Source organism: Elaeis guineensis, chromosome 16, assembly GCF_000442705.2.
Source record: "Elaeis guineensis isolate ETL-2024a chromosome 16, EG11, whole genome shotgun sequence".
In the NCBI taxonomy this organism is placed as follows: Eukaryota; Viridiplantae; Streptophyta; class Magnoliopsida; order Arecales; family Arecaceae; genus Elaeis; species Elaeis guineensis.
Window position 1 is genome coordinate 33,714,442 of NC_026008.2, and position 72,089 is coordinate 33,786,530.

A 72,089-nucleotide genomic window follows, 5' to 3' on the forward strand; every position below is an offset into this window, starting at 1 on the left:
AATGTGTTTCTTTGTTGCCTGAGGATGTTAATTTTGGAGAGAGTAGGATGAAACATAAGCAGAAAGTAGGACGAGACATAAGCAGAAAGTGTAAGTAGTGTTATGAGTGTTTTAAGCTTATTTATGATTCTTAGAAGTCCAATTGCTTTCTGTGGCTTCTGTTTCCTGCTCGAAATATGGTTGTCAAAAAGTTAAAACAGCTACTAAACACTCTCCAAGCAATCAATGATTTATATGGATTATTAGAATGTGAAGTGGCTAGAAAAGTTATGGACAGTCTCAAAAAAGCCTATTTGTTTTTTTACTTCGTTATGTTTAGGGGGACAAATAAAGGAGCAAAGGGTGTACATTGTATCATCTTTTACATAATCTAATCAGATTACCCAGGTAGCAAATCAGGTCTATTCGACATGTGTTTCAAGCTGGATTCTGTAATTGAAGATTCCATTAGTTCTATAAAATTTTTAATGTTAGTTTTATGTGAAGTTAGATTTCTACTGTTGATAGAAACATATGCACATGCACAAAAAGATAGCAAATGCGTAACTCTGATGAGCCCCCTTGAGTGGCTAGATGAATTATATATATATATATATTTTTTAGATAAAAATTCGTAGACAATGGGTGTGAATATAATCTAAAAAATCAGAATAAAAGATACTCGAAATGTTATCGGTAAAAAAAATACATCAGTCCAACTGCACTCTTCAGAATAATCAGCTACAAAACCAACAACCTAGTTGGCCGTGGGATAAATTATATTTTTGAAAAATTATATTCTACACTGTATGCATGACATGTGGTTTTGTATATAATTTTTTTCGTCATCTTATAGTGAGATGAATGGAGCCTATAGAAATAAGATGAAATGATTGACATGATGCGTAGCCATCTAAAACATGCGGTGTAGCATATAATTTCTCCCAATTTGATGTCATTTGAAGTCTGAGAAAACAGAGCTCTTTTCTCGAATAATATAAAAAAAAAACTTTTTTACCAAAATATATTCAAACCAAACTTATTTACCAAAGTGATGTAAGAGGGAAAAACGCCATTCAAAATGGCGTTTTTCCCCCTGCCACGTCACTCCCCATTTCCACGGTGGCATCGTCCCAAAAAAAAAAACAAAAAGGAAGAAACGCCATTTGGAATGGCGCTTTTAAAAACGCCATTCCAAATGGCGCTTTTAAAAACGCCATTTTGAATGGCGTTTTTAAAAACGCCATTCAATATGGCGTTTTTCAATTTTCCCACCCAAAAATAAAGGAAAAAATCGTGGGAAAATGGAAAATTTTATTTTTTAAAATTTGAAATTAGTAAATAAATTAAAAATTTTAATTTTGATTGAATTTTAAAATATAAAGATTTGAATTTGTAATTCATTAAAAAAATTAATTTAGATTTTTTATTTCAAATTTTTTTTAAAAGATGTCCAAAAAAATCTTAAGAAATTAAAAAAAAATTATCATAGAAAATAAAAAAAGAGAAAAAAATATGAAAGAAATAAAAATTTGAAATTAAATTGAAAAACATCATTCGAAATACTTGTCTTCAAAATTTTTAAGAAAATTAAAAATTATAAATTTTTTTTTAAAAAAAAAAAGAATTATAATGTAAAAATAAAAAATAATAAAATTTTAAAGATAAATTGAAATTAAAATATTATTTCAAATTACTTTCTCAAATAAAAAATAATAAATTAAAAAAAGATTCAAAAAAATTTTAAAAATAGGCTAAAAAATTTTTATAAAAATACAAAGAATTGAAAAAAAATAGGAATTATAATTGTAATTGAATAACAAATTTTTTATTTTTTAATTTTAAGAAATAAGAACAAAAATTTTTAAAAAAAATTTAAAAATGACCTTAAAAAATTTATAAAAAGATAAAGAATTGAAAAAAATAGAAATTGTAATTGTAAGGAAAAAAAGGGAGGAAAATTTAATTTATAACTAAATTAATTTAAATATTATTATTTAAAAAATATTTTAAATAAAGAAAAAAAGGGAGAAAAATTTAATTTGAATTAAATTTTGATCAAAAAATAAATCCAGTGTAAAGTTAAAAAATAAGGAAAAATGTGGAAAAAAAATTTTGTAAATTGAACTTTAGAAAAAATAATAATTTTTTAATTAAAGAAAAAGAATACGTAATAGAATGCTAAAAAGAAAAAAATGGAAGAGAAATGAAATTATAATTTCAAATGATAACTATTTTAAAATAAATAAAAAAAAGTATCATAGGAAAATAAAAAAATAATAATAAAATAAGAATTATAATTATAAATTTTAAAGAAATTTAATTTTAATTTAAATTAAAAATTATCATTTAAATTATTATTTTCATTATTTAATTTAATTTATTTATTAAAAGATTACAAATACATAATATAAAAAATTGTAAGAAAAGTAGATTTATATTTTTTAGTCGACTCCATGAATCGACTCATGGCTAAAAGAGTTTAATGGCGCGCAAAATTTTTGACTGCGACACTCTGTGAGTCGATCCCTTGACTTTCTTTCTAGTAATTTTTATTTTTTAAATTTTATAAATAGAGGAAGAGAGAGGAAGAGGGAGAGAGGAGGCAGCTCACCGTCGTGCTGTCGGAGAGACGCCGGAGTAGGGAGAAGAGGGAGAAAGAAGAAGAGGGAGAAGGAGAGAAGAAGGGGGGAAAGGAGAAAACGCCGTTTCCTTCGGTGTTTTTTTATTCTTTTTCTTTTTTCTAAATTTTTTAAATTTTTTTTCATAATTTGTTTAATTATTTGTTTTAATTTATTAAATTTTTTAATGAGGATAGTAATTTGAATGATAATTTTTAATTTAAATTAAAGATAATTTTTTGTTTTAAATTATAATTTCTATTTTATTACCATTTTTTATCTTTTATTTACTTTTTTTATGATATATTTTTTAATTTAATTTGTAATTTTTATAATTTAAAAATATAATATTAGTTTTTTTTCATTTTTATGATATATTATGTATTCTTTTCCTTTACTTAAATTTGTAAAGGAAGAAGGAGAAGATCGAGAAGGGAGAAGGAGAAGGGAGAAGGAGGGGAAAAATGGGTTTGGGGAGGGGAGAGAATGGCGTTTTCTCTTTTTTTTATTTTTTATTTTTTTTAATATCTTTACTTATCTATTTGTAATTTTTTAATAAATAAATTTAATTAAATAATAAAAATAATAATTTAAATGATATTTTCTAATTTAAATTAAAATTAATTTTTTTTAAAATTTATAATTATAATTCCTATTTTATTATTATTTTAATATTTTTTTTATGATATTTTTTTAAAAATTTATTTTAAAAATTTTATCATTTCAAATTATAAGTTCAGTTTTCTTTTATTTTTATCTTTTTAGCATTCTATTACGTATTCTTTTTCTTTACTTAAAAATAGACTTATTTTTTCTAAAATTCAATTCAAAGAGCAACATTTGATATATTATTATTTACGTTATAATTTTTATAATCCTTTCAGCATAACATTTTCTCTCCTAATATTCTGAGACACGTTCGAGTATGTGTATCCATATGCACCAATCATAATATCCAATCATTTAAAATTAAATAATATAAAATAAAATCAACATTTAATATTATTTAATAGAATAAAAATGTCAAACGTAAAAAAAAAAATACAACAAATATGAAAAAATACTAAATACAAATACAACAAAGACTAAGTCCCATAAGAACGTCGCGGCGCCCATGATCGTCTGTCGGATCATCTACGGACTGAGAGACCCGTTCAACTCTCTCATCTGGATACACGGATGGACGCCTCTCAAAAAAGTATCATACTCATGTGGCCAACTGGTACCCGGTGATGGCATCTGGGGGATGTACGAAGAAGAAGACACTGCCATCTGTAGATGAAAAGGCGGTGGCATCTGTGCAGCATCAAATGATGACATATGCGGTGATGGCATATGTGAAGCATATGGTGACGGCGTATAACTCATATCTGGCGCCCGAACTGCTCCATACCAAAGCGCACAGGTATGTGGATCAACACCAATCGCCACCAATGTTCCGGAACCTGTTCTCTCCATCTCCCGCAGTATCTGAATCCGCTCGTCCTCATCAGTCGTAGATAAAGCACGACGAGCGTCCAACACGAGATCCGACATAGAATAAGTCTATAAAATAAAAATAGAACAGTTAGTATAAAACAATCAGTATAGTGTACAATATAAAACAAAAATATAACACAAATAACATGAAGTAATTTTCATAATCTTACCAAAAGACGTACAGTAGAACTCTCGCCCTCGTATCCAGAAACTGCATACTGAGACTGTCCAATGACTCGCACCGTAATGCTAAAAAATCAAGTAATGTAGTCATCAGTATATGAACGACCTCTCAAAATAGGATCACCATGAACAATATGATCTCGACGTGCATCCCAAATATCGATGTACTGTGCATGTCTGATACGCCAGTCGATACGAACTCTCCCTCGTCGATCAATACGATGAAGTCCCTGGCTGATATCAAACTGCTCTGGACCCACAACCAATCGAGACGGGACCCACCGTCGGGAGAGACGGGGGCTGAGGACCACCGTCGGGGCGCGGGAGCCCGCCGTGGCCATCGGGATGCGGGGCTCGGCCCCGGAAAGTACGGCCCACCGGCATAACATTTTCTCTCCTAATGTTCTGAGACACGTTCGAGTATGTGTATCCATATGCACAAATCATAATATCCAATAATTTAAAATTAAATAATATAAAATAAAATCAATATTTAATATTATTCAATAGAATCAAAATGTTAAATATATCAAAAAAAATAATACAACAAAAATGTAAAAATACTAAATACAAATACAACAAAGACTAAGTCCCACAAGGACGTCGCGGCGCCCGTGGTCGCTTGGACCTTCTCAGGAAGGTCCTCGCCGGCTGCTCCTGCTGTGATAGCTCCTCTCCTATATCAGTGGAGGAGATCTGCTGATCATGCTGCTCAGGAATAACTGATGCTGTCGGATCATCTACGGACTGAGAGACCCGTTCAACTCTCTCATCTGGATACACGGATGGACCTGAAAAAAAAGTATCATACTCATGTGGCCAACTGGTACCCGGTGATGGCATCTGGGGGATGTAGGACGAAGAAGACGCTGCCATCTGTGGATGAAAAGGCGGTGGCATCTGTGCAGCATCGAATGATGACATATGCGGAATATGCGGTGATGGCATATGTGAAGCATATGGTGACGGCGTATAACTCATATCTGGCGTCCGAACTGCTCCATACCAAGGCGCACAGGTATGTGGATCAACACCAATCGCCCTCAATGCTCCAGAACCTGTTCTCTCCATCTCCCGCAGTATCTGAATCCGCTCGTCCTCATCAGTCGTAGATAAAGCACGACGAGTGTCCAACACGAGATCCGACACAGAATCAGTCTATAAAATAAAAATAGAACTGTTAGTATAAAACAATCAGTATAGTGTACAATATAAAACAAAAATATAACACAAATAACATGAAGTAATTTTCGTAATCTTACCAAAAGACGTACAGTAGAACTCTCGCCCTCGTATCCAGAAACTGCATACTGAGACTGTCCAATGACTCGCACCGTAATGCTAAAAAACCAAGCCATGTAGTCATCAGTATATGAACGACCTCTCAAAATAGGATCACCATGAACAATGTGATCTCGACGTGCATCCCAAATATCGATGTACTGTGCATGTCTGATACGCCAGTCGATACGAGCTCTCCCTCGTCGATCAATACGATGAAGTCCCTGGCTGGTATCAAACTGCTCTGGAATGCCCTGAGTCTGACCAAACTGCCGCAGGACACGATCGGAAAGATGCCACTCTACCACATCAAAACAAATAAGCGGCACCCTAGCAGTCCATATGTCGTGTCCAACTGTACACATCTGCGGCAGTATAGCCAATATCCCATCTGTATATGGCTCCCACAAAAACTGATATAATATAGTTAAAATAAAAAAAATTAATAAAAATTTATAATAGATTATGAATACTGTAAATTGATAGAGAGAGGAGGGGGCCGGGGTCCACCGTCGGGATGCGGGGCCCGCCGCCAGGATGTGGGCCCCGCCGTCGGGAGGCGCGCCCCGCCGCCGGCCGTCTGTGGCCGGCGGCCAAGGAGAAGGGAGAGAGAGAGGAAGAGAGAGAGGAGGGGGCCGGGGTCCACCGCCGGGACGTGGGACCCGCCGTCGGGACGCGCGGCCCGCCGCCGGCCGTCTGTGGCCGGCGGCCAAGGAGAAGGGAGAAAGAGAGGAAGAGAGAGAGAAGAAGAGAGAGAGGAGGGGGCCGGGGGCCACCGCCGGGACGCGCGGCCCACCGCCGGCCGTCTGTGGCCGGCGGCCAAGGAGAAGTGAGAGAGAGAGAGTGAGAGAGAGAGGAGGGGGCCGGGGGCCACCGCCGGGACGCGGGACCCGCCGCCGGGATGCGCGGCCCGCCGCCGGCAGTCTGTGGCCGGCGGCCAAGGGGAAGGGAGAGAGAGAGGAAGAGAGAGAAGAAGAGAGAGAGGAGGGGGCCGGGAGCCACCGCCGGGACGCGGGACCCGCCGCCGGCCGTCTGTGGCCGGCGGCCAAGGAGAAGGGAGAGAGAGAGAGGAAGAGAGAGAGAGAGGAAGAGAGAGAGGAGGGGGCCGGGGCCACCGCCGGGACGCGGGACCCACAGCCGGGGCGCGCGGCCCGCCGCCGGGACGCGCGGCCCGCCGCCGGCAGTCTGTGGCCGGCGGCCACGGAGAAGCGAGAGAGAGAGGAAGAGAGAGAGAGAGGAAAGAGAGAGAGAGGAAGAGAGAGAGAGGAGGGGGCCGGGACGCGCGGCCCGCCGCCGGGACGCGCGCCCCGCCGCCGGCCGTCTGTGGCCGGCGGCCACGGAGAAGGGAGAGAGAGAGGAAGAGAGAGAGAGAGGAAGAGAGAGAGAGGAGGGGGCCGGGAGCCACGGCCGGGACGCGGGACCCGCCGCCGGGATGCGCGGCCCGCCGCCGGGACGCGCGGCCCGCCGCCGGCATGAGAAGAAGAGAGAAAGGGGAAGAGGAAGAGAGAAAGAGGAAGATGGAGAGAGAGGCGGGAAGACCTCACCGCCACCGAGACCTCGCCGCCGTGCCGCCGGAGAGACGCCGGAGAAGATCAAGAAGGGAGAAGGGAGAAGGGAGAAGAGGAGAAAGAGAAGAGGGAAAAGGAAGAAGAAGGGAAAAAGGTCCTGGGAGGGGAAAACGCCATTCTCTATGGCGTTTTCTCTTTTTTTTTTTTTTCTTTAATTATTATTTCTAATCTTTTAATAAATAAATTAAATTAAATAATAGAAATAATAATTTAAATGATAATTTTTAATTTAAATTAAAATTAAATTTTTTTTAAAATTTATAATTATAATTTTTTTTTTTAGATATTTTTATTTATTTATTTTAAAATAATTATCATTTGAAATTATAATTTTAGTTTTCTTCCTTTTTTTTATCTTTTTAGCATTCTATTACGTATTCTTTTCTTTTAATTAAAAAAATATTATTTTTCCTAAAGTTCAATTTATAATTTTTTTTTTCATATTTTTTCTCATTTTTTAACTTTACACTGTATTTTTTTTTATCAAAATTTAATTCAAATTAAAATTTTAATTTTCCTCTCATTTTTTTTTCTTCATTTAAATTAGTTTTTTAAATAATAATATTTAATTTAATTTAATTATTTAAAATATTATTTTTTATTTCAATTACAATTTTAATTTTTATTTCTTAAAATTAAAAATTATAAACTTTGTTCTTCAATTACAATTACAATTTCTTTTTTTTTTCAATTCTTTATCTTTTTATGAAATTTTTTAAGGCTATTTTTAAATTTTATTTGAAAAATATTTCAATTAATTTAATTTTAATTTTACAAAATATATTTAAAAAATTTTTTATTTTAATTAATTTTTATAATTTTTTTTAAAAATTTTAATTTATAATTCTTATTTTTGGTGACTTCTTAAAAATTTTCACTATTTAACTTTTCCTCATTTCTTTAACTTTTTAATGTATTTCTTTTTTTATCAAAATTTTATTCAAATTTAATTTTTTTAAGTCACATTGATAAAATACCCTAACAAAAAAATTATAATTAATTTAATTTTATTTTATTCTTTTATGATATATTTTTTCAAATCTTTATATTTTAAATTTAAATCAAAATTAAAATTTTAATTTATTTACTAATTTCAAATTTTAAAAAACAAAATTTTTCAATTTTTCATTCAAAATGACGTTTTATATTTAAATTAATTTAGTTATTTAGAATATAATTTTTAATTTTATTTATAATTATAATTCTTATTTCTTAAAATTAAAAATTATAAACTTTGTTCTTCAATTACAATTATAATTTCTATTATTTTCAATTCTTTATGTTTTTATAAAATTTTTTAACCCTATTTTTAAAAAAAAATTTAATTTTTTTAAAATAAATTATTTTTAATTTCTGAAAGTAATTTGAAATAATATTTTTATTTCAATTAATCTTTAAAATTTTATTTCTTTTTAATTTTCAATTATAATTCTTTTTCTTTGATTACTTCGTTTTTTTTTAAAAAAAATTTTTAAGACAAATATTTCGAATGATGTTTTTCAATTAAATTTCAAATTTTTATTTCTTTCTCTTTTTTGAATTTCTTAAGATTTTTTTGGACATCTTTTAAAAAAAATTTGAAATAAAAAATCTAAATTAATTTTTTTAATGAATTACAAATTCAAATCTTTATATTTTAAAATTCAATCAAAATTTAAATTTTTTATTTATTCACTAATTTCAAATTTTAAAAAAGAAAATTTTCCATTTTCCCACGATTTTTTCTTTTATTTTTGTGTGGGAAAATTGGAAAACGCCATTTTGAATGGCGTTTTTAAAAGCGCCATTTGGAATGGCGTTTTTAAAAGCGCCATTCCAAATGGCGTTTCTTCCTTTTTTTTTTTTTTTTGGGACGATGCCACCGTGGAAATGGGGGGTGACGTGGCAGGGGAAAAAACGCCATTCAAAATGGTGTTTTTCCCTCTTACATCAGTTTGGTAAATAAGTTTGGTTTGAATATATTTTGGTAAAAAAGTTTTTTTTTCGTATTATTTGGGAAAAGAACTCGAGAAAACATCTATTCCATGATAAAATAAGAATCATAAAAACGGTAAGAAGAAAATAGTTCAATATTGCTCATTGTACTATAGTTGCATTACTAAAATAGGCTATTAACTCACCAAACTGACCTTCATCTTAAAACTTTCACATTATTGTTTTTTGTTTCCAGAACAAACAATTCAAACACCTCTCTCGCTCTCTGTGAAAGAGTGGAATTGTCGCTTAAGAAAGACCTAACTTAAAAATCTCCCCAATCCGTTAGTGCATGCTCTGAAGAGAGCAACGCCACTAAAGGTTCCATTTAAGCAGAAGAAAAGAACGGTCCTTTCTAGGTTAAATTCCATTCCATGAAACGCTAGTGTTCTTAGAGCAGTGTCTTACATGCACATTCCAATAGTCACTTGTGATCATTCACAAATTTTAGAGAAACTTAGCAGCAACCAGAGGTGTTTGCACAGTACTGCTTTGAAACAAATAAGACTCCATCACCCACAAATCTCCTGCCAAAAAAATTTCATTGATCAGATTCTATGGTCTGCAGATAAAGCTTGGCCACCTAAGGAAGTCAGTATTCATTATTCAAGCTACCACCACACCAGGGGGCAGTGAACAGAGTCCGGCAGGTTCGAGATCATGTCTGCCAACCTGAGGCATGGTCCACAATTGCCCAGCCTCCATCAACCATCCACAGGCCCCCACACACTGTACAACAGCTAGCAACATTCATGCTCCACTGTTGTTTAGCTAATGCTGCCCCCACCATTCTTATATTGGGATACAACAGAGACATCCACAATAGATATGCCTCACCTCACCCACTAATAACAACAATATGAGAATACTACAGGACAACATCACCTTGGTCACATCACATGTTGCCCAAAGTCTTTGGCCTTTTATATATGGAGTCATTTCACAACCCAGACAACACAGAATTTGTGACAGCTACAACAACTGCTAAACTAGGATTCAGACAAAAAGAAAAAAAGGGCAACTACAGCTACAATCATCAGATTCTAATCTTCTCTTGAGAGCTAACATGTCCCTCCATCCAAGGATCAATGGATGGGGATAGGGAAACAAGCATTACATAACATGAAGGTCCTCATTTGAGGACAACGATGTGCTTCAACATCAGTAGTTAGTGACAGGTGCAGACTATCATAGCAACATCTCTCAGACAAGGAATCTGAGCATAGGTTAGGAGGATGACGACCAGCACCACCACCTCAAAACAGATCAGTAACCGATGCTTAGTTGTTGAAGCACGGCCTCCATCGTAGGCCTCTGGCTTGGAGTCTCACTTGTGCAAAGCAAGGCAATTCCTGCCAGCTTTGCTGCCTCTGGTTTGGAGAAGTTTCCATTGAGATTTTCATCAAGGAGGTTTTCAAGCTTAGCAGACTCCGGATTGAGTCGCAGGTGGGAGACACTGCTCTTCCCTGCAAGGATTTGGAATATAAGAACTCCGAAGGCATAGACATCACTCTTTTCTGTGAAGCGGCCGATGGTGGTATATTCAGGGGCCAAGTAACCCATGGCAGCACTGGCTTTGAGGGTCGAGAAGACAACATCATCAGCCAAGAGTTTGTGCAGACAAGAGCCAGAAAGTTGAGGAGTGAAGTGATGATCAATGAGGACCTTTTCTGCTGATATGTTTTGGTGGACGAGAGAAGGCTTGTTTGCTCGATTACTGTGTAAATACTCGATGCCTGGATAAGTAACAAACAAGGCAACTAAATCCAGTTAGGTTCACTGTAGAGAGAGATTCTGCTGATTCAATCAAAGTTGAAACCATAAGACACAAATCAAAAACAACAAAAACTGGAGTGGTTCCTTGTTTTTTTTTTTTTGTTGCAAGAAGCTTAATGAAAAAAAAAACTCCTACAAATGATTATTGATTAGCATGTAGCACAAATAATTAAAGTAGAAAAAGACATCATGAGTTTGTTACCGAACAATGACAAAATTGAAGAAGTGAAAAAGATCATCTTGGATGATGTAACTAAGCATTAAGAGTAAGCATCAATGGAATCTCCAAACCATATCGAGTTATGCACTGAAACATGATAGCTAAGAATTAAGACAAAGAAGAGGTTCAAATTTAATACCTTGGGCAATGCCTTTGATGATAGACACTCTAGTAGGCCAGTCTAGAACCCTGCCATTCACATGATCCTTCACATCCAGATACTGTGATAGGTTCCCATTTGACACAAAATCATAGACAAGGAAGCACTCCCCTCTTCCTCTAGAACAGCAAAAGCCCCTCAGGCCAACAAGATTCTCATGCTGCAACAAAGTCAGTATCTTCAACCCCTTCAAGAATTCAGCCTCCTCCGTTTTACAGCTTGTCTTGTTGATGCTCTTAATGGCGACCATAGTCCCATCTCGCAAGATGCCTTTATAAGTTGCAGCAAAGTTGCTCTTCCCAACCAGGTTAACCTCTGAAAAGTACTGAGTTGCACACTCCACCTCCTCGAGATTGAACCGAAAGCTCTGGGAAACCTCCTGAGAGAACCCAACACCGCTTCGCCCATCAGCTAAAGGATCCCATCCATTGGAGTACTCAAGGCTGATAAGTGGAGACGCACACTTTCGATACAAGTCTCTGGGCTGGTCAGTGCTTAGCCGGCTATCTGTAGCCTCTAGTGCACTTCCAATCTTTTGCTTCCGGCGACGATGTAATGCAATGGCCAATAAAATGATAACCATCCCTCCAACTGCAACGGCAACTATTCCGATAACAACATTTCCTGCTGAGGATTTTGAAGAGTTTGAGCAGTGGGTGTCATTGCAATGTGCATTTAAGTTAGCTGATTGAGGAATCTCCGGCTGCCTGAGACCAGTGGCATCGGATCCAAAGGGTTCAGGTTTGCCAGGCTTGAGGAGATCATCCGAAGAGCAAACTTCAAGGGATGTGAATCCAACTCCACAGAGACCCGTATTGTTTGAGTACTGGAATCCTTCATTCAGTCTCTTTAAATCTTTATCCAGATGAAAGAGTGTGGGTGTCAGTTTAATAAGAATTCAACTTAGGCAACAGGGAAGAATCAAATTTTAACAGAAGGGAGCAAGTGAGAGTTACCAGAAGGGACACTGCCGGAGAGGGAATTATTCCTAAGATCGAATACTACCACGTGAGGAAGCTGAGCTAGCTTCACAGGGATTGAACCAAAGAGATGATTGAAGCTCAAATCCAACCTCATCAACTGAGTTAAATCTCCCAAAGTGGCTGGAATAGCTCCAGTTAAGTGATTAGATTGCAAGGCAAGAACAGTGAGCTTCTTCAAAAGCCCCAGCTGGGGAGGTATACTCCCTGTCAATTGGTTATAGCACAGCTGCAACACTACCAATAGAGAAGGAAGATGGGAAGAAGCTAGTATAAGAAAGGGCTAAAGGTTACAAGAGAAGAAAAAAAAAAAGCTTTATTAGTTTTAGCCAATCAACTACCATGAAGAGCTAAAATCAAATAAAGAGAGTAAACTCGGATCAAAAGTTTGCAAGGAAAATCCAAATGCACCATCAAAATCTAATCTTTCTCTAACTTTAAATAGAAACTTGGCAGAGTTGCAGAGCTTTATTAGTTTTAGCTGAACAATAATCTGTGAAGATGTAAAATTTAAACCAGAAGGAAAACCCATGTAGAAAAAGATGCAAGAAAACGCAAATACCAGCATCAAAATCTCATTCTTATCTACATTTGACGAAATGTTAAAGAAGAGCTGCACAATCTCATTAAAAAAAATTAAAAACAGACAGCAAATGAGAGACAAAGGAAGAAAATTCAAAGTTCAACAGTAAAGCTGAAGTCTTTCCGAGAAGAAAATACTGAGGAAGAGAAAAGGTCCAAAACCCAGCAGAGAATACGTCAAATAAACTGAAATCTTGGAGAAAAATCGAAACTTTTTTGTCCGTTTTAAAACGCTCATCCCCACATAAACTAACCAGTTGGAGAAAAGCATCGAAACCCAAGATTTAACCTCACTTCTAGTACTCACTACCTTCACTCGGCTCCGAACTCACCTTGGAGGCTCGCCATTTTGCCGATCTCCACAGGAATACGGCCGGAGAGGTCGTTAACGTTGAGGTAGAGATCGGAGAGCTCGGTGAGGTTAGAGATTTCTCTTGGTATCTCCCCTCTGAGAGCATTGTAGTGGAGATAGAGCCCTGAGAGGCACCGGAGCTCAGCCACCGCCGGCGAGATGAACCCGGAGAGGCCCTTCCCCTGGAGCGAGATGTTGGCCACTTTGCTTTGCTCGTTGCACGCCACCCCCTCGAAGTCTCCCCGGCAAGGGTCCCCCTCGCTCGTCCACGAGGCTAGAATCCTTCCCTCCGGGTCCAGCGCCGCCTTGACCTCCATGAGAGCTCTCAGCTCTGCATTTCCCTGAACAGCCCTGGGGTGGTGAAGGAGAAGAGAGAGGAAAAGGAGAAGAGAGAAGCCACGGAGAAGAGGAACCGATTCCATTGGCCTGAAGAAAGAAAAGGAGGTAAAAGAGGTAACTTTATCTCTATATTTGTCTCTACGGTGAAAGAACTCTGGAGGGAAGAAAGCTAGCAAGTTTGCATTAGAGAAAAGGCCAGAAGAGAAGGAGGGAGAAGACGGCTCTATAATAACGAGAGAGAGAGAGACAGAGATAATTAAGGCTGTATTTAGATGCTAAATAGTTTATTAATATTCATACCTTTTTTTCTGGTACAGTATTAACATTCATACCTTAACTGGCTAATCAAAAGATAAAATTGCTCGCTATTTGATTGGTATTCACTATCCTCTGTTAATTATAATCTTACAAAAAATTAAAAATGACAAAAATAATACAATATTTTTTCCAGTCAAAAAAGTTATAAAGTAGACATTGGAGCACTATTAAAATAATTTTAATTTGATTATCTTTTTTTTTTTGGGTACAGGATTATTATTTATTTTTTTAATGCAGCATGTAGCTCAACGACAATATTGCAACATTCAGCTATTTTTTTAAAGAAAAGGAAAGATTAGCGAAACTTTTTGATAAACTCGGTTTATTATACCAATTTGATGTAAATAAATCTATAAAAATAAAAAAAATAAAATATATATTAAAATTTAAAATATTAGCTATTAGATAGTTCATAATATGATATATTTGGACATATATATCACCAATCATTCAGTAACATTATTAACTTTTTTATAAATATATACTATCTCATGCGGTCATAGAATTACTTCCATTCTCTAGCAATTCTTAATCAGACAACGAGAACTAGTATCTCTAATCATAGTTCAGGTATCCTTAATGATAATAATATTAGAAGATACAAATGGTTTTGTTGGGATATACCGACCGCCTCCATCCGATCGACCAACTCCATCCGACCGACCGACTCCATCCGGCCGACCAACTCCGTCCGACCGACGGCGGGCGACACCGACAGTGACTATCGATTGTGCCCCGATCGGAGCGGATCGGCCTAACGACCCTACGTTGCCTCCGATCGTCTGAGGGCCGACCCCCCATCACCGACTTCCTATCGGATGGGACACCGACGACTCACCATCAGTTTGGATGACTGACGTCCCACCTCTACAGGCCCTCCTAGACGCTGAATGAGCGGCGTGGGCTGCGGTCCCATCAAGTAAACGCCGTACGAATGCCAAGAGGCATTACCCTGCCAGAAAGCTTGGGGCACTGTCCTGCTAAGGACGAAAATTAATTCCTAGGACCTGTCAACTTTGTCAATGGCGTGACAACCTCCGACAATTTGACAACTCTCCAGATGTCTACATCACCGACGGCGAGGCCATACCACCTCCTACTATAAATCGGGGAGGGCAACAGTGCTAGCGGGGGGGCTCCAGAGAAACAAAAATGCTCAGGCTCTCCCTCTCCCCCTCTCTCTCTCTCCCTCTCTCCGTAGAGCTCCTTGTCTCCTTTTTGTTGTTGCCTAGTCTCCTCTCTGACTTGACCGTCGGAGGATCTCCATCGGAGCTGCCTCCAATCAGCGTGGATTTTTTTTTGTAGGTACTCATTTTCGACGGTCAGACGATGAGGGGATTGGCCGCAACAGGATCTTTCAAAAATTAAAATAAAAGATGTGGGTTGATCACTACATGACTACTAGATATTATCGACCATCTGATTAAATTGGGTTCTGGAAGCCTGGAGAAAATTGATATTGGACTGCAAAATGGTCAACACGGCATATGCAGTCTAGAGGTAAAAGCAGTAGTTCTTGGAAATTCGTGACACTTTTTGGAATGGAATGCGTTTATTAATGTCCTTTGCATCCGTATTCCACCTCTCTTTCTTTTCTTTTTCTGATAAAGACCTTATTCTATCTTTTAATATTTCCATTGGTCCGGAGTGGAGACTCTATTTGATTAATTTTTTGTGAAGACGAATCCTTTTTGCAGATAGCTTTTATCAGCTTTTAATCGACGCAAAAAACAAAAGAACATCAATGTTCACCTTTTGGATTTTGACTCACCTTTCATACAAATTTACAATGATACCCTTTCTGAGGACCGTACTTTTTTATTTTTTTTCAGGATCTGGGCTATCCAGCGAAATAAAATGTTGATTCTTGGCAAAAATTTGAATCTAACGTTCAAAATAACGACCGTTAGAGGAGACATGTAAGAAGGCATATATGGTGCATTTAAATTGCAGTTATCTTGTTATTTGGGTATTATACGACAAAAAAAAAAAAAAAAAATCCTGTTTTGACTATTTCTGCACTTTTTTTTAAGTCTAAAAATATATATTAATTAAAAATATACTATTATTCTTGTTATTTTTATCCATAATGACCAACAACACTTATACTGCAGCTATTATAAGTTTATTTTATATAATTACAATGGACCACACTAACTATTGAAATCTTGGTCTTAGAGAGATCCTTTATCCAATAAGGAGTTTTCTAAAATCATTATTTACACAAACCGGAAAAAAAGTATGCTCTTTATTTAATAATTTTTTTTTTATTTTTAAAACTTGTTATAAGGGTCATTATTACTAATTAAATATTATAGTAGGATACTAATAATTTCATAATTGCATTATTTGATTCTAGATATCTGAGTTTTAAAGGTGATATTTAATCGGATGACCAATAAAAATGCATCCACTAAAACACATCATTTTTGCTATAGCATCATTTGGATAACTGCTAATTTACTAGCATTTATATAACTACCATTTTAACACTTAACGGCCTTTATTTCAAGCAATGGTTCTGGATGACTGCACTGCGTTAAGGATGTTGTCCGTTTCTATACACTGTTCCCACTACCTAAAACAAGTAAAAACAATCACAACCCTTGGAATTATGTGATGGATGAAAAGACTATCGTTTGATCCAAGTATACTTGACAAGTAGAGACACTGAACAAAAATTTGGATCTAGCCGGGGTCCTCGTGGAGATCCACTGATGGACCTAACTGTGGAATTCATCATTAAGAGGAAGAAAGGTGAGGTCATGAAAAGTCCATTGGGTATCATTAGTTTAATTATTTTTTGAACTAATGGAGCCATAAAGACATGATTTGTCTTTATAGTTGTTTAAGATATGGTACTGCTTGTAATTATTCTCTAATTGTGGCAGCAATATTCTATTTCTACTCCTCCTTGGCCGCTTTCAAGGCTGGATGATTTGGTGGCTGAGCAATATAGCAGTGAATCAATAGTGTAGTAGTCATCAAAAAATTATCAATTAAAATATATTATGTAAGGTATCACTTATACCATTTGATTTTCCCTTTAAAAGCATCTTTTTCTTTGATCGAACTTTAGAGAAAATGATATATTTAACCCTCGCCCCACTTTTGATTTTAAAGATCTTCTTGCAAGCGGGGGCAAGACTTAATTTGAAGTTGTAAATATTTTGAGCCAAGTTTTACCGGACAAGTTTATCTTGGACCTATAAAATTTGCACAGGCTTAAAAATAAGCTCATATAAACTTTATGGACTCAAAATAAACTTGTGTATGTAATGTTTGTATAATTTAAATTGAGTACTTTTGACGCTATAACAATTGTCTTGACTCGTGTATGGCTAAAAGTGCTGTTGGAATCACCACTCCCTTATTGTTTACTTATTGGTTTAACTAATGAAAAGACACTATGCAATAGATGAGGGTTAACATGTACACCATGACGGCGATTCATAAAGGAAAAAAAAAATTATGTTGGCTCTCCTCTGGTCCAACAGCAGAAGAGGGCGAGATAGTGATAAGTTTAAAAATGTTGAATCTATTTAGGAGGTGCTGGTTAAAAAAGATGGAGGTTTGAAATCGAAATTATAATGGATGATTTTTATTTCAATCGTTCGGTTGGGATAAAATTTAATTTTGATTTCAATTTCGAGGTGAAATGGGAATGGTCCAATGTAAAATTCAATCTTTATTCTCTTCTATGGATTCAAATTTTCATTCCAATTTCAATTTTGATTTCAATTTCGATCACGAATCAAGCACTTCGGAAGATTTGGCTATTCTGATTTCGATTCCAAACTATTTCGATTTCTATTTCGATTTCGATTTCGATCGTGAACCAAACACCCACTTAAATTCAGTTACCAAAAAAAATAAAAATCCATTTAAACTCTTTTTGGTTTTTGAAAGAAAATCAAAATCCCTTTCTCTTGTATTAAAAGAGCAAAATATTCGTGGAAAAGTGACTTTCCAGGTGAGGGGTCGTGTGTGGAAAGATAAATTTATCAATTTTCCTAAATTTTGCTTAAAGATGAATGAAACTTTGCAAAGTGGGTAAATCTAAAGAAACAAATACTATGAGTAAATATTTATGTAATTTGCTACCAAAATACAAGATAAATATTAAATAGAATAAAGTATATGGCTATGAACATACGAGAATGTGTATCCATGAGAAATTGAATATTGATATTGAATGAAAAATGCATATGCTTATGACCATACATCCAAGAGCAAGTCAGCTATCTCATAAATAACCTAAGCACATCTTGCATATGGCTTTAATTTTTTAAATTTCTCAATTACTCCTAATCACATGTAAAAGCTTGGATCTTACCGATGTCTTTTTTTTATGTTTTGCGGTATTATAGGAGCTTCTATTTTAATGTTTATTTTAAAACTTAGTGCTCCAAATAAATGCTGTTGGGGTAAACCGATCGACCTCCGACTTTAATCACCATGACTCCGACTGTACATCGACTGAACATATAGTTTCGACTCTTTATCGACTGACTGAACGAACCGCACCGACTTACTGTCGGCTGACCGACTAATATCGACTGACCGACTAATGATTCGACTACTACCGATCGACAGCGAATGACTTAGACTGTCAGCATAATAGAACTACTAGCCGACGGTCGCTCATAGATTCTACCGATATATGGTCGGTTCTACCGACATATGGTTAGCTAATCTGCTCAACATACCATAACCATCACAAATGGTTATCAGCTATGTGTCACGACTATTAAGGAGAATTAACGTCCCACTAATTTCATATTTATGGTCCGATAATTTAGCGTCATAAAAAGCAGAATCACGTGCTCAACAATTACACCAGAACCATCTATAAAAAGGAGGTGAGTGAGCAGTACTGGTAAGCCATCTCTGGACCAGAACTCTGCTACTTTCTACATTCAAAAATTACTGTTCACCAACTTTCTTCTCTGACTTAAGCATCGGAGGGTCTCCGTCGGACACCAATTCGGTCTGTGTGGATGCTGTCTTACAGGTGCTCGTTATCGATGACAGATGATGGAGAGTTGGCCGCAACAAATTGACGCACCAGATAGGAAGAAGATCATATACACCATGATGAACATCAGAGCCTAACACTCGACTGCAACCAGATTAGCGAGGCACTCTTTCCATCGGGAAGAGGTTCCTCCCCCTCCTCCAGTAGCAGAGCCTAGTTCCTCACATCCTGTGATCACCACGGATATCCAAATCAATGCGCTTGTGCAGCAAATGAATGTTCTCACAGAGGTAGTCAAAAGCCTCCAACAATAGCAAACCCAGCAGCAGCTGCTGGTGGAGCAACCGGTGGCACAGTCGGTGCCGTCCAAGCACAGCCGCCGTCATCCATGACGATCATCTTCTCCTTCTCTGGAGCAACCGTCTTGGCTCTCTCGTCAAGATGAATAGTGGCATTCTCGGCACTCTCGTCCCACCACTCGTGGTATTCCTCTCCTTCTCATCTCGACCGCATTAGGAAGGAGAAACAGTCGCGGACACCTTCTGCTTCTCCTTCAAGTTCATTGGGGGGTTCTACCTCCAGAGTTTTCCAGCAACAGTAGTTCGACTACTACGAATGCAAGTTTCAGAAAATCAACTGCCGACTCGTCCAGCTTCAGGTGGAAGGTTGGAAGTCCTCCAACAACTACGATGTTCAAACCGTCCAGCCTCTCTCTCAGCACAACTTGGACAAGCCGATCCCATCTCGATTCAAGATGCCGCAAGTGGAGCCATATGATGGCTTCACCGATCCGATCGGCCATCTTGAGAGCTGCAAGGCTCTCATGATGATTCAGAGGATGACCAATGCCCTTTTATGCATCGGCTTCTCGGCGACTCTTCAAAAAGCTGCTCGAGACTGATACTCCGAGCTTCAGTCGAGAAGTATATACTCTTTCAGACAACTCGAATGCTCTTTTGTAGCTCACTTCAGCACCAGTCGAAGGCCACCATGAACCTCTGATAGTTTTTTCTCGATCAAGCAGGGAGAGATTGAGACACTTTGAGATTTTGTGGCCTGTTTTAATACGGCCACGCTTGAGGTCAAGGACCTCAATGAAGACATGACCATATCGGCCATGAAAAGAGGTCTGAAGAGATCTCGATTCACATATTCTTAGGACAAGACTCTCCCTCGAACTTATACTAAACTTCTGGAGCGTGCATACAAGTATATGCGCACAGACGAAGAAGCTTCTGACCGACATCAGACAGAAGGCAAACATCAGAAGAAAAAAAAATAGAAGAAGGGAGGAGCTCCGGCCGAATCAAGCCCGCCACCTTCCAATAAGCGAGCTTCATCCCGACGATGGAGTCCAAGGCCAAGTTACGGCAAGTATGACTCCTACACTCCTCTTTCTGCTCTCCATGCGCAAATCCTCATGGAGATCGAAGGAGCAGAATACCTACGACATCCTCCACCAATAAAAGTATCGTCAAGAAATCACGATCGGAGGAAGTATTGTCGGTTCCATCGTGATCACGGTCACGATATCGATAAATGCATCCAACTTAAGGATGAGATAGAAGCCCTGATTCGACAAGGCTACCTCAAAAAATATCGAAGAGATCTGCCAACTCAATCTCCTATCGATCGATGATTTCAGCCGACTGAGGAAGCTGTAAATAATCAGCCGACTGCAGGGGTGATCAACATGATCTCCAGATGACTGGACTGGGAGGCAACTTCTGAAGAAAAGTCGACGAAACGGCGATGACTCAACAATGTAATATTTTTTTCAGAAGAAGATGTTCAGAGAATTTAGACTCCCTATGATGATGCTGTTGTTGTCTCGACAATAATAGTAAATTATGATATAAAATAAATCCTTGTAGATAATGAAAGTTCAACTGATGTTCTATTTTATTCGATTTTTTTTAATGCAATTACCGACTGACCAACTCAGGAGAGTCTCAACGTCATTAGTTGGCTTCACAGGAGATGCTGTCACAGTGGAAGAAAAAATCTTTCTTCCCTTAACCGCTGGAACCGAACCACAACAGAACACTATCTTCATAATATTCATGATAGTTCGAGTACCTTCGACTTATAACGCCATACTCGGACGATCTGGACTCAATGCTCTGAAAGCAGTGGTTTCGACATACCATTTATTAGTCCAATTTTCAACGAGAAATGGAGTCAGAGAGATATATGGAGATCAGCAACTTATCTGACGCTGCTTCCTTGTCTCCATCCAAAATAATAAGCCGGAAGACTCTCTACCTATCGATAAATTAGACTAAAGAGAGAATCAGAAAATGGGTGAACCAGCTGAACAACTGATTTTTTATCCCGCTGAAAAAAGAAGATCTCAAAAAAATGGTTCAAATTAGATCACAATTGCGCGACTCAAAGCAGCAACAATTAATAAAATTACTTAGAGCCAATGCTGATATTTTTACTTGATTGGCCACCGACATGCCTGGGATTTTTTTAGAAGTAATAACTCACCGACTTAATATTAACTCGAACGTTAAGCCAATGAGACAAAAGAAGCGACTTTTTGCCCCTGAAAGATGAAAGGTCATTGATGAAGAAGTCGACAAGCTCTTTGTAGCATACTTTATCAAAGAAGCTACATATCCCGATTAGCTCATCAATATGGTAATGGTGAGAAAAACCAATGAAAAATGGAGAATCTGTATCGACTATACAGATTTGAATGAAGCTTGTTTGAAAAACAGCTTTTCATTATCGAAGATTGATCAACTGGTTGATACAACTTCAGACCATCGACTTCTGAGTTTTATGGATGCCTTCATCGGGTATAATCAAATTTGGATGGCACCAGAAGATGAGGAGCATACAGCTTTTGTAACCGACAAAGGTATACACTACTACAAAGTAATACTTTTCAATTTGAAAAATACCGGAGCTACCTATCAACAGCTTGTCAATAAAATCTTCAAGGCACAGTCGGATGAAATATAGAAGTATATATGGATGACATGCTGGTGAAGAGTCTCCAAACTTTAGATCATGTTCGGGACTTGAAAGAAGTCTCTAACACACTTCGACGATATCAGATAAAGTTAAATCCGATCAAGTGTGCGTTTGGGATAACCTCTGAAAAATTTTTTAGATTTTTTATTTTACAACAAGGAATCGAGACTAATTCTGAAAAGATAAAGGCCATCATCGATATAAAGCACCTAAGCTCAAAGAAAAAGATACACAACTCAACGGAAGGATTGTCGCACTCAACCGATTTATTTCTAGGTTGGCCAAGAGATGCTTGTCATTCTTCAAAATTTTGTGGCAGACAAAGGACTTCTCATGATTGGATGAATACCGATAGTCCTTCGAAGACTTGAAAAAATACTTAGCTTCTCCATCTTTGCTTACAAAATCGAAGGTCGGAGAGACATTGTATCTCTACTTGGCGACTTCAACAGAAGCGGTTAGTTTGGTACTCATCCAGGAGGATGAAAATCAAATCCATCGATCAATCTACTATACCAACAAAGTGCTTCACAATACCGAAGTCCAATACTCAAGAGCAGAGAAAATGATCTTTGCTCTAATCATATCGGCTCAACGACTTCATCCATACTTTCAAGCACATCCAATTGTGATCTTGACAGATCAGCCGTTGAAGACGATCTTACATCGATACGTCAGGTCGGATGATGAAGTGGGCAGTGAAGCTTGACGAGTTCGACATACAATATCGCCCATGATCGTCTATGAAGACACAAATTCTGGCCAACTTCATCGTAGAATGTACAATATTCGACAATAAATCAGAAAATATGGATGATAATACAATAAAGCAGGTTACGACTCTCAAACCCGATCTAAGGTCGATCTGGGTGCTACACATCGATAAAGCATCTAATGCACAAGATAGTGGAGCCGGCCTTATACTCACAAATTTTGAAGGGGTGGTCATTGAATATGCCCTTCGGTTCAACTTTAAAGCCTCAAATAATCAAGCCGAATATGAAGTACTCTTAATCAGTTTGAAGATAGCCAAAGAGTTTGAGATCGACTATTTGAAGATCTTCACTAACTTACAACTGATTGCTGGACAGGTCAAGGGTGAATTTAAAGCCCGAGACCCCACTATGATGAAGTACCTTCAGAAGATAAAAGATATTACATGAGATTGAAATATTTCAAGATCTTTCACATTCTCATAATCAAAAATGCTCAGACCGACATACTTTCACGATTGGCTACTACCACTTTCAACTCGCTAGGTTGGACATTCGTTGAATGCCTCGAACAGTCGAGTATCGATAAAGTCGAGAAAGTATTGTAGCTCACTATCGAACCAAGCTGGATGGACCTGATCGTCCAATACTTGATCGATGGGATTCTTTCTGCAAATCCTTCAAAAGCCAAACGACTCCGATGGACGGCCTCTCAACATGTAATAATGAATGGTTATCTCTACAAAAGGTCGTTCTCACTTCCCTTGCTAAAGTGTTTGGGACCTACAGATGACGACTATGTACTTAGAGAAGTACACGAAAGAATTTGTAAAAATCACTTGGGGGGCAAATCTCTAGCTTATAAAATCTTGCTACAAGGATACTATTGGCCCACCATGAAGAAAGATGCAGCTGAACTTGTTTGGAGGTATGAACCATGTCAAAAATATGTAAATATACAATATCAACCGGCTAGTCAGTTGACATCAATTATAGCACCATGGTCCTTTGTACAATGAAAAATCGATATACTTGGTCCTTTTCTCCCGATATCTGGTCAGAAAAAATTTATAGTGATTGCTATTGACTACTTCACCAAATAGGTAGAAGTCGAACTTCTGATCCAAATCACTGAAAATAAAATGGAAGACTTCATTCAGAAATTCATCATTTACAGATTTAGTTTACCGCACACCATCATCACCGATAATGGTTGATAATTCGACAATCAAAATTTTAGAGAGTTCTATGCAAAGTTTCATGTCACACACAAACTCACGTCAGTCGATCATCCACAGTCAAATGGAGAGGTGGAGGTAACCAACCGAACAATCTTGCATGGGCTCAAGATCCAACTAAATGAAGCCAAAGACCTCTGAGTGAAAGAATTATATTCGATCTTATGGGCATACCGAACAACTCTCCGCATACCGACTGGAGAATCTTCCTTTAATTTGGCTTATGGAACAGAAACAATGATCCCGCTGGAGATCGGACTGCCAGCAATAAGGGTGAAACAATACAGTGAGCCGAGCAATTTCGAATGTCGGAGAGCTGACTTAGATCTCCTTCCAGAACTCCGACAGCAAGCTCAAGTTTGGATGGCTGTATATCGGTAAAGAATAGTCTGATATTATAATGTAAGAGTCAAGCCGAAGATCTTCCAACCAGGAGATTTGGTCTTAAGAAAAGCAGAAATCTCAAAATCTTTAGATCAAGAAAAACTGTCTCCAAATTAGGAAGGACCTTACAGAATATCCGAAACTCTTAGACCGAACGCATATCGACTAGAAACCCTTGAAGGGTCGGCAATACCCGGAACATGGAATGCGGACAATCTGAACATGTATCACCCATAAAGTTGTTGATATATACATTATTTGGAACATAATACAGAAATTTCAGAATCACAAGCCTTGGTCAAGTTCTATCAACGATCGACTATATGTCGGTTTTCATTGTAAAAGCCAAACTATCGACTATACTTCGACATGGAGTTTATTTCAGCTTTCATTGTAAAAGTCAGAGAATCAACTGCTTCAATGTCGACTGTATTTCGGTTCTCTTGCAAAAACCGATATACCGACTGCAATCTCAAACCGACATCAAATATACATGCTTTCACTGCAAAAGCCGTAGTGCTGATTATATCTCGATTTTCAATGTCGGCTTTCCACTGTAAAAGCTGACTATAGTCAAAAGACTAATATGTCGATTTAGTTCTAACTAAGCAAAATGAAATGCTAAGATGATCAAGATCGGATTGGAATTATACCGACATGGCTACGATCGGTCGAAGGATATTTGGCTTGCCACCGATTATCAAATAATCTGACGTATAAATCCGATCAAGCATCGGATACAGGATATTCGACTTACCATCATTATCCTAACTTCTATTAAGTACGTCAAAGACTACACGACTAATGAATATTCTACAAGTTCTACTGAATGATCGGATCACCGATTAATGTTCGGTGGCTACTTTACATTGCAGACTTAATATTCCAGACAAACAGTTTAAACTTAGAAAAAAATACTTTCATTCATTATCAAAAAGAAGATACAAAATTAGACTGAAGTTCGATTACAGGTATTTAATTACACAAAAAGGAAAGCAAAATACACCGACTAAGCTTTGTCGTCGTTCCTATTCCTTTGCTCTAGTATAGTGTCGGTGATTTGAACAACTTCAGGCACGATCGGTGCTTCATCTTGAGTCGGTGCGACTTCTTCTTCAGCAATCCCGTCTTTCGATCTTGGAGGGATGATGCTGCTCAAGTCGAGGTTCGAATATAATTTTTCGATCACATCTCGGTCATTTTCATACCCGATGCAGTATGAGGCAAAGCCATCTTCGAGGATCTCTTTCTTGAATTCTTTCGAACTTCGAAAATCTTCGATTGCCTGACTCAATGCCTCCCTTGCTGACTCTGCTTCCGCCTTCGCCAAATCAGTATCGACTTGAGCGAAGGATGACTCTTCTTCGACCAGTGCCAACCTTTCCAGGCTGGCCCGATGACGTCCACATTCGGTTTCAAATTCTTCAATGCATCCATCTCACTCCCATCGAAGCTAATGAATAGAGTGCTTTTTGCTCTTGTCCTGCGACTCAAGAGCCGAAATAGCCTCGAGAGCCGACTTAAGTTCGGCCCCCGAGGATGCTAAGTCATCAGTCAGTCAGAAAACCTCCTCCTAAAGCTTGCCTTCCTGCTCTGCTGCCGACTTAAACTTTTCGAGTGCAGCTGCTTTCTTAACATCAATAGCTGCCACCTTATTCATCTACGACCTACAAAAGTCACCGATCTTCGCGTAGCCGGTTTTCAGGTCGAACATATCGTGGATCAACTGCAGACAGAAGATAAGTCGGATTTAAAAAAAAAAGAGAAGAAGAAAAGAAACTTATCCCGATTATCATTAGATAAAAGGACGAAAATATCTCCGCCACCATCCGTTTCTTCTGATGCTCCCGATCAATCGGAAGAAGAGCGGCTTGGCACAGTCGCTTGGCCAATTTTGGATTGATCAAGACCGATTCATCACCAGGCACTTGAAGGTCGAAGTGAACCGTCTGGCCCTCCGATGCTGTATCTTCCGTCGAAGTCACCGAAGCTTTCTCCTGGTCTCTTGTCGGCGGCCCCATGCTCGAAAGCGAGGGGAAGCTTGAACTCGACTGTGCCCCAGCTAAAGGAGCAACTGGTGTAGCCACAAATTGTTCGGGTTCTCCTGTCTCGATCCGAACCTCCTCAGTTGATGGAACTACCGACAGTACTTCGGTAGTTCCCCTTGCCACCCTTTCTTCGGATGATGCAGCAGGGAGCACTGTCGGGGCCGACAGTGCCATGACCGGCTCAGAAACTGATGCAGACGGAGCATCGGGTTTCTCAATCGATGTTGAAGCAACGACTGGAGCTGGTGTTGAAGTTGCCACTCGAACTTGCGTCAAAGCTTGATGCCTCTTCGACGGTCGAGAAGGTCCAGCCTCGGACGCTGCCCTCTTCCTGGCAGTGTGCTAACGAATGTCAGCGCTCGACACTCGCACCCTCGGCTATATGGCTGCAATTACAACAGAAGTCAGTACAACTCAAACAAGTAAAAAAAAAGTGAAGTCAGAAATGACCGACCGACTATACCTAAACGGGCGACCGAACTAAGGCCGGCATCATAAAGGGCTTGTTCGATCACAAGCTCCTTCTGGGTCGAGACCGTCATGTCTTTCAGCCGATGGAAATCCTCCCGATCGCCGACCTCTACTCGACTATTGTCATTGGGACCGGTTCATGGATCACCCTAACGGGAAGGAAAACCCCAAGGAAGGGTAGAGAAAGTGAAGAAGAATTGGTTCTTCCATCCATGAATGGATGATGGAAGACTAGTAATAAAAAAAAGACCTTTTCGGAGGTTGAAGAACCACCATCCTCAGACCTTCAGATGAAGTCGGAGGATGAAGAACGCTCGAAAAAGAGAAAGATGAGGTTCAGTCGGTAGCAACCGACACAACAAGGCAAAACTAATTATCAGTCGAACCAAGTTTGATGCCAGCTAAGCCGGGCAAAGTCCGTAGTAATCCAAAATATTTCAGATAAATTTCAGAATCGAAAATCGAAGACCCATCTGAAGATCTTCGACATAGAAGACCATCTGGCCCGAAGGAGGAGTATTCACCCAACCATCGACCCCAGAGGTGAAAAGCTGAAACTGCTCTGGGATACAATACTGTTCTCAGAGCAGCTCGACATTCGGCTTCGAAAGTGAAGAAACCTTCACCTCTGGACCTGACTTGGATTCGTCAGTCAGATTCTCCGACTGACCGTCCCGAGAAGGAAAAGTCCTAGCCATAAGAGACAAAACTCTAAAGAAGGCGGAGTTTCTAAAGGAAAAAGGACTCAAAGAAAGACAGGAATTTGATCTTAAAAAGATGGGAATAACAACCTTAAACACTGGGGCGACCGTCCGACAGAGTTTCAGCACCAAGAAAGACAAAATGGAAAGTAGAAGTTTGGTTGAGAGCGACCCTATATATATAGGATCCCTCAACGGTCGAGATGAAGGCGATCGAATCAAAAATTTATCAGATGATGATACGTGACAACATCTGGACCGACCATTGATCGAATAGTTCGACGCATCTGTCCCAGATCGAGCCATGTCATCCTAATCCAAGTGAACAGATCCGATCTAATAACATTCGGATACGTGGCACAAATCTACTTGTCAGAATCATATCGTCCGACGTCGAATCGACTTTTCAAAACGACATCTAACACTGACAACTGATACTGAATCATTCGGTCAGTGTGACAGTTTAAAAATAATCATACCCACCAAAATGATAAAGCAGCCGGTCGTTCATATCTCAAAGAAAGCGACATCAAAATTGAAGTTTGATGTGACATAAATAACTTCCTTCGTCTAATGTGACGAACCACGTGACAATATACACGTCGGTTCACCTTGGACTTGAGAGTGGGGGGCAACTGTTGGGGTAAACCAACTGACCCCCGACTTTGGTCACCATGACTCCGACTGCGCATCGGCTAAACATGCGATTCCAACTCTTCATCGACCGACTGAGCGAACCGCACCGACTTACGGCTGACCGACTAATGATTCGACTACTATCGATCGACAACGAACGACTTAGACTGTCGGCATAACAGAACTACTAACCGACGGTCGCTCATAGATTCTACCGATATATGGTCGGTTCTACCAATATATGGTCGGCTAATCTGCTCAACATACCATAACCGTCACAAACGGTTATCGACTACGTATCATCGCTATTAAGGAGAATTAACGTCCCATTAATTTCATATTTATAGCCCGACAATTTAACACCATAAAAAGTGGGACCATGTGCTCGACGGTTACGCCAGAATCATCTATAAAAAGGGGTTAAGTGAGCAGTACTGGTAAACCATCTCTGGGCCAGAACTCTGCTATTTTCTACATTAAAAAACTACTGCTCACCAACTTCGTTATCTGATTTAAGCATCGGAGGGTCTCCGTCGGATACCAATCCAATTTGTGTAGATGCTGTCTTGCAGGTGCTCGTTACCGACGATAGATAACGGGGAGTTGGCCGCAACAAATGCTTACGGAAAAGTTGATTGAAGTCAAATTTTGAGATGAAATTCTATAACTAAATTTTAATTACTTAAAAAATATAAATTACATATGAAAATAGATGCTTTTGATTATGAAATGTACTTTTTTTCAAAGTAGATGCTTTTGATTATTATAAATGACTTATGCTTCCACCAGAATTAATGTATTTAAAGTATGCAATTATCAAGGAAAAAAAGGGTCACGAGCCAGATGAGGTGGGGAAGGAAAAAATGAAAGGGCAATATGCTTGATCTTGGAGGGGGGTCGGTTGGGAGTCAAAAGAACCAAACCACCTATGAATGGTAAATCCATCCCCTCTAATGGTAATATCATTCCTCCTACATAGTTATATTTCTAATTACAATTTTGGTAGTCATATTTAAAAAATCTTTCAATAATTCAGTACATCAAGATATTTCCACTAAATGCAACACAGGCTACACACTACCAAGACTTTCAAACTATTTTAAACATTTCCGCCTAACCTCTTTTGGGTTTTGTTGCAGGTTTCATTGGTAAATGCTTGTATATTTCTTGCTATGGTCCGCCTATTCCATGCTTTTACTTATTTTAAAACACAATATATTGAGAGTTGCAGTTTCTGGGAAGATGCATATTTTCTTCTTGCATGGCTTCATACTTGTGGGTTTTTGTTTTTGGGCTCTCAATATACTATAAGCTTTTGGTTATTTTCACTGAGCATATCAGAATCTGGTTACTATTATGCTGCCTCTAAACTTGAGGTTCCTCTATTCACCTTAACTGATGGGACTAACTTTAATGCTGTGCTCTATCATCATACAAGTTATACTTCAGGACTAATTGTTACGTTATTTTATGAATACTGCTGCACTATCAGGAGTAACAGGGAGACTTTTCTAATCATACTTTGCGTATATGGCACCTCAGTTGTTTGCTCATGTATGAACAGATTCCTATACTATGGATTCTCAGAAGGCTTATTTCTGAAGATCTTCTTTTATATCCTCAACAATTGCTGTTGAAGAAATCATCTTTTGGAGTCTGGCAATCATCATTCTTTACCTCCACAACAGTTTGGTTATATCTTGTTCTTAGCATGCTATGTGGCTCAACTCCAAACTTTTTGCTGCTTCAAGCTGCTCTCTAAGCAGTCTGTCATGAAATTCGGCAACCACAGCTCAACACAGCATAGGAATTTTGAGATCAATAGGGATGCATCTGCCTTATTACAGTCTTATACTTCTTTTTGGATGGATAATTTTACAGTTTATACTTCTATACAGAAACTTTTGTTTACCATGATACCATATTTCTGGCTCTGTAAAGATTCCTGCGAAATCTGTTTGCTTAATATTCTTTCTTATCTCTCATCACGTAATCTGTTGTCACTTGTGTTTTCAGCCTGCTTTTTGTTTCATGTATTGCAGGCCTCTTTTGTGCTTGTACTTGCACACATGTTATGTTAAATAAACTGCCTTATACCTTCTACCAAAAAAAAAAAAAAAACATTTCCTCCCACCTAAATAGAGAAACCTATCACCAATTATCTGAGTTAGAACCTCGAGGATCAAATGGTGGATATTTTCAAAAAAATAAAGAAAATAATGTTCTACTTTAGAACACAACCTGCCAACAGTCCTAGTGGTTGGTTGATTGGGTCTTTTTCAAAAGGATAACACACTATAACACACCATACTATTATAAAATCAACTTGATTTTATAGATGATTAGACATTGGACTTCATTATATCCTAAAAATTTATGGTGTATATATATATATATATGTATGTATGTATGTATGTATGTATTGCATATCTAATTGCTGGAATGAATAAAATGTTACGAAAAACAATGGTGCTGCATGTTTTGAAACCATTCTCGTAAGAATATTTATTTTCGATTTTTAATTTTTCAAACACCAGATGGACAAATCCTAAACATAATTTCCAAATTTGAAAATACTGCAATGAGCAACGGGTCTGCTTTGGAATTTGGTGCTTAATATATTCGCACTCTGCTTCCTGCTTGGTAGGAATATGTGCAGACCTTATCGGATGTCGTTACTTTGAGAACAAGAATTAAAATAGGAAAACACTGTGGGTTGGGACTGGATATGGACACCAGGAAGTGGAGGTTTTGAGACCTTGTGGATTGCGAGTTTTGATTGCCCATCTTTTTGGATTCGTGTGCACTATTGGCTCGTGAGGAACTTTGGAATCCTATGGAGGGTTTGCATGCTTTGGAAAATATTGTACAAAAGATAACATTAAGAAGCAAAAAGACCAAAATGACTGTTAAGAATTGCACTTCTCCAGTTCTATAATTATAAATATCGAATTTTTTCAACTAAATGAAGAGAATCCCACATTACAAATCGGTCAACATAGATGATTGGTCCAGACAAATTTTCCTACCAACCAAGACACTATTGTCTTAGTTTAAGACAAAAAAACGCACACAAGATTCTCTCTCTATAATATAAAAAAGTGGTCTAGCAATCCATGAATGAACAGAAAGCACATAGAATAGAGTGAATTTACTATGTTTTGATCATGACTTTTGAATCATAGATATAAGTCCCATGTAATATATGATGTGAATTAAGTACAATTGCTTTGTGGCACTTGTTAGTATCCAATAAGAAGGTTTCTTGGTCCATCTAATGTCTGTTGATTCATTGAGTATTCAAATCAATTCTTGTATATCGCGCTAATTTTTATAAATAATACTAATTCACTCATGTCAAATAACTGAAATTACTTTTCATAAAGCATGAAATGGGCACCTCCTAACATTACTCTATAGACTATGTAGATGGAAGCTATCTCATATGTAGATTGAGATTTATGTTTTCTAAGAAATTCCTGGGATCTAAACTTTGGACCCTCTAAAGCTCTAAAAAATTTATAAAGAGTCTGAGAAAGTACATTGTTTGATCATCCATATTTGTCCAGTCTTAGTTCAGTTTTATTCTTGGTTTTTGAAAAACAGAAGACACAAGTAATACCAATTACAGGTTTTAATCAGTAAACTTTCAACAGTTTAACATACAAAGATCATCTTGGCGGTGCTTTCAGTAATACTATTTGGACTTGGGGCAGTAGCAACTCTTTTGTCATAATTTTTTATAGATACGTTCGTTAAGCAGCATGTAAAATTCATTATTAACTTATTTAATTATTTTTTTTGTTATAATATTGTAGAAAGTCATCCTTGTATCCCATTGGAATATCAATGTAGAGCCTAGGATCTGGGGCGGTCGTCCAGTTCGATCTATCTCAAGACCGGTCCTGACAAATACCAGAAAAAAATTATAGACAAATTTAAGCTATGAGATATACTTGTATAGTTGAAATGATCATTTTTAGCAGAGGACAAACTACTTGAATCCCATGAGGGGATTTTTCCTAGGGAATGGATGGCTATAAGAGAAAGTGGACCAATATTAATAAGTAGGAGATGGATACATCTCCATGGGCATATAGGATCCTGACTCCCACTCTTGGCCTCAGCAGCATGACCACTACAATAAGTGGCAGGGCCTTTTCCCTGCTTCTGTGCCTTGGCCTCTTTATCATTAATGCCTTTCACTGCTTCGGCTAGGAAAGGAGCATCCCCCACCCTTCAATAAGTCCCTTGAGTACAAACCAACCTAACATGGGAGTCAAAGGACATGATCATTACTTGGGAGATTAGTCATCTGGAGTCCATGGTACACTTTCCAGAATTCATAAACTATGCATAGAATTTAAGCAAATAGGTGGTCCAGAGATGTGAGTAATGTCTCTCTCTGACCATCCATGTAGTGTTATTGTTCCACAGCTATGATGTTTTTATTTGGTGTGAAGATGAATCCTATGGACTTTCTAGGCATATTGGATATTTGGATGTCAACTTCTTTTTTTTTTTTTCCAAGTGTGTTGCTTTTTTTTTTTTGTCTAATAAAAAAACTTTATAAACTATCTTTCTTTTAAAGTAAAACCTTTGCGGGCTCCGTTCTGAGGGAGAGAATTAGCCCAACCACCGCACCGCAGCTCACGAACAACAACAGCGGCGGGCCAATCCTGAAGCCCAGCAGGGTCAAAGCAAGTACAAAATAAATTATGATAGAGGTTGGAGGGAGAGGCACTGCAGTAACTTTTTCTTTTCTCCTTGAGATCTTGTAAAAAAAATATAACAAGTATGGAACAAATAAATCAGCGATGCAACACTTACTCCACTCTAGCATTGCATTTGTGGGTGAGATCGATTTTCTAAGTTACAGACATAAAAAACTAATTTTAGCAAATTCATGATATCATGATGGAAATTTTTTTTTTTTAAACTTCGATTAAAGAATTTTCTACATAAAATAGAAGAAAAATTAAAGTATCTTGAACTTCTTAAACTTATTCTTATTGATTAAAAAAATATTTTTATTAAAGTCAAAAATTTATGGCTCGGCATATGAGATATTATTCATTCTAATCCATGGGCCTTACGATTTTGTCCTCCATAAAATGACTCATGTAAGAAGAATGGTCCCTTTTCTATATAAGCCAGAGTCTTTCCTAACTCATAATTAATGTGAGACTAATGATGTCCTTTCTCTTATACTATAATAATTTTAAATAAAAATTATTACTATGATCAATATAGTTTTTGATTTAGATATCATTGATGCATTACAAATTATGTGAAAAAAGAAAAAAATATTGAATGCCATAGCTTAAAAGAAGTTTTATATGAGCAAGTGCATGTAATAAGTGTCAATTAGGGCTCACCAACACTAGTGTGTAGTGCATGCATGGATCAATGGTGCTCACAACCGAAAATCCGCCTTTCCTTTGGAGTGCAGTGCAATCAAGCATGGCAAGCATGTAAGTCACTACAAACTAGGAGTAGCAATTTGTGGATTGGATCAGGTTTGAGTTGGGTTGAGATCATATATCAAAATCTATAGTATGACTCGAACTTGATTGGACCACTAGAAGGTCAAGCATGCCCAACCTGAGCCTGACCCACTAATTCTTTTTGTTTCATCCAGGCTTATCAATTTTGAGCTTCATAGAAGTAGACTAATTTCTTGAGAATATTTGAACTAAATCAAATGATATAACAAAGTAAATAAAACAGTATTATGCACCAATTCAAGTTTTAAACAAGCTAATAAGATTATTGATCTAATAGTTCACATTCACCTCATAAGTCCAAATTGAAGATCCATCCATTGAAATGATCTATATTATAAAAAATAACAAAAATTAAAATTTATATATTTTAGTGATCTCTAACCTATACATTAAGTTAGTATAAAAATAGAACTGTATCAATTATCTTAGCGTGGTAACATATATGATAAGGTGCATAAATTGAAAAATCAATTTATAGATTATGATCATATTTTAAAAATATATATGGATTTAAGATCACTAGATTTTGATGATTAAATTATAGTAAAATATAGTATCATATTATTAAAGTTGTCTATTATGATATTTACAAGATGATTAGGTTAAAGAACATTCAAAATATATTACTTGTACCAAAAAATAAAAGACCATCAAAATATATAAATTTTTCTGAGCATTGTTTTAGTGTAAATCTTGTTCAATAGTTTGGATCTTAAATTTAGATAGTTCATTAGTAATTAAAAAATTTGTTAACTTCTTTTTTAAAGGCCAGTGAAAATAATATAGTCTTAAATCTATATGTGCGTGTGTGCATACGTACATACATACATATATGTGTGTGTATGTATGTATGAGTAGAACTAATATGCGTGCACCATAAAATAACTCTAATAAAGTTGATTTTGATCATATGATTGGGGCACGACACTAATAATCTGATATAGTATATATGATCTACTAATCTAAACTACTTGAAAAAAGATAGCTTGGTACTCTATGCCATTGTCATATAGTCTAGGAAGGGCTAGAAATATGCAGTATTACCTCTGAATGCAAAAAAATTATTTTCATATTTCAAATGTGTAATACATATATCATAATGAAGCAACCATTGTACCAAGACTCAGCCTCTTGTCTCTCTAAATTATTTATTATCAAACAATGTGTAATTTAGAGATGTCTTGTTTATGCATCCAATGGTTAAAAATGGATAGTTTAAACGGCCAAAAGCAACACATATTTTTGACCATAGGATACCGTCACGCCCCCGATCCGAGATTGTGAATCGAGGATCGCGGCAACCGCCGCATACTCATGAAGAACTCTCTCCATAAGCATACAAGGCATCTCATCACGATATCAATGCATCACAGCGGAATAAATTCAAATAATTATTATTCAACTGTAATTCAAGTAATTAAATCAAATGTCTTACATCTAATAAAATTTTTGCTAACAATAAAACGATAGATCTAAGTTCAATGAAGTTGACAATGCTAAATCTCGCCTCTAAAAGCTCTGTCCCAATATTTCTTCCCACGCTCGAAATTAATTGTCTGAATCTGAAAAATAGAAAGAAAAGTAATGAGCTAGACAGCCCGGTAAGTAACAAGTATCTCAACTAGATATTTCAGTTATTATATAATTTTCAAGAATAATACTGCAAATAAACATAAAAATATATTTCATGCTGATTTAATGCAAATCCAATAATTTCATATATTCACATATAATATAATTATAAATCTGATTCGATTCAAAATATTCATAACTCAACAGCCTCGTCTATGACCAACGTTTAACCCCTATTGGCGGGGTCCACAGAATACCAGCGCACAACCCCCACTGGCAGGGTCCACAAATACCAGCGCACAACCCCCACTGGCAGGGTCCACAAACACCAGCGCACAACCCCCACTGGTAGGGTCCACTGAGTACCAACGTATAATCTCCATTGGCGGGGCCCACTGAAACATAGTTAGGCTGAGAGCATAAATCCGATCTGTATCAAAATACTTTGTATCATAATATATCATAAATATTTCACTGAACATATGCATAAATCGACATATCATAATATTTCAAAAGCACTTTTCTTTCAAAACATAATTTCATAAATCATACATAATTTCAGAGAATAATTATTTATTTTCAGAATAAATATGAAATATCTCGAGAAGATGATTCATTACTTACCTTTCACGGAGCACTGAATGAACAGATCGACTAACTTCTAGGAGATTCTTCCGTGCCTATTATCCAAAATTATATTTTTATATTAATTTTAATTCAAAATTAAATTTAACAAATCTCAAAATCAAAACCTCACTTAAAATCAGACTCTTCCCTAAACTCGATCAAAATCATCAGATGAAGCCTTACACTTCGCTAATCCTAGAGGAATAACTTTAGAGAGAGAGAAATCCATCAAGAGAGAAAAACAATCTAGAGAGAGAAAATTCTAGAGAGAGAAAGTAGAGAGAGAAAGTTCAAATTCCAGAGAGAGAAAGTCAGGGTTTAGACTAAAAGAAGAGAGAGAAACTCTCTCTCTTATCATTTTTTATTTATTTATTTATTTATTTATATATATAAGTATATATATATATATTGTTATTATTATTATTATTATTATTATTTTTCTTTTCTTTTCTTTTCTTTTCTTTTTCTTTTTTTTTTCTTTTTCTTCTTTTTCTTTCCTTTTTTTTTCTCTTTTTCTTCTTTCTCTTTTCTTTTTCTTCTTTTTCTTTTTCTTCTTTTTCTTGGTTCCTTCCAGGCCGAACAGAGGACGGCAGTCCTCCGGCCTTGACCGGTCGTTCGGGCCACGACCGCCGCGGCGGAGGCCGACGGCAGAGGGGGGCCACTCCCCCGGTCACGGAGGAGCATGGCCGGCGGTCGATTCCGATCGCCGGCGCTGGATTTCGATCGCCGGCGTCGGAAAATCCAAGGAAAAAGGCCCAAAACAGAGTCTCTTTTCCGACCGAAAATCGACGACACTCGTCGCCGGCAGCCTCAAGCAAAAATACGGAAAGAAAAGGAAAGGAAGAGAGGAAGGAGAGGAAGGCTCACCCCGGCCTCCGGTGACCTCACCGGCGAGAAATCACGACGAGAAACCCAACAGTGTCCGCGGCTTCGATCGAGAAAGACGGAGAGAAAGAGAGAGGGAGGAGGCCGATGTTCAGTCTCAAGGGAGAGGGGGTCTTCTTATAGAGGGACCCTAGGACTCCGAGGGGTCCTAGGATTCCTGATTTTGCCCGGTCTCGCCGGAGAAGAAGACTCCTATCGGGAATCTTCTTCCCAGTTTGAATCCTCTGGTTTTTTTTTTTTTCTGTTTTGGGCTTTGGTGGGCTGAATTGGTTTTGGGCTATAACATTCTTCACCCCTAAAAAGAAATTTCGTCCTCGAAATTTTTTTCTTGCCTGAGTCTTCATATTTTCTTACTTGAATCTCATCTACAAATATTTCAATATTCTAATTCTTGATATAAATTCATTCTTAAATCATTTCATAAGAAAAAAGTCAATACATTAATTTCGATCTAAAATAGAACCATTCATTTTCTTATTTATCAAGATCAACATCTCAAAGATTTTCAATATTTCAAAATTTTGAAATTATGATCTCATTCATTTTTTTTTAAAATAATATTCAATATCTCATGACTCAAATCAAATCTATCTGAATAGAAGAAGGTCAATGTCTCTATTCTTGCATAAGAACTTCATTCATCATCATTCATTTATTTATTTATTTATTTCAAAATATTAACCACTCTTAATTCCAACCCATCATAAGATAGGAAAAGCATACTTCTATGAATCATATGATGACATCCCAATTAATCAAAATTCAAAAATATTTCTTCTTATTCGTACTTTCAAAATTCAAAAATCTTATTAGATTCATTTATCTATTTGTTAGGATGGGTTTATTATGATGCTCATACTCTAACGTCCCAATATTCCTAATGTTTACCCACCTACACTCATACTATGTCAAATTCTATGTATCATAATTTATCCACTTATGCTCTGATACCATATTAATTATCACGCCCTCGATCCGAGATCGTAAATCGAGGGTCGCGAAAACCGCCGCATACTCTTGAAGAACTCTCTCCATAAGCATGCAAGGCATCTCATCACGATATCAATGCATCACAGCGGAATAAATTCAAATAATTATTATTCAACTGTAATTCAAGTAATTAAATTAGATGTCTTACATCTAATAAAATTTTTGCTAACAATAAAGCAATAGATCTAAGTTCAATGAAGTTGACAATACTAAATCTCGCCTCTAAAAGCTCTGTCCCAATATTTCTTCCCACGCTCAAAATTAATTGTCTGAATCTGAAAAATAGAAAGAAAAGTAATGAGCTAGACAGCCCAGTAAGTAACAAGTATCTCAACTAGATATTTCAGATATTATATAATTTTCAAGAATAATGCTGTAAATAAACATAAAAATATATTTCATGCTGATTTAATGCAAATCCAATAATTTCATATATTCACATATAATATAATTATAAATCTGATTCGATTCAAAACACTCATAACTCAACAGCCTCGTTTATGACCAACGTTTAACCCCCATTGGCGGGGTCCACAGAATACCAGCGCACAACCCCCACTGGCAGAGTCCACAAATACCAGCGCACAACCTCCACTGGCAGGGTCCACAAACACCAGTGCACAACCCCCACTGGTAGGGTCCACTGAGTACCAACGTATAATCCCCATTGGTGGGGCCCACTGAAACATAGTTAGGCTGAGAACATAAATTCGATCTATATCAAAATACTTTGTATCATAATATATCATAAATATTTCACTGAACATATGCATAAATCGACATATCATAATATTTCAAAAGTACTTTTCTTTCAAAACATAATTTCATAAATCATACATAATTTCAGAGAATAATTATTTATTTTCAGAATAAATATGGAATATCTCGAGAAGATGATTCATTACTTACCTTTCATGGAGCACTGAATGAACAGATCGACTAACTTCTTGGAGATTCTTCCGTGCCTATTATCCAAAATTATATTTTTACATTAATTTTAATTCAAAATTAAATTTAACAAATCCCAAAATCAAAACCTCACTTAAAATCAGACTCTTCCCTAAACTCGATCAAAATCATCAGATGAAGCCTTACACTTCGCTAATCCTAGAGGAATAACTTTAGAGAGAGAGAAATCCATCAAGAGAGAGAAATAATCTAGAGAGAGAAAATTCTAGAGAGAGAAAGTCCAAATTTCAGAGAGAGAAAGTCTGGGTTCAAACTGAAAGAAGAGAGAGAAGAGAGAGAAACTCTCTCTCTTATCATTTTTATTTATTTATTTATTTATTTATTTATTTATTTATATATATATAAGTATATATATATATATATTGTTATTATTATTATATTTATTTTTTTTCTTTTCTTTTCTTTTCTTTTTTTTTTCTTTTTCTTCTTTTTCTTTCCTTTTCTTTTTTCTCTTTTTCTTCTTTCTCTTTTCTTTTTCTTCTTTTTCTTTTTCTTCTTTTTCTTGGTTCCTTCCAGGCCGAACAGAGGACAGCAGTCCTCCGGCCTTGACCGGCCGTTCGGGCCACGGCCGCCGCGACGGAGGCCGACGGCAGAGGGGGGCCACTCCCCCGGTCACGGAGGAGCATGGCCGGCGGTCGATTCCGATCGCCGACGCCGGAAAATCCAAGGAAAAAGGCCCAAAACAGAGTCTCTTTTCCGACCGAAAATCGGCGACACTCGTCGCCGGCAGCCTCAAGCAAAAATACGGAAAGAAAAGGGAAGGAAGAGAGGAAGGAGAGGAAGGCTCACCCCGACCTCCGGTGACCTCACCGGCGAGAAATCACGGCGAGAAACCCAACAGTGTCCGTGGCTTCGATCGAGAAAGACGGAGAGAAAGAGAGAGGGAGGAGGCCGATGTTCGGTCTCAAGAGAGAAGGGGTCTTCTTATAGAGGGACCCTAGAACTCCGAGGGGTCCTAGGATTCCCGATTTTGCCCGGTCTCGCCGGAGAAGAAGACTCCTATCGGGAGTCTTCTTCCCGATTTGAATCCTCTGTTTTTTTTTTTTTTTTCTGTTTTGGGCTTTGGTGGGCTGAATTGGTTTTGGGCTATAACAGATACATAGGCCAAGAATCTTTAACTATCTTGTGCATATGTGTGTGCATGTGTATGAGAGAATGCACGCAATATATATATATATACAAACACATTTACATATATACATAAATTTAAAGGATCTTAACCTAAACCTGGCTTAATCTTCCAGTAGGTCGAGATTGGTTGGCTCATATCCAGCCTATAAACAACAACTTACCAGATTATGCCAATTGGATTCAAATTGGATTGCACTGAGTAAATAAGTCCTGGAGGTGAAAGTAGTATAGATATTATTCATCCGGATATATTTTCATATCCAAATCAATCTAATATCCGTATCTATATCCATATCCGTCAAAAAAAAAATGGATATGGATATGGATAGATAATTATCCGATTCGTATCCGAATATCCAAATCGACATATAACTCTATATAATTTTATATAGTACTTATTAATTTTTTAAAATAATATATAATTATATAAATATGTTATTAATTTAGTTTATCATTTATTTAGTAATATCTTTGATTCTATAACCATAAAGTTTAATTATCTAAGTTATATCTATAATTATATCTATACTTCTAGTATCCGAATTGTATCGTATCCATTTAAAATAAATATGGATATAAATTTTTACATCCGAATAATATCCATATCCGTATCTATATTCATTAGAAAAAATAAATTTGGATATGGATGGGATAATATCTGATCCAATTTCAGTCCTAATAGGTCCGGTCCAAAATTGCCATACCTAATTGTAACCAATACATGAAACAAACATATTTAGTTTGCATAGCTGATTGCGATTTGGATTTTTTCATAGATTTTGGTTGCTAATCAGTCATCCTGCCATGCCAACCACTGGCGAGTGATTTACACCAACCGACAGATTAATGAGATTATGATTACTTGCATAAGAAACAAGTCCTTATGAGAAAACAATGCTATTTTACAACCAGTAACGTATATTATTAAGATACAAAACCACCCTTACTATTTTTATCATGCCTTATTATCCATTAATACCTAAACATGGAGGATACGAGAGATGGCTTCCCCAACTCCCGTCGGACCAAGCAATCCAATCCGAAATCAAGCCCCAAAACGCCATGCACGAATCCCATAGCCCACGTGTGTCGTGCTACCGGTTTCCGCAACTAACGGAGTTAAATAGCCCTGCCGATTGACCTCGCCAGGAGCGGAGCGGAAGAAAGAGATCGACGGCAAAAGGGAAGATGGGGAAGGAGCTGACGGAGGAGCAGGTGGCGTCGATGCGGGAGGCGTTCTCCCTCTTCGACACCGACGGCGACGGCCGGATCGCGCCGTCGGAGCTGGGGATCCTCATGCGCTCCCTCGGCGGTAACCCCACCCAGGCCGAGCTCAAGGAGATCGTGGCCGCGGAGAACCTGACCGCCCCCTTCGACTTCCCCCGCTTCCTCGATCTCATGCGCGCCCACCTCCGCCCCGAGCCCTTCGACGCCAAGCTCCGCGACGCCTTCCGCGTCCTCGACAAGAACGCCACCGGCGCCGTCGCCGTCGCCGACCTCCGCCACGTCCTCACCACCATCGGCGAGAAGCTCGACCCCGCCGAGTTCGACGAGTGGATCCGCCAGCTGGGCGTCCCCCCCGACGGCACCTTCCGCTACGAGGAATTTATCCCCCGTATGGTTGCCAAGTAGTGACGATCGGTCTAACCTTAGGATCCGATCTGATCCGAGCACTGGGTACGATTCTTCTCGTCGACCCATTTCTCGCCCAGATTTGGTCGATTAGGATTTATTAGGTTATTGGGATCTAATTGGTTCTTTGTGTAATCACTGCGTTGCTTGGGTCTTTGATTGCAATGATGGATATTGGAACCAAAAGTTCGAAGCTTATTGGGATTTAATTGGTTTTTTGTGTGATCTCTGCGTTGCTTGGATCTTTGATTTCAATGATGATGTTGGAACCATGAGTTCGAAGCGTTTTTAGGTTTCGCTTATGGATTGCTAGTATGGAATTTCTTTTGTCTAGTTGTTCATTGAAGATGAGTAATTTTTATGAATTTACATTGGTTAGATGTGGTAATGATATTTTTTTTCCAAAATTTGAGAGTTTAATTTCTTTTATTTTTGGATTATGGTTCACATGGTGGCAAATGTTTTCCTATTTTAACACGTTGCAAAAATATTGTTTATAAAATATATAAGCAATGGACGTTTAATAATCAATTTTGTGTGATTTAGATATCTTTAAGTGTTTCTATTGCCTTTACACATATTTTTTGCAAAACTGTTATGATGCCTACTGATGTAAATTGGAAGAAAGAGATGCACTGGATTACTGAGGAATAGAATGAGAGGAAAAATATGAGGAAACAAGTCTGCACATCAAGGGCAATGTACGATGAAACATGTAAGATGGGATCCCTGGAGTAAGCAAAAATGGCATGAATGTGGAAGTTTGATATACCACGTCGGAAATAGGAATTGCATGATCTCTGATAAGCTAAAAAGGAGTGGCAACAGACAGAGTTTAAAGTGGGGATCTTTCAAAAATATCTGGGTGAGCTTTTAGCTTTAAAGTCTTGAGGATAAATAGAAGCACCAGATTGCTGAGGTTGTTATATATGTCCTGTGGTAAGCTTAGAACAGATGCATGTCCAAAATCTAGATAGGAAGGAAGATGGACTGCTTTTTGAAATCTTGGTGATCTCTGAAATTAATATTTGATAATGCAAGTAAAAGTAGTATTTAGAAGGATAATATGCTTACCTTTTGAGAATATACAAACCGGTCCCAGCATACCATGTGTCATGGGATGGGGAAGTTTTGAGTAATTTCTTTTGTCCATCCTTTATGTGATGTATTGCATGAACTATGTGAGACCTGCAAGCAGCTCGATATAAAACAAGTTGGTGGAGGAACAAGATAACACAATGAGAAAAATCAGGATAGGCTTCTTTGGAGTTCATATTGTAAAAAACATGCATAAATACTTTTAGTTTGCAAACACCCATCCTGCCATCCATTCCCAGCAAAGGGAAAGGAAAACATGTTTGCTTGAAGGAGTTCTAGTTGCTAATTAGAAGTGTTGTTAAAAGTTATGGCCTTCATCCTGCACTTTCAATGTGTTTGGTCAACAACAAAGTGATCTAACAAAGCATTCTTTCACTTTGTGTTAATCTTTGATATTGTCCTGACAGTGTTTCTTCTATTGTATTGCACAACGATGATGATAGAGCGTCACAAATCATTTTCTTATAGTAAGTTTTTCTAAACAATGATGGAGTCTTGCGGACTCACTTTTCATAGTTGGCTTCGTTTAAGTAGAAGAAAGGCCCTAAAGATGATCCTCCTATATTCCACGGCATCTAGCTGTCGTGACTCAATTTAAGCAAGGGTTAAGGATAGGAAAGAAAGGGCTAGCATTGGGGTTAGTATGAGGGTTGACGAGTGGAGTAAGCAAGTAGAAGATACCAAGAAAAGCCTCAAAGGGAATTGTTAGGTCTGATGGACGTTAGTATCATTCATTGAAATGCTAGTGACCGGTGATGGGGGATTATGCAGCTGGGGAAAGTTGGAGATGGTTGAGAGTTTTTGGCAGTCATGTTGGCCAGTTGAGTCCATTGAGAAGAGGCATAATGAAGAAGAAATATGAGGTTGAGAGGTTTCAACTCTTAAGGAGTTGGGGTTGTATCTCATGTTTTATTGTATATGATCTGAGGCATTGATTATAGCTATTAAACAACAATGTAATAAGCAAATTCCCTAATAATGTCCATTTGGCAATAATAAGTACACTATTTTTTGTTGATAAATATTAAATGATTGTTGGTTATCTATGTCTATGAATTATTTTGTTAGTTGTTGAGCTTAATCAAATGGAACATGAGATCTCAATGAGGTTTCAACATGCAAGGAATTGGGGTTGTATTTGGTGTTTTATTGTTTATGATCCAAGTCATTGACTGTAGCTATTAAAAAAACAATGTAACCCGAATTGTTTATTCGGCTCAGTTTTCAGATTAAGATCTCATGGAGATAAATTCCCTAACAATGTCCATTGGCAATAATAAAAAATTATGAAACAATTTTTGTTCATAAATACTAAATGATTGTTGGTTATCTATGTCTATGAATTCTTTGTTTGTTATTGAGCTTAATCAAATGGAACATGAGCATGCTTGCTAATCTCAAGCTCAAGATTGTTGCTGACCAAGCAGATCAAGCCAAATTTTTTTCTTGGAGCTATGCATGAATAACTTGCTCTTTTGACATTCTTAAGCAACTTGGCAGAAAGAAAAAAAAAAAATCTTTGCATGCACGGAGCTGCAATGATTATTTGGGTACCTTCAATCTGACAGTCCACAAATAATAAACATCTCAAAAATCTTTGTCATTTTTTTCTTGCTGTGTTATTTATGGGCAATTTCTTCCATGAACATTTAGAAATTTCAGATGAAGGTAATACATGGCTCATTTAGTGCATCAATCTATAAACATTCTTTTTGAATGTGTGACAAGATGATAACTTCATCATTACCTTTAATTTATTGGTGTTGAGCTGGTTTGAAGCTTTAAAAGCCTTTCAGAGCCCTGTAATCTGTATCCGTAAATTTCCTTTCACCTTGATCTTTGTCTTTTCTGCTGTTGCTGTCAAAGACCAACTTACAATGCTTTTCATCTCTTTATTACCAGAGCAGGGTTCCTGTTTCATGCGGGGGAGTTCATGAAGAGAAGGGGAAAAGATGAAGTAAAAATAGTCTGACAAGTGACTGGTCATATTTTCTCAAGCAATAATCTACTTTGGTTGTTAGTTTAATTTTTGATCTGCCAATGCTTGAGCTTTGAAACTTGATTGAGTAGTTTTAGTTTTTTGCCTTGTTCTTTACGGTTTTCATTTATTTGGGGCATGTGACTGGTGACTCATGTATCAGTCCCAGGAGCTCTTAAAAGTTAATATCCAATCTTCAAGCAGACTCATTAATACTTGCTGTTGGCATGCTCATTAAGCTTTTTTGAGACTATTATTGACACTCCCAGTTCTCGCAGTGCTCCAAAACCCTGCAGCTCGAGCAGCAGAACTGAATTCTGAGTTAGTTCTACTCCCAGATGACTTAATTGTGAGCTAGAACTGTTGCAGGCTGACAAGATCTATGCTGAAGGTTTCCGTGTGATACTTAAAAAGAAGTTCTCATTGCATGAAAATAATGTAGATCTGAGGGGCTGATGTTATGTAAATGTATCACTGCTTTGCATGCATCTTTTTAGACCTTAATCTGTGGCTAGCTTGAAAAGGAAAAATGTAAGCAGCCAAGCTTGTATCTCAAGATTCAAGAGTTAAGGAGTATGTTTGTCGAAAGTGGTTGCCATCATCCCAAGCTCGAAGGTGGTCAGTAGCCAAGCTTGCATATTGATGACCTTTTGTGCAAACATGAGTGATCTGAAGAAGCATGAAATCTGTCTGCAAGGTTTGAAAACTCAATCATGGTATCAATTTGATAGGGGATGCCACATTATGGTTTTGTCACTTTTGGTGATTCTGGAAATTTTATGTTGTTATTTATCGCTCATGAAGTTTGGACCATCTACCAGCTACATAGTTTGTCTTACATATTCACCCAGATAAATTAAAATACAGGAGTTCAGGATACTTGCAACAATGGCAGTACTGTGTTACTGCCTCCTGTTGAATCGCGCTGGGTATTCCCATACGCAGCCTTGATGATGAAGGCACACATCTATAATTTCCAACAAACGCTTGCTAATATTTTTTTTTCCTTAATTCCAGGGAGATGTATGAATACTACAGTTGTCACAATTGAGCTATAGGTAGGGATGGTAAATGATCTGAACAGGCTTGGAGGAAGCTTTGATCAGGTTCAATTCAAAGCTAAATGAACCAAACTTGAATGAGCAATTTAGGCTCGAAATTAGTTTCAAACTAAACCGGAAAATGATCCAATTAGATTCGAAAATATATGTTGTGTGCGTGTTTATGTTATAAGGTAAGAAAATAGCTTTGGTTCTTAGATCTAATGATTTATAGTTTTAGAATTCTTTCAAGGTTGACTGTTTTATTTAAATTTCAAACACGTTAAATATTAACTCAGAATTGAACCAATGTTAAACTAAGCATTAATTCATAATGGAATCGAGCATTTTTGAAGTTGATTGATTTCTATTTTGAATCCAGCTTGAAATAGAGTAAACAATAAAGTTTGATTTTTTACTTTCAAGCTTAAAATTAATTTCAAACCAAACTTAAATAAACCCATGCTAGATGAAGTTTGGCTCGATTGCAACTCTAGCTATAAATACTTCATGGGGTATAGTGTTATGCTAGTTGATTGTGGCCAAATTTCACCTGCTTGATTTTGATCAACTTCTATTTAGATTTTATTTTTTTCTTGGTGCTTATCTGGGAAATGGAATCTGTCTTTATTTGCATACCTATAGAGGTTGTAAATGGCAATAGGCAGCTATAAAGGTTATTTGTATGGCCAAAAATACAGCAAGCCAATTCCACTGATTTTAACTCTCAACAACCAGTGCACTAGGGTGGCCTCAGCCCTTTAAGCCTTAGTTTTTGGTAATTCCTAGACAGAAAAAAGAAAAGAAAAAGAAAAAAAAAAAAAGGAAAACCTCAATAAAACAAGTCATTTTAGCTACAATTATTTCACATAACTTTTGGATTGACCAGCTGAAAAATCCCCTTCCAGTTGGTTTTATCCACCTTCAAAAGCTTCACACCACTTCAAATGGCTTGATTAAAGCCAAAAATGGAGGAAATGATTGGAATCAAGTGGTACATAGCCTTGCAAATCCATGCGAGTTCAGCCCATGTTGATGGTGTCTGATATAGCCAGTATAAAAAATTAGATTTTTAGTATCAATAAAAATTATTATTAAAAATATAAAATGCCGCTACTAATAATTTTATTGATGGCATTTTGGATCGTCATTCATTATCACTAACACTCAAATCATTAATATATTAGTGATGATTTTTAAAATTGGTCATTATTAGTCAACTCAATAGTGATGATATTATTGTCACTAATATTTGTAATAACAGTGACAATGATATGTTTATCATAAAATCTATTATTGCTAGTAACGATAATATCGTCACTAATATTTATGATAATTATGATGCAAATATTCTCATCAATATTATGTCTATTAGTGACACAAGTAGCATCACAATATTTTTTCTATAGTAACCACAAAATCGTCACTAGTGTTAGTATATTAGTAACAATACTTTTTATCACTAAAATAAAATAATATTAATGATAAATAATATCGTCACAAAAAATATACAATATTGATGATAATTAGTATCACTAAAAACTTTGTAACCATTAAATATATTTTTAGTGACGACAAGATGTCACGAATAATGATTTTTTTGGAAAAATAAATGATCTTTTAAGTATATGTTGTATTATCTTTTTTACAAATTGAGATCGATTTATATTCATAATAACAATAAACATAGATGCGCACAAATTATATATATCAAATCCATATGTATCCATTACAATGTTAAATTGTGTCCAAAATATAATTATAAATTTCAATCCACACATATCTATGGTAAAATATAAAAAACACGCGCTACGACCCTATGATCTGCATAATGCATGAAAATCATTCTGTATAATGCATAAAAATCATAATTGATCCTAAGAAAGTTTAATTACAATCTTGTATAATGAACACATGAAAAAAAAAAGTCAATTAGTATAATTTAGAAATATAACTTATATTAATATAATTATATAAGTATTACAAGGAGAAGAGAATAGAATTATGAAAATAAGATAAATTAGGTAATCATATAATATATTTTTAATTGTAAAACTGACATTAATAGTAGGGACAGTCGAGGAAGATGCACTAGATAGTTGGTTGAAAAATGACCTGTCACTACTAAAATATACAAAAAGAGTAGCCATTTGATGTTGCAAGCTTTCTTGAATTTCTTTTTGTATTTCTATATATTGTGCCTCAATAATCTTGTACTGAATCTTAAATTTTGCACGTTAGAATTATATTTCTGCTTGGAGTTGTGAATTAGCATCCTCTTGCTTTTTTTCATCTTAGTAAGTCTTTGGATTTTATTCTCTAAAATATTAGCATACTTCTGTACAGCTTTAACCTGTGCATGGATACTCTATCTTTCTTTGAAGGTAGATATGATTCCTTCTTTTCTTAAACCATGTGAATAACCTGACCTCCTTCCCAATACAAGTGTGAATGCTCAACTAGTGGTACTGATGCAAAAAAAAAATTTCTCTTGATGAATCTCATCCATCTCTTCAAGCTTATTCTATATTTATACATAATAATAAAAAAATATAATTAAAAATTATCAACATAAAATTATCAATCATAACAATTATATTCTACATACTATAATTTCTTCTCCATTTGGAACAGACCAACTTCTATTAGATCTCAAATGAGTGATCTTCCAAACTGTTATAGCATCCAGCCACTCTTTAGACTCTGGATCTTTCTATTAGTAATAAACAAAAAGAAAAAAATAAAGACAAAATCTTAGACCTTAAGTTAGAAAAGCTATGAACTTCTAACTATTGTATAATAGTAGAAATTAATATAAGTATTACCATCTCATAGACTTTTTGTACTTTAAATGCTCGTATCCTATTTTAAAAAAATATATTAAATTTAAAATATATTAAGATAATTAAAAAAGCAAACAATGTAGTTAAAATTATCATAAGAAAGTATCTTGAATTTTTATGTACCCTATTTATGCTCCGTCAACCACTGCCAATCTTCTAGAGAAACATCATCTGAATAATCCTTCTTTTCACAGCATACTTTATAAAGTTGAATTCTATATTATCTTTATATTTATTTCATTATATATGGATAAGCATCATCTGAGAAAAAAAAATTATCCTAAAAATCATATCAATAACAATACTTATTTATAATAATTAATCAAATAATAACACTATATAATTCTAAAGATGTACAAAATTTTTATCAATCATGAAAATTTATTTTCCAAAATAAACCATATATATACATATGTATGAACCTTTAAAAATCTTCACATTGCCTTGATATTCTCATCAGGTATATCTTTCCAACCTTGAACTTGAAGAAGTACAAACTATCTAACATATTTTCTTCTGATTTGAAATACTTGACATGTTTTCTATATACTTTGTTAAATGGATAAGAAAACTAAATCTTATCGAAGCTTTTTTCCTTGATCTTCTTATTGATGAAGTTCATATTAATAGTAGGCCCACAGCTTCTCTTCTTAGAGGCATTAGAACCTATTAAAAAATTTTTTAGCAAACCAAATGATGCATATAAAATTCATAAACTAATAAGACAGCATGTAAAAAATATTTTATTAAAAATTAATTTAAATAATTACTAATTCAAGACCCTAAGATCATGGTGAATATTTCTAAATCTTACTATTAGTTATAAAGTATTGCGTGGATAGAGATGCATCAACAAACACATTGACACCTTACAATTTATCACGATGAAAATATGTGAATTTGGTTGAACTTGTTATTGATAAGCACGATGATGACATATTTTACCTATCAAGCAAATATTTTCAATGCAACATCAAAGTACTTTGAGATCTAGCTAGCAACCACAATATAAATCTACTAGGCAGTAATTATGATATATTCAATACAAAGTTACTAACAAAGCTAAAGTATTCACACCAATATTCTATAAAAATCAAAATGTTAAAATTTACCAAAAAATATAAATAATAATTTATAAATATATTATAATAATAAAAAAGAATGATTAACAATCCTTGGCATAAATATTCATATTCAAAAAATAAATACAATCCAATATAAGTCCAAAATAGAATTATAAATAATCAATTATCATTAATATCATTTTCATGAACTGGATCTATCTCATCATCATCAATCGAAATAAATTTCTCATCATTAGTTTCTTCTTCTTCTTCCTTCTCTCTTTTTTGAACAAAAAAAGTATGATTTGTAAACTAAAAGAGAACTTATCCCAATAGTAACACCCCTTTCTGCTATACTCCTAAAGATTTTAACTTTATTGTGTCACAGATAATATATTACTAATGATAATATTATTTATGATATACTGTATATCATCACAAATAATATACTTTTATCGATGACTTTTTGGTGAAACATTATATATTGTCACATATATTATAATTTTTTGTGATGGCATCTTATGTTGTCACAAATAACATACTAATCATAATAACTTTTAAGTGATGAACTATATATCATTATAAATAGTATCTCTTTTATAATGTTATCTTTGTTGTTACAAATAATATACTAATCATGATGACTTTTTAATGATGCATATGTCATCAAAAATAGTATACTTTTTTGTAACAATATCTGATAATTTTATCATAAAAAATTATATTATTACAACTAATATACTAATCATGTTGATTTTGTTCTAACGCATTATATATCGTCACAAAAAATATCTTTTTTATGATGATATTGTATATCATCATAAATAATATACTAATAATGATAACTATTTAATGATACACTATATGTTGTCACAAATAATATCTTTTTTATGATAATATAAAATATTATCATAAATAATATACTACTAGCTTATAACCCATGTGATGCATGGGATATAATTTTAAAAAAATATATTTTATTTTATTTATATATTCTATTATATCTATTCTACATATATTTTAAAAATAATTAAAATAATAAAAAAATATATGTTGTGCATAGTGTTAGAAGATCTGCTATAATTTCATACGTATAGTTCAAAAAAAATTTTTAGACATCTACGCAGCAGAAATAAATAAATTAAAATAATTTTAATTTATTTACATACCAGATTCAATCTAAAAATCATAGCATGGATCTTGATATAAATATGTAACCATGATCTGAAATCTAAAATAGAAAATGAACCGTTAGAAAAATAAACAGAGATCAGATCTCCATATCTCGGATCCTGTGGATGTTTCGGATTCTGATCGTAGCCGCGCACGCGCCTGACCTCTGTTGGTATCTACACAAAACCATCTGATCGGAGCACCGAGATCACCGGTGTGCTAGCACTTTACAGATCTCGCTCCTCATCTTTGGATCTTGATCTCTTTTTTTAGATCTTGAAGAAGGAGATCGCTGCACGAATTCTTTCGCACAGATCTAATGGGATTTGAATTAGATTACCATAAAGAGAAGAAGAACTCTTCTTCTTCTCTTCTTCTCTATCTTTTTCTCTCTTAGATCTGATCTCTATCAGATTTGGACATGGATGAACTGGAGAAAGAAAGAAGAGGTGTTGGGAAGGAAGATTTGATGTAAGAAAGAAGATGTTCTTCATCTCTCACGCACATCTCCTCTCTTCCCTTTATTTTGTCGCTCAAAATCAGATCTCTCATGCCCTAAAACCTTCTTAACACCTAAATAGATCAAATCCCATTTGATCTTAGGTGTCCAAAATAAAAAGAATGGATAAGATGCATTGAGATAAGGGAAGAAAGAAGGAGAGATGTCTCATGCCAACAATTAGCACACGCCCTCTTTTTTCTAATTTTTTTGTTACACAAAAAAATACTTCTATACCTCAATTTGAGAGATTTCTATCTTATTTTGAATCAAATTTAAATAGAAAAAAATTTGGATGAAAAAAAATTTCAGATAAGGTGGGGTGCCAACTATTGGTGCCCCCTCTCCTCTCACGCACGTGAAGAAAAAGGATGAAAAAAATAATGCTTCACTTTTCCTTTTGGCATGATTCTGAAGAAAAAATCTCAGAGAACTTGGGCTCTCTGAGTCATGATTCATCTGGTTCAAATAAGACCTCAATCGGGTTCAAATCGAGTCCGAAATGAGTTGAATTCAAAAAGATTGTCAAGCCTGATCCAATCAGACTTGAAATCCAAATCTGATTTAGATAATTAAATCTAATTAATATTAAATTAAATTAAATCTAATTAAATTAAATCTAATTTAAATTAATTAATACTAAATTCATAATTTAATCAGCTTCAAAAAAATTACAACACTTGTAATTAAGTCTCTGCGCTAACAATTAACAGCTGCCAAAACTGTAACACTTACAAATTAGCAGTTTCTAATATTCAAACTATCAATCCGATTGATAATTCGAACATGATCCAAACCATTGATCAAGTCATGCTTCTTTTATGTGTGACCCCTCATATTTTATTCTGTTTGATAGTTAGACATACCGTGATCTCCATCACAGTATCATCGAAATTTTTTTCGATGGGCTGAAATGATTCCAACTCACCTCAACAAAGATCGTTGATCCAAAAATGATCTTAGTGAGTTCTCACGATCTACCAGTGATGTTTAGCAACAGTAGTGACAATCCAGTAGAACAAAAAAGTGAACCCTTAGGTGTAGTTATCGTGTGATACAATTCTTCTATCGAGAGTTCTGACTGGACGGAGGTCATGGAGAACTCGTCAAACTCCATCATCAGTCATATGCTAGATTGGCTCGACTCGAGTTTATTTATGATCTTGTGAAAACTCTTTTTCAATATTCACACTTACTCTGGCCAGAGATTTTTCTGAACTCAGTCTTACGAATCGCATAAGATTTTTTCTTTTCTACCAAGGTCGATAGATTCCACCTAGGTGTATCCTACTCCAAACAGCAAATTTGAAGCTACATAGCCAACATACACAGCAAGGACCCATATGGCTAGGGACCAAGAAAATGTGCAGTCAAACTATATAGCCTCGCTGCGAATAGCCAACACGCCGCAGGACAAAGGATCAATCACACCACTGCAGTATTAAGAAAACTACTGACGAGTGAGTAGACATCCAAGTGGTTTCTCATATTGATCATGCTCAGTGTAAGTTGTTCTCTAACAACCATCTGCACTCTCACCCCAGTGTCTCTACATCGCAAACTCGAGACTCATCTGTCCTAAAGGGAGGTGATCCGTGCACCGATCTCGAATAGATTGATCACTGTCCTTCGTGATGATCCTTTAATCGGGAGTATTTAGAAATTAACCATTAATGATGTATGTCTCAAATTTTCAACACCTTAAGAATATACAAAATCATCTTTGTTAATTTGTAGGATAAATCATAAACACATAAACATGATTGGTTATTAAGACTGCCCAACAAGTATAAAATATATCCTAGAGAAAAATATGTGTCAGCCAAGATTGACTTCTAGGGCACACATCCAACAAACTCTCACTTGCACTAAAGCCAATCTGCCATATACCTGAGCCCCATCTTCTGAAGATAGGTTTCAGTGTTTAGCTGGCTAAGGGACTTGGACCTACCACTATCATGTGGAGTCTACTCTCTTCACCTCTATGTATTTCTACTTGAGGTAATCGCGTATATCTATTCTATGTGCATGGACTTCTGATGAGACCTTAACTCCTTAGCGAGGGATATGGACCATTATCTTTGCAGTACAATGTCATAGCATCCAATGGTATGACATCTAAGTCTGCAACTATCATAAAAATCAGAATGCATCTTGCACATCTATAGCATATTCAGCTTTCACTGATCGATTATTTGGAACCCTTCCAATGAATCAAACCAATATAACTTAAGAATACATACTGATGTAGATATTCTACCATCAGCATCAGTGTATCCTTCCACTCTTAGCCCAACCCTTCTTCAAAGATAAAGAATAATCTTTTAGTGCTTCTCAAGTACTTAGGAATATTTTCACGGCAATCCAATGCTCCCAACCTGGATTCGACTAATATCTGCTCGTGACTTTTACAGCAAGATGTACCAAGTCAAGTACATAGCATGACATATACCTATGCCCAAGAGGATAACGGATCCCTTTTGAAGGTTTTAATGCTGAACTCTTTTAGCATCTTTTCTATTTATTTATCTGTGAAAACCAAATATTCTTTTAGGATCTATCTCTATAAACCTTTTATTTCTAGAATATTTGATTTAGATCTTTGAAAAAAAAATTCTATATGTAACCACATCATAATCGATGTTAGCATGAGATCCTCCCACTGACCTTCATGTAACTACATGATTCCTCATATCATGTCGTTATAGGTTTTTGGAATCATCCCTATATTCCCAATCTCTCTCAAGAAACACTTTCTCTAAATCTTTTATAAGAATACTAAATATCCTTCTAAAGGATAGGAGATCTTACTAGATCAATGAGGTGGAGGAAGTACTATATATACTGGCTCATCTTAAATAGATTGTATAGGTCTTGTGACTCATTGTTCTTTAGAGACTTTCTCTTTGAGTTCATCCTTCCACTATTTCCAAAAAAATAATATGATTGCTCACAATCATATTGTGAACCACTGGAAAGAGAAAGTGATATCTCAAACACCTTTTGGGATACCCTATAAATGAGTTCTCATAGATCTATCCTCTAACTTGTCCACCATATCATATCTCATATGGTGCGGTGAACTAACTTTAGAGAAAACCTAATTTAAATTTCAAAAATTAAATCTTGCTTCTAAAAAAATAATAATTAAATTAGTGATATTCATGATGGATCGAACCATATCTCATATAGTGCCATTGCTCCTCGCATATATACCGTTGAGCTGAAGTGTACAAGGAGAATTCTATCATGAAACTATGTCATTTTTTTTAGATAATTAGTAAATTTTTTATTTAGTATTGCATCTTCGATCCGATCGAAGTACCTTTAGAGATTTTTAATTTATCTTTTCTAATTCATATCTAAATTCTTTGAACCTTTCAAAATCTTTCAGATTTGTATCTCACATACATATCTATACCATGATGCTCATCGATAAAGATGATGAAGTAGTGACAACCTCCTAGTCTGGCTCATCAAATGGGCCATACACATCATATGTGTACTAGAACAAGTATCTCAGTGGTCCTAGTCCTTTAACCTATAAAGAACAGCTTGATCATTAATCCTCAAAAAAATGATTCACAGACTAGATATGACTTAACAGTCAGTAAGCCCAAAGGCTTATTTTCTCCAGTCAGTAAATCATTTCTTTTTATACATGACCTAGCCAAAAGAATCATCTATATACTTCAGGTTATCTGGTTCTGAATCTCTCAGATCCAATGGCATTCACTATTTTGCTCAAATAATTTTCACAAATGCATCACACCATGCAAATGACAAAAATTAAATCTAAACGATAATCACCAAGATTAGATGCTTACAGTCTCAGTGTAACTTTTGCACAATTGCTGACTCAAAAGAATCACTTCAGCTTCCTTCAGTCCTTTTCCTTCCTCAGATCTTATATTAAAGTGCGTAATGTGCACTAAAGTCTAATGAAAAAGAAAAAATCATAAGATCAATTTTGAGCAATTTGACATACCTTTCGAAGATATGTAAATATTTTTTTTAAGCTCTCCAGGTATGTACCTTTGAACTTTTCAAAGTCTCTTAGTTACCAACATATCGATCAATTCAGTTAAGATGCTATAATATTTATTCATATAATAGTTTCACAAACTATCCGTATGAATCAGAAATTACAAGATCAAATCTATTAGCAATTTCTTATGCATAGTCATGTCAAACTTTTCAAGCTCTTCAATATCCTTGATCATCGATCATGGACAAACTGCCCATCACGCATCTCATGCATTATGCAAGTCTGATCATCTCACAACTATTACAAATGAATCAACATATTATTGGCAGTCTACGTGTCCTTATGCATATATTGAATCTCATCGACTATGGAATCTAATTTATAGCATCTAACCTAATTATCAATATCCAACCATTTGTCAAGTATAGCTCATTGACTATGAATTGGATAAGCTGATGATATTGGGTTAACCTGATCAAGAACATGGCTTAATTTCTAAAAGCTAAGAACTATTCTTAGATTTCTAAGCCAGAATATGTAATCGATTTTGATTAAGTGATAGATATCTAGGATTTGAGCTAGAGTGTTGGAAGCTGAAAGAATTGATCACAGAGAGAAAAAATTTAATTAGATGATTGTACTTGTAATAGTTTGTTCTAGTGACTTTAAAAATAAACAAAAGGCTTCCACTAATTTTTTGAGTCTCTCACACTCCTCGGGTGGAGAAACAAAAATTCTAACGCGATAAATGGTTCTAGTAGGTGCTACGGTCCTATCGATGTACGGTACCTCATCTAACAGTTATTGATGATACGCATATCAATATATGGATAACTTTTTGTCCAGATACTTCTCTAAATATATTCAGCAACTTGGTCTCTAAGTCCTGTGACCTCACCTAACAGTTATTGACACATTCCTTAGTTAAGTCTGACCCACAATTCACTAGCGAGAGCAAAGCCTTCATTGGGTCCCTCACCTAACAGTTATTGGGCCCAACCTCATCTTTACCTCGGGGCATCTAATGCCAATAGAGTAGTTGTGCCTTTTCAATACAACCGAACCACTGTAACCAGTCGAGAACGATCAACGCCGAAAAAGACACCCGCATTTCTACAATGGTGGAAGATCAGTAGACTTAATATTTAGTAAGAAGATTTGAGTTCAGGTCTCTTCTAATTAGTCACATACATTTGATGTAATGACTAATCTGGTTTAGGTCAGCACATTTCATGTCTGACCAATCAGTCGGCATGGATGAACTTGGGTCAACAAGTAACCTAATACAAAACATAATCTCTTAAGATGGTCAGATGAGTGGGGGTCCCCCATTGCTTTTCTTAGATACCAATGAATTGGTCAGATCAGACAACAAAACTAATTAAATAACCACCATCTAATACTTGCCTTAGACACCAAATTGGTTGATTAGAATTAATTAGGTTAACCTATAGATCCAGGCTCGAATTGCTGAGCCAAATTCGATCTTGACTTAATCAATTCACATCACATGTGAATCAATTTGACCAACTACAATTAAATTTAATTTTGAGTCCTTTTGACCTAAACCCAATCAACTCTTGATTAGGTTTGATCAACTGCTCAAAATCGAAAAAGATTCTAACCTGATCTAATCAATGACCCTAGTTGTAGTTTAGTCTCCAAACCTATTTTGTTCAACCCATACCCGAAGCTCATATTTTATGCATTGAAATTTAGATCTTAAATTCATAATTTTATATCTTATAATTTCAAATCTTAATTCTTAATTAAGTGCATTATGTACATGGGTTTGGATTTCGATCTTAAAATATTTTCTAATCTAAACCATTTATATTGTATCCCAGACAATATGATTGTTTGCATAATCGAATCGATTTGTCACAATGAGTCGGCACACACTGAGACAAATAGAAACCTATAGACTTAAAATGCACAATTGAGTCGGTTTATCAACAAATGAGCCGACCTACCAGGATCTTGAGTCGACTCCAATAAAAATGAGTCAACCCACTAAGCACTCGAGTTGTCTCAATTGAAAATCGAATCGACTCCACAGCTATACCAGTCATAGTTTCATGCTCTCATACAAACAAAGCCTAAGATTTTGGATCTAGAATTTTACAGAAATTAAGTTTTAGATCGTATGTCAAACAATATATCAAATATAATATTTTAATGATCTGAAATATATAAAAATACTATATAATTTGATTTAAATTAAAAAATATAATAATTATAATTTTTTATTCACTATTTATCTACATAAAAAATATTACAGTCCGCATCCCTACATGTCATAAGAGAGAACCCATCGAATGGGCAAGAGAGGGACTTTGATCCCTTCATCATCTTATGATCGGACGGCCATGGTGACTATCCCAATTCGATTACTAAGCTACTAAAAATTTAATCTAACATATCACATATATAATTAATTAAAAAAAAATCAAATCAAAACATCTTTCACATATCAAACATATGAACCATAACTTTAAATCTATACATGTAAGAAAATTTTAGCAGCCATACTAGATCCAAATTACACCCTAATTAAAATTTTTAGATCTAAAATCAATTTCAAATCTGAATAACTCATGATTTATTTTATATTTAAAATAATTTTAAATCTAAAATAAATCTGTAATCACATTACAGCATGCACAAAAATCAGATTTAACTTTAATCGATGTGCTACATTATTTTAGGACAACCATTCAGCATATCAGGGGTTATACCGGGGCAATCTTATTTCAGAATGATGTGATCATCTAACTAACCTTCAAATCTGATTTCTATAAATCAGATATCAGATCTGAGGGGGTTTTTTATTCGTATCAGAACCTATGCTCTGATACCACTATTAAAAAATCCACTACGATTTTGTACGTGTAGTTCAAAAAAATTTTTTAGACATCTATGCAGTAAAAATAAATAAATTAAAATAATTTTAATTTATTCATGTATCAGATTTAATTTGAAAATTATCGCATAAATCTTGATACAAACATGTAACCATGATTTGAAATTTGAAATAAAAAATGAACTATTAGAAAAACAAACGGAGATCAGATCTCCATACCTCGGATCTTACAGATGTCTTGAGTTCTGATCGTAGCCACGCATGTGTCTGACCTCTGCTGGTATCCACATAGAACTGTCTGATTGGAGCATTGAGATCATCAGTATGCTAGCACCTTACAGATCTCGCTCCTCATCCTTAGATCTTGATCTTTTCTTTTAGATCTTAAAGAATGAGAACACTGCGTGAACTCTTTCGTGCAGATCTGATGAAATCTGAACCAGATCACTATGAAGAGAAGAAGAACTCTTTTTCTTCTTTTTTTCTCTCTTAGATTTGATCTCTATTAGATCTGAGCAAGGATAAAGTGGAGAAGAGAGGAAGAGGCATTGGGAAGATTTGATGTAAGAAAGAAGACGTTCTTCATCTCTCACGCACATCTCCTCTCCTCCCTTTATTTTGTCACTCAAAACCAAATCTCTCATGCCCCAAAACCTTCTTAACATCTTAATAGATCAAATCCCATTTGATCTTAGGCATCCAAAACAAAAAGAATGGATGAGATGCATTGAGATAAGTGAAGAAAGAAGGAGAGATATCTCACGCCAACAATTAGCGTATGCCCTCCTTTCTCTAATTTTTTTGTCACATAAAAAAAATGCTTCCACACCTTAATCTGAGAGATTTTTATCTTATTTTAAATCAAATTCAAATAGAAAAAAATCTGGATGAAAAAGAATTTCAGATAAGGCGGGGTGCCAACTATTGGTGCCCCCTCTCCTTTCACGCGCATGAAGAAAAAAGGATGAGAAAAATAATATCCCTCTTCTCCTTTTGGCATGATTTTTGAAGAGAAAATCTTAGAGAACTTGGGATCTCTAAGTCATTGTTCATCTAATTCGAATAGGGCCTTAATCAGATTCAAATCGAGTCTGAAACGAGTCGAATTTGAAAAGGGTGTCAAGCCTGATCCAATCAGACTTGAAATCTAAATCTGATTTGGATAATTGAACCTAATTAATATTAAATTTAATTTAATTTAATTTAAATTAATTAAGACTTAATTCATAATTTAATCAGTTCTAAAAAAAAATACAACACTTGCAATTAAGTCCCTGCGCTAACAATTAGCAGCTGCCAAAACTGTAATGCTTACAAATTAGCAGTTTCTAATATTCAAACTATCAATCTGATTGATAATTCAAATATGATCCAAGCCATTGATCAGGTCATGCTCTTTTTGTGTGTGACCCCTTAGGTTCTGTTCTGTCTGATAGTGAGACATACCGTGATCTCCATCACAGTATCATCGAAATTCTTTTCGATGGGCTGAAACGATTTCAACTCACCTCAACAAAGATTGTTGATCCGAAAATGATCTTAGTAAGTTCTCATGATCTACCAGTGATGTCTAGCAACATGTAGTGGCAACCCAGCAGAACAAAAAAGTAAACTCCTAGGTACAGTTATCATGTGATATAATTCCTCTATCGAGAGTTCCGACTGGACGGAGGTCATGAAAAACTCGTCAAATTCCATCGTCAGTCATATGCTAGATTGGCTCGATTCGAGTTTATTTATGAATCTTGTAAAAATTTTTTTTCAATATTCATACTTACTCTGATCAGAGATTTTTCTGAACTCAGTCTTACGAATCGCATAGGACTTCTCCTTTTCTACCAAAGTCGATAGATTCCATCTAGGTGTATCCTACTCCAAACAGCAAATCTGAACCTACATAGCCAACATACACAGCAATGACCCATATGGCTAGAAACTAAAAGAATGTGCAGTCAAACTATATAGCCTCGCTGCGAATAGCTAACACATCGCATGTCAAAAGATCAGTCACATCACTGTAGCATCGAGAAAATCACTGACGAGTGAGTAGACATCTAAGTAGTTTTTCATGTTGGTCACGCTCAGTGCAAGTTGTTCTCTAACAACCACCTGCACTCTCACTCCAGTGTCTCTATACTGCAGACTAGAGACTCATCTGCCCTAAAAGGAGGTGATCCGTATATCGATTTCGAATGGATTTATCACTGTCCTCTGTGACGATCCTTCGATCGAGAGTATTTAGAAATTAACCACTAATGATGTATGTCTCAAATTCTCAACACCTTGAGAATATACAAAATCATCTTTGTTAATTTTTAGGACAAAGCATGGACACATAAACATGATTGGTTATTAAGATTGCCCAACAAGTACAAAATATGTCTTAAAAAAAAATATGTCAGCCAAGATTGGCTTCTAGGACATACATCCAACATATAGTATGGATTATAAGTTATCTGACGAATCTTGTGAAGATTGATGATTCAGATTTCATGAAGTCTTTTCATAAATCCATTTTAAAACCTTTTCATCTCTCCTTTTCCTTCTTCTTCGATTCTTTTTTTGCATACCCCCCAACTCTCTAAATATCGAAACTGACAATATTACCCATCGACCATCACTACCACCAACGATAGTAGTGTCTTCGAGCTTGGAGTGAAGCGAAAATATATCAGTATAGTGAAAGGCGGTGGTCTTATGAGGTACTGATTAGATATCGATGGATAACTCAAGAGAGCTTTAATTTTAAAAATCAAAAAAAAATTTGATTTTGAAGTTTTAGAAATCTAAACTTTAAAAATCTTTTTTTTTAAAAAAAATTGTCTTCTTAATGCTTAGAAAAAGAGGCTATCCTTCCTGATTTAAAGTAATCCGAAATAGTTTGCAGGCTCTTCAATTTGGTTAAAAAATAAAATAAAAATAATCTTTCCAATGAATGGAGAAAAAATCACCATCCAATTCTTGATACTATATTGACCAGTTATCGTCTGTTTATTTGACCTATGCTTGGATGCATCTACACTCATGCATACCCCGATTTTCATTAGAACCTTGACGCTATGTAAGCAAGCCATTCAGAATTCTTTGCTTTTTTAAATAAGGTGCATATTCAGCTAAGTACAATTGATAAAGTCAAGGAGACTCGTGCAATGATTTGGGTTGGATTGATGGAAGCAAGAAAATACACCGAGAGGGTGTTTGGTTAGAGAGAGTGGGGGTCTAAAATCAGAATCGAAATGAGTGATTATTATTCTAATCATTTGGTTGGGAGGAGCCCATTCTGATTTCGATTCTGATTTTGATTTCAAAATGGAATGGACGTGACTCAATCTATATAGAACTCAATCCCTACTCTCCTTTATAGATTTAATTTTTTATTTCAATTTCGATTTCGATTTCAATTCCGACAATGAGCCAAACGTTTCGGAGAATATGGCCATTCCGATTCTGATTCCTAACCATTTCAATTTCCATTTCTATTCTGATTCTAATTGCAAACCAAACACCCCCCGAATGTAGTCCTAGGTGACAGGAGATGTATTGGGACTTTGATAATTACTTTATTTTATTAATTCTCTTTATCTCTTAAAATTGTATCGAGCTTCTATGAAAGGCATCATAAATCATGTGATCGATGCATGTCTTCTCGATTAAAATGATTCAATCACGAACCCAATAACACACACACACACACACACAAACACACACAAAAAGGGTCCTGTAACAGAAGAACATCACTAAATAGTTGAGATACGAAATGTATAACAAGAGAGAAAGAGCATCGTTGCCGCTTACCCTTGCAGGAGGACGTGACTCGCCAGAGAGACTCACCCACCCCAAGCACTTCCGGCGCTCTCCAAGCACTAGTCCATACGGTGAGCTCGAAACCCATGGCCTGCAGTGACTTTGATGACTCCAACACCAAGCTCCTTACTTCAACACCAAGCCCGAAACCCATGACCTGATCATAATTTCTTCCATGATCAGTCCGATCATAAAAATTTTATCCACCAATTTGGGCTACGAAAGGAATAAAATTTCTATGATCTGACCATGGAACATCACCTACCACGTCTCCGAAGCACGCCGCATGCACATTAAAATACTAAAAAAATAAGAATGGATAAACCCTAGAGATATGTAAACAGTTTTGATAAACATCACATAACCCCCTAGGGTTTATCCATTCCTATTTTATTTTAATGCACGCATAAATGCACGTGGCATGCTTTGGAGACGTAGCACACGATAATGGTCCGACCATAATTCTTTCCATGGTCGGTCCGACCATAAAAATTCTATCCCAAATTGATACACATGGCGGGACAGACGAATAAATAATCTCCATCCATTTGTGTGTGTGTGTGTATATATATTTTAGATTAGTGATGGCATTCTAGTGGCGTATTATATGTTATCATAAATAATATAACTTTTGTGATGATACATGATGATAACAGATAACATATTATTTATGATGATTTTTTAGTGATAAATAATTTATATTGTCATTACTACATGATTTATTATGATGATATTATATGTCATCACTATTACACTCGATATTAGTGACAAATATTAATATCGTCACTAAAAATTTAGCAGTAGTGATAACTTTTCATCTACTATTGTATCACTACTAATACTCTCAGTTCTTATAGTGAGTCTGATATCATATTTGCCACACATATTATTTTATAATATGAAACAATAACTTTTTTTATGGATCACTTAATATATATGTCACCCCCCCGACCCGAGATTGTGAATCGAGGGTCATGGCAACCGCCACATACTCATAGAAAACTCTTTCCATAAGCATGCAAGACATCTTATCATACTATCTTAAAACAACAGCGAAATAATTAGTCAATAATTTAAATCCAAAATATAACGACCTAAATTTTTTCTTTAATGTCTCAATAAATTCAACAATGATTCGTAGTCCTTACATCAAATTCAATAAGACTTTCAATCGAAAATAAAAGTATAAAAATTCTGCTTCTGATCACTCTTTCATTCATATCTTGTATCATCTTAATTCCTCAACATCTGTAAAAATAGTAAAATAGGAGGTAATGAGCTAGACAGTCCAGTAAGCAATGATCACTTTTCAACAGATTTCATCAGGCATTTAAGTAAATAATCATTTATAGAAAATAAGTATATAGAGTTCATCAATTCGAAATCAATTTCAATTATGCAATATAATTCATGCCAAATTTATTTTTTTTCAAAAATTCAGTTTCTTTTCAGATTTTAATCTCTTTTCGTTCTTCAATTTTTTTTGTCAACCATGAGCTATGACCACATTTTTCCTGTGGCAAGGTCATAACACTGCGTATCTTCTTGCGGTGAATAGATCAAAATCAAATCTATCTCTTGTGAATAGAAAAAAATCAATGTCTCTATTCTTGCATAAGAACTTCATTCATCATCATCATTCATTTTTTTTTTATATTATCCACTCTTAATTTCAACCCATCATAAGATAGAAAAAACATACTTATGTGAATCATATGATGACATCCCAATCAATCAAAATTCAAAAATATTTTTTCTTATTCGTACTTTCAAAGGTTGGAGATTTATCATTTCAATTTCATTCTCGAACTTTTGATATTTTAATTCTCGATACAACTTCATCATTAAGTCATTTCATAAAGATCAATATCACCATTGTTGATTGAATCAATATCACTATTTCTAGTCATCAAAATTTTCTTACTCAAACCCTCAAACTTTTAAATATTCTAATTCTTGAAGCAAATTTTATCATTAAGTCATTCCATAATAAAAATCAATAACTCAAAAATTGATCTAAATCAAAACTATATTTTTCTTATAATCAAAATCAATGTCTCTATTCTAAGTATATCAATTTGCTTTATCTAAATATTAACTACTCTTAATTAATCGATTCATTATCAAATTAAATTATAAATAACTCCAATCCATCTTTTGTAGAACAATCGTCAATATCAATAGATAACCTCAATCTTTTCTATTCAGTCAGAGAAATGATCAAAAGAGTCCAAACTTCAAATTTTATTATATCCTGGAGATAAATATTTGAGTATAATAATCTAAGATCAAAATCATCATTCGATAAATGATCTCAAATTCTTTTTAATAAATAAAAAATTATAAAATTTAATTTTAGGATATTCTAAATCTAAAATCAAAAATCAAAGGTCCACTCATCCTAGAATTAGGATGCTAAATATTTTTGTAGCATAGTAGGTGGAAGCACTACTTTTAAAAATCACATTAGGATATCTAAAATGATTCAAAATTTTAAAATATTATTCTTTCTAATATCAATAAATTTTTTGTATCAAACCATATCATCTATCATAATTCTTTGACTCAAAGAATCAACATTCCTGACTTACTCAAAGTAATCCAAATTACCATGCTTCCGCTGCGCACTCTGATCTAACAATCAAAATTTCTTAGGTTCACCAAAAAAGTTTGATCAAATTATTTTTTTATTTTATCAATAGAAAAAAAAATTAAAATTTTAAATTTTAATTGAAGCCAAAGATTAACTTCTGATTCTCATTCATACTTTTACTGGTATACAATAATCTTGATTAACCCTTGAGTCCAATATCATATTTAAACCATCATATAGATTTACTATAATCAATATGAATCAAATCTTAATTCTCGTATCAATTCAATTTGATAATTTTCAAATCAAAAATCCTTATAAGTCAAATCAATGAAAAAAAATCCTTCGATGCTCCACCAAATTTGGATATAATCAGAATATATAAGAATTTTAAATTATTATTTTTTTTCTAAAATTTCTATCATCAGAATCTTCAATATATATTAAATATCCTTTCATAACAATCATACAAGCTTCAAAAAAATCAAATCTCCATTTAATAGTAGATTCAATTAGGGACCTCGTTAACAAAAGCAAAGGAACTCCATATTAATTCCTAAATCCAAAATTTCTAAATTGTAAATTCACATGGATCCCTTATTCTGAAATAAATATAAATCAACTCTTTTATCTTAATCTAAAAATATCAATTTTTTATTAACAACCTCAATAATAATATCAGAAAATCTCTTGATCAACTTAGATATGAAATCTTTAAATTAAAATTTCATACACATCATGTAGTCTTCAAGAGACATAATAAGATCCATTATTTAGATCTAAGGATGATGATTAAAGATTTCAGTACGATGAATATCCTATAATCTCAAAATCAATTTCATCAATAAGACATAAGTTTATTTGCAATATCCTCAAATATGCATTCATCCTAATATGCCACTTTATATATAATCCACATACCAAATTCAATTTCGATAAATATTTCAATCAAGCATCATAAAAGATTTTTCTTAGTCCATCCTGGAACAATATTTTATCGTTAAATCTTTATCTTGCCAATAATAGTCAACTTCTCAACTAGAAGTAATATCATAGTATTATTCTCACATCGAATTTGAACTTACAATTCACTTGAATAATCAATGATCAATTAATAACCATAATACACAATAAAATTTTATGTCAATCCTTTTGTGATTACTTTCGATCAAGATCTAACTAATCATATCATGATCTATAGATTATCCATCATATTTCAAACTTCATATGTCATAATCTCTTGCGATCCTTTTATACATAATCTCAATGTTTAATCAAAATTTATAAATATTACTCCCACTACAATCATCAAAAATCTACACCATAATATCTTTAGTGTCTATCCACTGACACTCCTTCTATACACATCTTAGTTCATCTACTAATGCTCTGATACCACTTTAATTATCACGCCTCCGATCCGAGATTGTGAATCGAGGGTCATGGCAACCACCGCATACTCATAGAAAACTCTTCCTATAAGCATGCAAGGCATCTTATCATACTATCTTAAAACAACAGTAGAATAATTAGTCAATAATTTAAATCCAAAATATAACGACCTAAATTTTTTCTTTAATATCTCAATAAATTCAACAATTATTCATAGTCCTTACATCAAATTCAATAAGACTTTCAACCGAAAATAAAAGTATAGAGATTCTGCTTCTGATCACTCTTCCATTCATATCTTGTATCATCTTAATTCCTCAACATCTGTAAAAAATAGTAAAATAGGAGGTAATGAGCTAGACAGCCCAGTAAGCAATGATCACTTTTCAACAGATTTTATCAAGCATTTAAGTAAATAATCATTTATAGAAAATAAGCATATAGAGTTCATCAATTCGAAATCAATTTTAATTATGCAACATAATTCATGCCAAATTCATTTTTTTTTGAAAATTCAAGTTTCTTTCCAGATTTTAATTTCTTTTCGTTCTTCAATTCTTTTCGTCAACCATGAGCTATGACTATATTTTTTCTGTGGCAAGGTCATAATACCACATATCTTCTTGCGGTGAGCTGCGAATCATCTGGGAGCAAAGTCCTTCGGAACTGCTGGTCTCTCTGACGGTTTGTCGCTGGTCTCTGATGACGTAAACCCTCAAGACAAATCAATTGCCAATGTATATGCCTCCATTGGCAGGGTCCTTTACATAGTCAGGTTGTCAATTCATAATATTTCTTATATCAGAATTCTTCATAATCATGTTTCATATTCTAATTTTGATAATAAAACATATAATCATGTAGCATCGAAATCAATCAATATAATGCATCATGAAATCAATATGTTCAATCATGCTTCAACATAACATTTCAAATAAGATATTTTCATAACAAAATATCATTCATCCAATTCATACATCGTTTCACAAATCATGTCAGAAAAATACATTATAATTTATCGATAAATCTAGAAAAAGTAAAACATTATTTACCTCGAATGCATTCCAATAAATCCACATAATTCTATAAATTTTCTTTCAAAAATTCTGTTCGTAGATCATATTGCGATATCCCATGGTCAAACATCCACAATCCTATATAGAATCAATTTCAATAATTAGAAAGAATACGAATACCATATTTCAACAGTTTAGATTGGGTCCGATCATCTAATTTCATCTAATCAAAATCTAATTAGGACCTAAATGATCCAAAGTTTGACTATCAGATCAAATCAGATTAGAAGTGATAGGACCGAGGTTTCTTCATCGATTTCATAAAATCAAGTAGAGAGAGAAAATTAGAGGAGAGAGAATTCATGAGGTACAATTTGAATTGATCAGGTGACACAATCCAATATTACGATTGGTCCAATATCTCGATTGATGAAATCAACATGATCAAATCAAGTCATGGCTAGATCAAAATCATGGATGATCAAATCTAAAGATTTATGGTCTGATCAAGGTGGGTGCTAGTACGTTGTCTGACAATCATGGATCAGGGTTCTTCATTAGAATCAGATCAGGACTATTAAAAAAAAAAATTTCATTCATTAATTTTTTTAGAGAGAGAATCAATCAAGAGAGAGAATATTTTAGAGAGAAAAAATTTTAGAGAGAAAAAATTTTAGAGAGAGAAAATTCATCTTAAATTCTTCAGACAATATGATTCAACAAATTCGATCGATCAGATCAAATCATGCTGAAATTATCATGTGGACAATTCAATAAAATCATGAGAAATAAAATCTAAAAATACCTGATCTGATCAAAGTAGATGTCGGTGTACCGTCTGACGATCACAGATCAAAAATCCATCACGAGGATCATTTAAATTCATCATCATTCTTCTCAAAATTTTAGAAAATCTTAGGAGAGAGAAATAACTTAGAGAGAAGATTTTAGAGAGAGAAAGTAGAGAGAAAAAGTCCAATTTTAGAGAGAGAAAATACTAGTTCAAGCTAAAGAGAGAGAGGGAAGAGAGAGAAACTCTCTTTCTCATATTTTATTATTTATATCATTATTTATTTATTAATTTATTTTATTTTTTTTCTTTTTTTCTTTCTTTTTTTTTTCTTTTTCTTCACCGAAGAGAGAGGAGAGAAAATCCTATTTATTATTATTATATTATTATTATTTTATTTTTCTTCTTCTTCTTCTTTTTTCTTTTTCTTTTCTTTTTCTTTTCTTTTTCTTTTCTTTTCTTTTCCTTCTTCTTCTTTTCTTTTTCTTTTCTTTCCTTCTTCACGGGTTCCTTTGGGCCGAAACAGGGGATCTCACAACCCCCTGTTGGCTGACCGACCGATGATGCAACCGGCGTGGGGCGGCCGTCGACAGGAGGGGGGCGACCCGACGACGAGAGGAGGGCCAAACCGGTGGTCGGCGGTGACCACCGACGTCGGAAATCAAAGAAAAATGGCAAAATAAAGATTTTTTCCGCAACAAAATCCGACGACTCCGGTCGCCGGCGAGTGTGCACACCGGCACGGGAAGGAAAGGAAAGAAGAGAGGAAAGGGAGGAGGCTTATCTCCGACGCCGGCAAGGCTTTTTCGGCGAGCAATTGGACGGGCACAGGTCGGTCTTCCACGGTGGATTTTTCGACGATCTCTACCGTTTTGCCTCGAGATTTCTTGATGAGAGGGAGAGAGGAGGGTTCTCCTCCTTAAATAGGGCCGGAAGGAGCTCTTTCCGACTCCGATTGGGAGCCGGCGGGAGGAGGAATAAGGGAGTCTTCTCCCCTGTTTTTCTTTCTTTTCTTTTTTTTTTCGTTTTGGGCTTTGGTGGGCTGGGATTCTTATTCGGGCCGGACCATCATAATATAGATTAGAGATATCTAAATCATATAAATTCTAAATATAGTAGATCACATCTAATAGCTTGAATCATCAACTCCATCATTCAATTCGTAAAAGATGCAACTTTATAAGAATTGTACTAAACGCAACTTGATCCCATATATGTATATACATACACATACTGTTGTGCATTGCATTGGTATAGAGAATTATGCATCTACAAGTGCATTGTCTATAACCTTTTGGACAGAACAACCTAGAAGCAAGGCTTATTTAATGGTCACATAATCAGCAACGTCCTAAGCGCTTATACAAATGCATAGGTCTTCATCATAATGGATATGACAAAAAATTTCTTCTGTAAATGCAAATCCTCTCTTAGAGTCTTATCTCTGCGTCTCATCTAGTTTTCTGGGCATTAGTTGTATTTGATTTGTTGATAGGCATTTTGGCTCAAAAAGTTTGTTTTAACAAGCATTTCTTTGCACCCTTGAATCAATTTCAAGCAACAATAGAACATAATTCGCTCGCATGTTTCTTCTAGTATCCCTAGCTGCGAGATCATCATTCTATGGTTTATCTGAGAACTTTTGAATTAATGACTCAAGTAATCGTGTCCTGATTAGGCCACTTAGAATGAGTGACCTAATGAATTTTCTAGCTAGTCTGTAATTTTCTAAAGAAAAGACTCTGTAGAATTGTTCTTCCTATTATTTTTTTATAGTATCTGATTGTATGAGTTTTTGGAGTTCAGTCTTCTCTATGGATTTAAAAAAAAAAAAAAACAGTCCTTTCATTTGTCTTTCCATGTTTTACATTTTTTTTGTTTTTCTGTGCCCAGTTTTTTTTTTTTTTTGATGAAAATGGAGACCAGGGGTGAGAACACCACTAGTTAGCAGACGTATTGCAAAGAATATTCTATACAAATGTAGAAAAGGAAAAGATTACATAGCAAGGGGAAAAGAGAGAAAAGATATGAAACCAAAAAAATAACCAAGAGACTCAGAAAAAAAAAAAAAAGGATAAAAATCTCAGGCAGCAAACCGGAGCCACAGAGAATCAAGCGAAAGCAAGAGCTGCACAAAATCATCACAGCCCACCAGAATCAAAGGTTTTTGTTATCTAACACATGCCACTCTATGTAACCTCTAAGATACAAAGATGCACTCAGAAAACTCAGTAAATGAGTTGCAATTTATTGTGATATGACACTATAAAAATTCTTATTGGCATAACCTGCTTATTTATCATTCTGAATAGATAGAATTACTTAGTAACTCTTCATTTCTCATTCTTCATAGTGACAGAAATCTGAACAAAATCAAACTGTACTGGGTTCTTAAATTATTTGAAGAACTGTAAACCTAAAAAGAAAACAAAATAAAACCTTTGAGAAGACAACTAAGCTATTATGATAGTTTTTGTGGTCTATTTTGTATATATCTAACTCATGCAACCGCAACATGCTGATCAAATTTCTGTTGCTCAAAAAATGCTATGGAATCCTTGCCTTTCTAAAAGAAAATTTTCCAACAGTATTTGCAATAATGCTCTGTGATGTAGATAACTGGTTTTATGAATTTTCATAGCAATAAAAAGCTTTACACTGCATGTGCTGCGCTGGTATCCAATTAAGCAAGCTAATTTGACTGACGCAAATTATTTCTCTAAATGTATCATAGATGTTGAGATTACTGTATTTGTTGTATTGAGTTAGATGATATTTACAACTGAATGCTATGCAATCAAATTGACTGGTTGTCGCACTGATTTAGATAGATTATTGTTTTAAGCATTTCAAAAATATTGAGATTACTGGAAAACAAGATGTCTCCAACTAAGTATCAATTTTAGACCACCAGTTGAGTACTTAACATCAAATTTGTAAACTAAAATCATTGACCTTTTTTTTTTTACATTTTTTTCTTTATTGGGATTGAATTAAGTAGCAAAAGCTTGGAGGCAAATTAGAGAGGTTCCTTTATACATGTATGTTTACAAGCACATGTAGTGCATGCTTGCAAATAGATAGGTTTCATTACATATGTAATGTATAAGTGTGAGGACAAATGTCCCTACTAGTAGAAACTTGCAAGAACTGTACAAGGTACAGACAAAAAGTTTATCTACTCTAGTAGATCAACTTTCTTAAAATCTTATGGCCTTAAAAACACCTCACTGAGTGTGAAATGACAAATATAAGCAAAAACTTACTTCCAACGCACCAGTAATATGTCCAGATGATCATATCTTAGTCTTAGACAAGTAATTTTCAAGTGGGACACTGCCACCCCAGGTATCCCGTTTTGATCTCCTACAAAGACCTCTTCCATATTGCAGTTCTTCTTCATGCTTGAAATCAAATCTCTTCAGAATTTAAAAGCAAATCAAACAACCGACATCAAAAGCTTAGCTGACTGCTTAAACAAGTAACATGCAACCTCATAACCATTATGGTTGTAGAATAGTAGGTTAAAACATTGATCTACTTCAACTTCTAGCAATATATTTAAAAGTCATGGTAAGATGTCCTAAATGGGTTTCGAGGGCTATTAGGGAAGTTAAAAGGCTATCTGTCACGCCCCCGACCCGAGATTTGAATCGAGGGTCATGGCAACTGCCGCATACTTATAGAATACTTTTTCCATAAGCATGCAAGGCATCTCATCATGATATCTTCACAAACAGTTAAATAAATTTTTTTTTTATTCAATAATCAAACCTTAATTCAAATAACAAATCAAAACTTAGTGTTCAAAAGAAAGTAACTGTCTGACAAAGTCAACACTAAAACAAAACTAAAAGTCTTGAATCAATTCTGAGAAAAATCCTAAATCAATGAGTTAACTCCATCTCTAATCGCTCTCCCAACCGAAATCCCACATCATGCTAATTTTCTGGATCTGTAAGAAAAACATAAAACTTATCATGAGCTAAATAGCCCAGTAAGCAGTGTATACCTTTAACTGAATAATCAGGCAAATAATACTATGCATAACAAATCAATATGTAATTTCATGAAATCATAATCATACTGTCAATCATATATAAAAGTCAATTCATCATAATTTCTAATTTTGCTTTTCTTCTTAAATTCATCAATTTCTTAAATTCTTCTTACCAACCATGACTATGACCACATTATCCCTATGGCAGGGTCATAATACCGCGTGTCTGCTTGCGGTGGGCTGCGAATCATCTGGCAGCCAAGTCCTTTGGAACCGCTGGTCTAACTGGCGGTTTTGTCGCTGGTCTATCTGGCGACATGTCGCTGGTCTCACTGGCGACATAACTCCTCAGGACAGTCAATTGCCAACGTATATGCCCCCATTGGCGGGGTCCTCAACACAGTCAAGTTGTCAATTTCATATTGTCTTCCAATTCATATATTATTTTCAAGAATAATAAAATTAATTGATATTCGAGTCAAATCAATTATAAGATTCTTTAAGATCATATATCATCATAATAATTGCTCCACAAATAACTTCAATCATAAATAATTTTCTACAATTAACTTTCATCATAAATAATTTTTAATAATTATTTCAATAAATAATTACAATCGCAAGCATGCATAAATTTATTTAATTCATAATTTACCAGATAAATTCAGT

At 35.4% G+C, this 72,089-nt stretch overlaps 3 protein-coding genes across 5 annotated transcripts; 1 reads left to right on the forward strand and 2 right to left on the reverse strand.

Moving 5' to 3' along the window:
* Positions 1 to 4,847: 4,847 nt before the first annotated feature.
* LOC140854262 (uncharacterized) lies at positions 4,848 to 9,875 on the reverse strand. Its single transcript, XM_073249806.1, has 3 exons — positions 9,758 to 9,875; positions 5,525 to 5,844; positions 4,848 to 5,420 (listed from the first exon to the last, which is right to left on the reverse strand). The coding sequence occupies exons 1-3, from the start codon at positions 9,873 to 9,875 to the stop codon at positions 4,848 to 4,850; spliced, it is 1,011 nt and encodes a 336-aa protein (XP_073105907.1).
* Positions 9,876 to 9,945: 70 nt separating this feature from the next.
* LOC105059439 (cysteine-rich receptor-like protein kinase 21) lies at positions 9,946 to 13,669 on the reverse strand. The gene is made up of 4 exons (XM_010942733.4): positions 13,136 to 13,669; positions 12,198 to 12,458; positions 11,221 to 12,096; positions 9,946 to 10,821 (listed from the first exon to the last, which is right to left on the reverse strand). The coding sequence occupies exons 1-4, from the start codon at positions 13,575 to 13,577 to the stop codon at positions 10,352 to 10,354; spliced, it is 2,049 nt and encodes a 682-aa protein (XP_010941035.1). The 5' UTR covers positions 13,578 to 13,669; the 3' UTR covers positions 9,946 to 10,351.
* A 27,109-nt stretch (positions 13,670 to 40,778) lies between these two features.
* Positions 40,779 to 45,147, forward strand: LOC105059393 (probable calcium-binding protein CML7). Of its 3 annotated transcripts, none has more exons than XM_019855306.3 (2): positions 40,779 to 41,324; positions 44,634 to 45,147. In XM_019855306.3, exon 1 carries the CDS (start codon positions 40,836 to 40,838, stop codon positions 41,277 to 41,279), a length of 444 nt encoding a protein of 147 aa, XP_019710865.1. In that variant the 5' UTR covers positions 40,779 to 40,835; the 3' UTR covers positions 41,280 to 41,324; positions 44,634 to 45,147. The 3 variants fall into 3 exon arrangements, with proteins under 3 accessions (XP_019710865.1, XP_010940969.1, XP_073106291.1); XM_010942667.4 differs by lacking the exon at positions 44,634 to 45,147 and adding an exon at positions 44,280 to 44,570; XM_073250190.1 differs by lacking the exon at positions 44,634 to 45,147 and adding an exon at positions 44,285 to 44,570.
* The last annotated feature ends 26,942 nt before the right edge of the window (positions 45,148 to 72,089 follow it).

Coding starts and splice junctions, on each gene's coding strand:
- LOC140854262 (XM_073249806.1), bottom strand. CDS start 9,875: ATGGTGGGGGCAGCATTAGCTAAACAACAGTGGAGCATGAATGTTGCT. Junction 5,845..9,757: donor AATTGTGGACCATGCCTCAG/GTTGGCAGACAT, acceptor TTGATGTGGTAG/AGTGGCATCTTTCCGATCGT. Junction 5,421..5,524: donor GTTCTACTGTACGTCTTTTG/GTAAGATTACGA, acceptor TTTATTTTATAG/ACTGATTCTGTGTCGGATCT.
- LOC105059439 (XM_010942733.4), bottom strand. CDS start 13,577: ATGGAATCGGTTCCTCTTCTCCGTGGCTTCTCTCTTCTCCTTTTCCTC. Junction 12,459..13,135: donor CAAAATGGCGAGCCTCCAAG/GTGAGTTCGGAG, acceptor CTCTATTGGTAG/TGTTGCAGCTGTGCTATAAC. Junction 12,097..12,197: donor CTCCGGCAGTGTCCCTTCTG/GTAACTCTCACT, acceptor ATCTGGATAAAG/ATTTAAAGAGACTGAATGAA.
- LOC105059393 (XM_019855306.3), top strand. CDS start 40,836: ATGGGGAAGGAGCTGACGGAGGAGCAGGTGGCGTCGATGCGGGAGGCG.